This window comes from Rhinoraja longicauda, chromosome 9 (genome assembly GCF_053455715.1).
Source record: "Rhinoraja longicauda isolate Sanriku21f chromosome 9, sRhiLon1.1, whole genome shotgun sequence".
NCBI lineage: Eukaryota > Metazoa > Chordata > Chondrichthyes > Rajiformes > Arhynchobatidae > Rhinoraja > Rhinoraja longicauda.
Window position 1 is genome coordinate 53,206,540 of NC_135961.1, and position 72,089 is coordinate 53,278,628.

General features: G+C 44.8%; 2 protein-coding genes across 2 annotated transcripts; both read right to left on the reverse strand.

Moving 5' to 3' along the window:
• Positions 1-6,883: 6,883 nt before the first annotated feature.
• On the reverse strand, positions 6,884-28,234 carry LOC144596744 (uncharacterized). Its single transcript, XM_078405489.1, has 2 exons — positions 28,095-28,234; positions 6,884-10,145 (listed from the first exon to the last, which is right to left on the reverse strand). The coding sequence occupies exon 2, from the start codon at positions 10,130-10,132 to the stop codon at positions 8,045-8,047; it is 2,088 nt and encodes a 695-aa protein (XP_078261615.1). The 5' UTR covers positions 10,133-10,145; positions 28,095-28,234; the 3' UTR covers positions 6,884-8,044.
• Positions 28,235-33,531: 5,297 nt separating this feature from the next.
• On the reverse strand, positions 33,532-40,225 carry LOC144597004 (uncharacterized). Its single transcript, XM_078405907.1, has 2 exons — positions 40,093-40,225; positions 33,532-35,934 (listed from the first exon to the last, which is right to left on the reverse strand). The coding sequence occupies exon 2, from the start codon at positions 35,914-35,916 to the stop codon at positions 33,880-33,882; it is 2,037 nt and encodes a 678-aa protein (XP_078262033.1). The 5' UTR covers positions 35,917-35,934; positions 40,093-40,225; the 3' UTR covers positions 33,532-33,879.
• Between the last annotated feature and the right edge of the window lie 31,864 nt (positions 40,226-72,089).

Below are 72,089 nucleotides of genomic sequence, written 5' to 3' on the forward strand. Positions count from 1 at the left end.
TCAAACAGAATATTCTGGAAACACCCAGCAGTTCAGGTGTAACTGTGGAAAGAGGGACAGACAGTGTTTCAGGTCATGGACCCTTCATCAGAACATAGCTTGTAATGTTAATGCTTTTTCTCTGTCCACAGATCCTGCCTGACCCACTCAATGTTTCCAGCAGTATTTTTGGAAAGGAAAGAGTCAGTGTTTAACATCTTTTCATTCACTGTCAAGATCCTTTGCAATGTCCGTAGTCTGAGAACAACTGCTGGATGTTCTGAACTTCCCTCTCACTCGGACTTCTGATAAATCAAAACCAGATGCAATCTCGTGGATAAACTAATACATTCAATCTATATTTGGATCTTTACTTGGCAATAACTCACCTGCTATGGTGCCAATAATGGGAATCATCATTAACCACAAGCTTACATTCCGCCCGTTTTCCATAGCCCTCTCATGTTCCCTTTGTCTCTCCAATGCTTTCTCTGCCACTCCCAGTGACTCTCTTAAGCTCCTCATGTACTGTTCTTGTTGGTCCTTCTCCTGTCTAATGGTTGGTAGCTGTACTTGTAACGCGCTCAGTTCCTGTTTCTTCCGTTTCATCTCTTCTTGCATTCTGCCTTTCTCTTCCGTTAACTTCTCACAAACTGACTGAACTTCTCTCAGGTAGCCAAAAGCCACCTCATAAGCATCGTTTGCTTCACGGTGTGCTTTCTGAACCAGCCGCTGGATCACATCAACATCCGCTGCACTCAGGGCTCTGTTCCCAATTCTGGTCAGGTTGCCGGCCAGCAACTCCACAGTTTTCACCTGTCTTGAGAGACGCTCTCCAATCTTGTTGGCAGCTTCTCCCTCCATAAAACACATTGCAACCGCCATGGTCCCTTTAGAAATACAGAGGGGGAATATTAACAACGTTGGGGGCCCCAGGGTCCTAGAATATCCCTATTTTCTCTTTTGAACAAAATATATTAGCTGCTCTCTAATCCTTCAGGACCTGGAATGTTAATATTGAAGATGCAAAGATCTTCACCTGGGCCCCAGCAATCTCTTGTTTTGCCTCTTTTAATAACCTGCAATAGATCCACATGAGGACATGTCCACATGTAATGAGGTCCTTCTGCAGTTATAAAGGGCCCTGCCTGGTGAGACCACATCTGGAGTATTGTCTGCAGTTTTGGTCTCCTAATTTGAAGAAGGTCATCCTTGCTATTGAGGCAGTGCTTCGTAGGTTAACGAGGTTAATCCCCGGGATGGCGGGACTGCCATATGAGGAAAGATTAGAAAGACTGGGCTTGTATTCCCTGGAGTTGAAAAGGATGATGGGATCTTAGAGAGACATATAAAATTATGAAAGGACTGGACAAGCTAAATGCAGGAAAAATGTTCCCAATGTTGGGGAGTCCAGAACCAGGGGCCACAGTCTAAGAATAAAGGAAAGGCCATTTAAAACTGAGGTGTGAAAAAACTTTTTCTCCCAGAGAGTTGTGAATTTGTGGAATTCTCTGCCGCAGAAGGCAGTGGAGGCCAATTCACTGGATAAATTTAAAAGAGAGTTTGATAGTGCTCTAGGGGCTAGTGGAATCAAGGGGTATGGGGAGAAGGCAGGCACAGGTTACTGATTGTGGATGATTATCCATGATCACAATGAATGGCGGTGCTGGCTCAAAGGGCCAAATGACCTCTTCCTGCACCCATTTTCTCTGTTTCTATGTTTCTATGTTTAATGCTCTTCAAAACACCCCAAGCACCATGTCCTGTGTAGATTAACTTAGTTTAGTTTAGTTTAGAGATTTTGGATAGAAACAGGCCCTTCAGCCCCCTGAGTCCATGCTGTCCATCAATCACAGGATCACACTGGTTCTATGTTATCCAACTTTCTCATTCAATCCCTAGATATGAGGGACAATTTACAGGGACCACATCACCTACAAACATACATGCCTTAGGGATGTGGGAGGAAAACGCAGCACCTTTGGGAAGCAACCTGGTCATTAGATCGTGTAAATTTCACACAAACAGCACCCAAGGTCAGGATCGCACAGGGGTCTCTGGCTCTGTGAGGCAGCAGCTCTACAAACTGCACCACAATTCACCACAATTAATTTCCAGTCCTCCTTTACTGAGATTTTACCTGATAGCAAGCAGGAGAGTCTGGATCACCCACACACACTGGCATGGTCTCCCTGCTCCTTCAAGATGAAAGAAATTCCTCGAAAGGTGGCTGAGGAATGGCATCACTAGTGCCATTTATATTGTCTTTCCGCTGACTGGATGGCATACAACAACAGCTTTTCTCTGTACCTTGGTGCACGTGACGATAAACTGAACTAAACAAAAGTCCCACCTGCCCTGGAAATGAGCTCAATGATCCATAAAGACAAAGCCCTCCCTCCTGCACCAGCTCCACTGCACTATCTTCATATTTCTTGCCTGACTAGCATGTGGCATGGACAGTAATCCTGAGATTACATTCCTGAAAGTCCGGCTTTTTAGCATGTGCCTCAAATTCTCTTTGCAGGACTTCATCTCCATACCTACCCGTGTCAATATAGACCCAAACATCTGGCTGCTCATGCTCCCCTGTGAACGTCCTGTGCCATTTACAGATATGGGTGGAGAAACGGCAGATGGAGTTTATTTCAGGCAAGTATGAAGTGTTGGACTTTGGAAGGTTAAATGTTAAGAGGAAACTAAACAGTTAATGGCAAGACCCTTAACACATTTGATGCACAAAGCGATCCCGGGGTGCAAGTCTAAATCGACCTGAAAGTGGCAACTTAAGTAGATATAATGAGAAAGACAAATGCTATGCTTGCCTTCATCAGTCAGGGCATTGACTACAAGAGGCAGGAAGTTGCATTGCAGCTTTATAAAAGGTTCGCTGGCTCGTATTTGGATGTCTCCTTGCACGACACAAACTTCTTTAATATCTTCTGCAGTGGCTGTGGATAGCAAGGTCTTCCTGTCTATTTCTGTCTGCACACATTTTTCATACACCTCCTTGTCCATCTTAACAAGATCCTCTCTGGCTTTTGATGCTTCATCACAGTCTGATCCGAACATCTCATGTTCCCATTCCCATACCCGATAACTTAATTCTGTTCCCAGTTTGGGTCCCCTTCTAATCAACCTCCTCCATTCAGAGAGTGGTGAGTGACAGGAACACATTGCCGGGGGTGATGGTAGAGGCAGATATGATAGTGGCATTTAAGTGACTTTTGGATAGGTCCATCTATATGCAAGGAATGGAGGGATATGGATTATGAACAAACAGATAAGAGTTGGTCTTGGCATCATGTTCAGCACACACATTGTGGACCTAAGGATTTAGTGCTGTGCTGTAATACTCTATGTGCTATGTTCTATGTGGCTGACCTTGGTTTTGAGAGTAGGAGTGCAGGTTGAACAGTTTCCAATTGTCCTGATGAGTGCCTCCTCTTCTGCAGACTTTTGTTTGAGGTGGATTCAATATTTTGGCAAGAAAGACAATTACAATTGATGAAATCTTCCAAGTTTTGCTTCAAATAGATGTCAACTCCATCACTCTCTGCTGAATTCACACCCATTCTGAGCAGTCAGAAAGTTGAGCATTAGGTGTTTGGGCCATGGATGGCTTTTACAGTGCTGAGGAACCAACACCCGTTTAAGTCTGACAACTAGTTGCTGAGTCTCCTATCCTCTGGAAGGGCCATTTCCTGCTGCACTTTGTTAAGAATATAATTTAAACAATTATTCCCTTAAGTAATTGACCTTAAAAGTAAAGTTCATCTGCAGGCTTCAAAATCTTTTGAATGTACATAGTTTTTATTCCCAGTTGTCCTCAGATGAGTATGGGTCAGATACTAGAAAGAACTAGACCAAGTGGGTCCATTGGGCCCAAACATCTACTGCACTGGGCTGGAATGGAACCAATGTCCTTGGGAGAGTGTTTGCTAGTGCTGTCGGGGAGGATTTAAACTAATATGGCAGGGGGATGGGAACAAGAGCAGAGAGACAGAGGGGTATAAAATGAGGGTAGAAACAATAGGTAACAAGGTGAAAAGTAAAAGTGGCAGGCAGACAAATCAAGGGCAAAAATCAAAAAGGACCACTTTGCAACATAATTATATAAGGGGCAAGAGTGTTATAAAAACAAGCCTGAAGGCTTTGTGTCTCAATGCAAGGAGTATTCGTAATAAGGTGGATGAATTAAATGTGGAGATAGTTATTAATGATTATGATATAGTTGGGATTATGGAGACATGGCTCCAGAGTGACCAAGGCTGGGAGCTCAACACCCAGGGATATTCTATATTTCAGGCGGAATAGACAGAAAGGAAAAGGAGGTGGGGTAGCGTTGCTGGTTAGAGAGGAGATTAACGCAATGGAAAGGAAGGACATTAGCTCGGAGGATGTGGAATCGATATGGGTAGAGCTGCGAAACACTAAGGGGCAGAAAACGCTAGTGGGAGCTGTGTACAGGCCACCTAACAGCAGTAGTGAGGTTGGGGATGGCATCAAACAGGAAATTAGAAATGCGTGCACCAAAGGTGCAGCAGTTATAATGGGTGACTTCAATCTACATATAGATTGCGTGACCAAATTGGCAGGGAAGAGGATTTCTTGGAATGTTTGCGAGATGGTTTTCTAAACCAACATGTCGAGGAACCAACGAGAGAGCAGGCCATTCTAGACTGGGTAATGAGGAAGGGTTAGTTAGCAGTCTTGTTGTGCGAGGCCCCTTGGGCAAGTGTGACCATAATATGGTGGAGATCATCATTCGGATGGAGAGTGACAAAGTCAATTCAGAAACAAGTGTTCTGAACTTAAAGAAAGGTAACTTTGAGGGTATGAGACGTGAATTGTCCAAGATAGACTGGCAATTGATACTTAAAGGGTTGACGGTGGACATGCAATGGAAGGCATTTAAAGATCGCATGGATGAACTACAACAATTGTTCATCCCAGTTTGGCAAAAGAACAAACCAGGAAAGGTAGTGCATCCGTGGCTAACAAGGGAAATCAAGGATAGTATTAAAACAAAAGATGAAGCATATAAATTAGCCAGAAAAAGTAGCATACCAGAGGACTGGGAGAAATTCAGAGTCCAGCAGAGGAGGACAAAGGTCTTAATTAGGAAAGGGAAAATAGATTATGCGAGAAAACTGGCAGGGAACATAAAAACTGACTGAAAAAGCTTTTATAGATATGTGAAGAGAAAAAGACTAGTTAAGACAAATGTAGGTCCCTTGCAGTCGGAAACAGGTGAATTGATCATAGGGAACAAGGAGATGGCAGACCAATTGAACAACTACTTTGGTTCTGTCTTCACTAGGGAAGACATAAACAATCTGCCGGAAATAGCAGGGGACCGGGGGTCTAATGAGAAGGAGGAACTGAGGGAAATCCAGGTTAGTCGGGAAGTGGTGTTAGGTAAATTAAATGGATTAAAGGCTGATAATGGCAGGCAGTGACTAGTGGGGTACCGCAAGGCTCAGTGCTGGGACCCCAGTTATTTACAATATATATTAATGATTTGGACGAGGGAATTGAATGCAACATCTCTAAGTTTGCAGATGACACGAAGCTGGGTGGCAGTGTTAGCTGCGAGGAGGATGCTAGGAGGCTGCAGAGTGACTTGGATAGATTAGGCGATTGGGCAAATGCATGGCAGATGCAATATAATGTGGATAAATGTAAGGTTATCCACTTTGGCGGCAAGAACAGGAAAGCAGAGTATGAATGGTGGCCAATTAGGAAAAGGGGAGATGCAACGTGACCTGGGTGTCATGGTGCACCAGTCATTGAAAGCAAGCGTGCAGGTGCAGCAGGCAGTGAAGAAAGCGAATGGTATGTTAGCATTCATAGCAAGAGGATTTGAGTATAGGAGCAGGGAGGTTCTGCTGCAGTTGTACAGGGCCTTGGTGAGACCGCACCTGGAGTATTGTGTGCAGTTTTGGTCTCCTAATCTGAGGAAAGACATTCTAGCCTTAGAGGGAGTACAGAGAAGGTTCACCAGATTGATCCCTGGGATGGCAGGACTTTCATATGAAGAAAGACTGGATAGACTAGGCTTATACTCACTGGAATTTAGAAGACTGAGGGGGGATCTTATAGAAACATATAAAATTCTTAAGGGGTTGGAGAGGCTAGATGCGGGAAGATTGTTCCCGATGTTGGGGAAGTCCAGAACCAGGGGTCACAGCTTAAGGATAAGGGGGAAGTCTTTTAGGACCGAGATGAGAAAACATTTCTTCACACAGAGAGTGGCGAGTCTGTGGAATTCTCTGCCACAGAAGGTAGTTGAGGCCAGTTCATTGGCTATATTTAAGAGGGAGTTAGATGTGGCCCTTGTGGCTAAAGGGATCAGGGGGTATGGAGAGAAGGCAGGTACAGGTTACTGAGCTGGATGATCAGCCATGATCATATTGAATGGCGGTGCAGGCTCGAAGGGCAGAATGGCCTACTCCTGCACCTATTTTCTATGTTTCTATGTTTCTCTGCACCCTATCCTCCCCCCCATCCCCCTCTAACCCCTCCCCTCCCCCCCACCCCCCCTTATCTTCCTTCCTCCCCCTCCCTCCCTCCATCCCCCTCCCCCCACCCTCCCTTGGAGATAGATTTTAACTTTAAAATGTGAATAACTTTAAAAATATAACACCGATTTCAATGAAACTTCTCCCATTATCACCAAAGGGACGACGGTGAGTAAGGTGGGCCTAAAATTGTGTGCCGTTTTGGCTGTAGTTCAGGAACAAACAAACAAGAGTTTTAGTATATAGATGTCATTAAGACACATTGGTGATCTTAAAGGAATTATCAATGAATGTGAGAAAATTCAAGGATTTGGTCAAACACCTCATCAAGCATAAACAGTTTATTGAAAAGTTAATGCGAAAAATTGAACATATTCTGGGATATCTTTAGCAAATTACAAACAGCTTAATCTCAGGCAAATGTGATCCTCGCCATAAGTCTCAATTAAAGCAATTCAAAACAATTCTATTCTAATAAACAAATAATAAATCAGAAATGCAAGATGTTTTACTGAATCACAGAATTAGTAGCACAGGAGGAGGGCAATTGGGTGATTGAGTTAATGTTAGGTGTCTGGCAAGAAATCTATTCAACCTCATCCTTCCACTTTACACAGAGCCCTATAATTTATTTATATGGAGCTTCAATTTATTTAGCTTACATGCCTTCCCAAATCTCCTTGGAAAGCTACAATCAATTATATTTCCATCATCTTTAGAAACAGCAAGTTCCAGATTATAACCACTTTCTGGACGAGTCCTTTCACTCCCAGATCACGTGCCATTTGTCTATTATTTAAAATCAGTGTCTACTGGACTTGCTAATGAGAACAGTTTTATTCTATTTAATTAATCCTGCTGTAACTATTCCTTCACTCTCTCCAGAATCATCAAATCATTCACTACAACACTGGTGAATATTTCAGTTGTGACTTAACCTTAGAAAGGTTCAGACTCAGTGCCTCTGCTTCTGAGGCTCCAGATCCCATTTCGCTCACCACCTTCTTCCACTGTAATAAATTTACGTGAAAATGTTTTGATTCTTTGATGTTTTGATTCAAAGTGTCATACAGCATGGGAGCAAGCCCATCGGCCAAATTCATCCATGTTAACCAAGTTGCCCATCTAAGCTAGTTCCATTGGCCACGTTTGTGGCATAACTGTCTAAACCTTTCCTATCCATGTACCTGTTGAAATATTTTATAAATGTTACTATACCTGCCTCTATGACATCTTTTGACAGCGCATTCCATGTACCCACAAGCCTTTGTGTAAAACATTGCAGCTCGGGCTCCAATTAAATCTTTCCCTTCTTACTTTCAACATATATACTCTCGTTCTTGACTCCCTTGCCCTTGGAAAATGACTACGTGCATTCAATATTTTGTCTATTGTCTAAGATGCTGTTTTTCATGTAACCTGCTGCCCCCTTCACAAAAAAAAGCAACACCCTCTTTATTAAAATATAATGAAGATAGAAATGATAAACTGCATTGATCTTTGGGAAGTGGAAGTGAGGTCTGTGAAGGAGCAGACGATTACTAAAAATCATCAATGACATCCTCTGCTATTTCCACATATCCCTCATGGATGCCTCCTTGCACGGCATTTTGAATTTCTTGAATTTCTTCTGGAGTGGCTGGGGCTAGCAAGGCCTTCATACTGTTATTCATCCTATCTATTCTCGCCTGCACACGTTCTTTATACTGGTCTTTGTTCCTCAGAACAAGATCCTCTATGGCTTTTGATGCTTCATTGCAGTCTGATCCAAACTTCTTATGTTCCCGATCAAACTTAAATCTGTCCCGATTTGGGTCGAGTCCCAGTAATTTCCCCAGGCTGTTGACTCGGTCCATCAGGTGGTGGGTGGAGACTTGCACATAGGTTTCAGCAATCATGTGGACAAGGCTCGCAATGTTAGTGGCCTGAGAGATCTGTGTGTACAGTAGATCCTGTGTCAGCTGGTTCGGTGAATAGCCGGAAATCTTTTCACTGTACTCCGTGAATTTGAGAAGTGATGGGTTCAGAGAGCTTTCGATCAGGTTTGACATCATGGTGAAGAAGAGCACCATCTTCCCCCATTGTTCCTTCACACGGCCTAAAGCATCCAATCCCTTCAAGAGCATCGTCACAGTGTTATCAAAGTCTATTTCCTGAACATTACAATGCTGCAGAGTTTCCAGGATCTTTTGGAGCTCTTGGTTATTCTCCTTTACATTCTCAAAGCTTCTTTCGTACATCTCCTGTGAGGTTCGCAGCTGTGCTGCAGACTGCTCCACTTTGACCCTGGCATTGAGACTGGCCATCTGTACACCGCTGTTTCCCCCTGCTGGCTGAGCTGTTGCAATGTTTGGTGGACTGGCAGTTAACCCCATGGACCCTGTCTTTCCCTTGCTACGAGAGGTGAATGTAATTGAATCCTGCATCACTTGTTTGAACTTCGCAGCTGTATCAGCCATTTCCTTTTTGTCAGCGTGTGTAGATTTTCGCATTGTTTCCAGCTCCTCACATATTCCAATTCCTGCTTCACAGATCTTCAATGCTGCGTGCTTATCTTTGCAGTCCACTCCATCTGTTGCTTTCTGTTGAAAACGATCCAATCCACTTTTGCAAAAGCTTAAAATATCAGCTCCGTCCGCACTTTTCAACTTACCCAAGTTAATATTTTTATCCTTGCTCAGGAAAGAATGAAGGTGTGTTATAACATTTTCTAGAGTCTCCGCTTTATAAATGATATCATTCTCAACTTCTTCAGCAGAATTCAGATTGGAGTTATGATCGCTGGAATTATGACATTTTTTACTGCTTTCATCAGAGGAAATAGCCCTGAACATGCTTCCACTGATGAATTCACTGACACCATTCATAAGTGTTTCTGCTATAGCCATGCGCACAGCATTCCAGCCAACTGGTATATCATTCATGCTGGCTTTGTAATCTTCCTTTGCTTCCTTCATTTGGGTTTCCATTTTTTTATGATTTTCTTCTATCATGGCTTTTCTTTCTTTAGCTGCTTTCTCCTGCATTTTAGCACGTTCCTTTTCAAATTGTATTTTCTGTAATTGTTCCTCATATACTCCTTTGGAGCTTGTGCAGGCCTCCAGTAGTTCATTGATCAGACGGATGAGTGCGTTAAATTTCTCCTCCACAGCCGTGGAAAGCTTCAAGCATTTATCTGCAGAAGATTTGATATTCTTCAGAGGGATCGGGAGGAAGTCTTCAGTGATCTTTGGATTCTTCTGCACGAGGAACTTCACAACTTCCCTCATGTCAGTCGGGACTGTCATGGAGAGAAGCCGGATTTCGTCCATGTTCTTGTGAGCTATCTGAAAAGCCTCCCAGCCCTCATTGCTCACTTGCACTAAAGAGGCACGGAATGATTTGGGATATTTTATGAACTTAAATCCTTCCTTGGGCATACCCTTGTCAATTGCAAAGTCTTCTCTTGCAGAAAGGAATATTATTTCACCTAAAATGGCTACAGAAAGTGGGCCAGGCATCAGGAATTGTTCCCAGTTACTGTATGGCTGCAAGAACAAAGCATTGTCTTCCCTGACATCAGATGCTTTGGTGATGCTCCTCACCGCCGTCTTTATGGAAGCAACAGTTTTACATTCCTCGCTGGCCATGGTGACTCTTCTCCTGCAAGGGAAATAGTTGCAGTAAACACCAAGGATGTTTGAGTACCTAATATTAAAGAGGTAAACCTCTAGGGCAGCACAGTGGCACAGCGGTAGAATTACTGCCTTATTGTGTTTGCAGCGCCAGAGACCCAGGTTCGATTCTGACCATGGGTGTTGTCTGTTGTACGTTCTCCACACTCCAAAGACGTACAGGTTTGTAGGTAAATTGGCTCGGTAAACGTGAAAATTGTCGCTAGCGTGTGCAGGAGAGTGTTATTATGCGGGGATCGCTGGTCGGCGCGGACCCGGTGGGCTGAAGAACCTGTTTTCCCTCTGTATCTCTCAACCATGTGACACTACTCCCCCCAAAATGATAAAGTGATTCGCAGACAGGAGTATCTCACATCATCCCGATATCCTGTGGAAGTGTCTTCTTGGTGACTGGGATCCCAACAGCTCAATCTGGAGGATGGACTGTGTGCAGAGTCAAATGAGAGATGGGAAACAGCTCACTGCCATTTTTGGGCATCTTTTAAATATTAAACTTATTTCCAGCATCTCGCTGCATTATTAAAATGTTGATGATGGTTTTGACATGGAAGCAATATAACTCCTAAAGTCTGTTGGTGCATTAAATGTGAAGGAGGGTTAATTCGCGCCTTTGCTCCATCCACACACCCATGTTATGTACCCCACGAAACCTTAACGTGTGTCTGTAAATTAAGGACCTGACAGTGTCAAGAATGCGAGGTTGACTTCAGGGATTTGTGGCCTCTAGCTAGTGTCACTGGAGGCATTGTGAGGGGGCATCAGAGTTCTGTACTTTGGTAGAAATAGTTCTGTACTTAGAAGGGTGCTGGCAATCGAGGTGTTAATGTGCTGAAGTCTGATGGATACATTGACGGGAGTTGCGGTCAGGTGTTGCCGAAGAGACCTGAAACTTGACGAGTTATGAGAAGTAGTGGGAGAGATGGCGGCAAGAGCAAATTTGGAGATTTATGGAAGTAAGGTGAAGTGACTGGGAATGTGATACACAGAAAGACTTATCAGATTCTAAATTATTTCTAAAATTTAGTTTGGGGTTTTGCAAATCCAATTTTACTTAATTCTGAACTATTAGAATCTGTTACATTGCTTGCTAAATCATTGAATCAAGGAAATTTTAGCCAGAAGTGGTCCTGCTGCTCCTTGTCTCTATCTTGCCCAATAATAGACTTTAGACTTCCCGGCTCAGTGTATAGTCTGGCACATCATGGTTCTTCAAGATGTCATCCGGGTATGTTCTCTCAAGCACCAGCCCACAAGTCAAAGTTCTGAATTGGGGCAAGGCCAGCTTTGATGATATTGGACAGGAACGTGACAAAATTGTTAGAATAGCTTGTCCACCAGCTAGGCCTCAGCTCGTCATTATGTGACTGGATCCTGGACTTCCTGCTGGAACGACCGCAGGCAGTGAGAATGGGCCCGCACCTGTCCTCCACTATCACCCTGAGTACCGGCACACCACAGGGCTGTGTTCTGAGCCCCATGCTCTACTCCCTCTTCACACACGACTGTGTTCCTGCATTCGACACCAACACCATTGTCAAGTTTGCAGACGACACAACGGTGATCGGGCTTATCACCAACGGGGATGAAACAAACTATAGAGCGGAGGTGCAGAACCTGGCGGACTGGTGCTCGGATAACAACCTGTCCCTAAATACCACCAAGGAGCTGATCATCAACTTCCGTAGGTCACATAACGAGGAATATGCCCCGATCTCTATCAACGGGGACAGTGTGGAGAGAGTGTCCAGCTTCATGTTTCTGGGCACTCACATTTCGGAGGACCTAACATGGTCGAATAACACTGCTGCGCTGGTCAAGAAGGCACAACAAAGACTGTTCTACTTAAGAACACTGAAAAAGTCTGGTCTACCCCAACAGCTGCTGACGACCTTCTACCGCTGCACCATAGAGAGCATCCTAACGCATGGCATCCCTGTGTGGTACCTCAGCTGCACGGAGGCAGAAAGGAAAGCTCTACAGCGGATGGTCCATAGAGCTCAGAGGGCCATCGGAACACAGCTACCAGACTTGGAGGGCATCTACAACACACGATGCCTCAGAATAGCTACCAGCATCCACAAAGACTCTTCACACCCCTGCAACAGTCTGTTCGTACTCCTTCCATCGGGCAGATGATACAAGGCCTTCTACGCCCGCACCTCCAGACTCAGGAACAGCTTCATCCCCAGGGCCATAGCTGCTGTGAACCGGTCCTGCTGAGCCGGATGGCCACAACGCATAGATCAACTTGCACTTTACCCTGTCTAAAAACTGTTACAATTGTTTCGTTTCGTTGGGTTGCTGTTAATTACTTAAATTATTGCATCGTATGGGAGGCACATTCCCAATCTCGTTGTACCCCTGGGTACAATGACAATAAAGATATATTGTATTGTATTGTATTGTATTGTATTTGTGGGCAAAGGGACATCTGCAAAATGGGATGCTTTTAATAGTGTGATGGTGAAAGTTCAAGGCACGCATGTTCCTGATTGAGTGAAAGACAAGGCAGGAGTGAGTAGGGAGGCTGGATGTTGAGAAGGATAAAGAAGGTGTCGGTTAGATATAGGCAGCTGAGATCAAGTTTTTGCCTGGTGGCATTTAGGGGACTGAAGAGCATACTTAAGAGAGAAATTAGGAGGATAAAAAGGAGGCAGGAGATAACTCTGGCAGACAAGATTAAGGAGAATTCAAAAAGATTCTACACCCATTAAGGGAAAGAGGGGATAAGCAGAGACAAAATAGGGCCCCTTAAACTTGAAGTGGTCATCTATGTGTGGAGTCACGGGAGAAAGGCAAGATCCTCGGTGAGTGTTTTTTCTCTGCTTTTACCATGGTGATGAGGGAACTTGGGATCGTTCAAAACTCCGCTGCCCGTCTACTCACACACACCTCGATCCGTGACCATATCACCCCCGTCCTTTATAAACTCCACTGGCTCCCCATCCCCCAGAGAATCCAGTACAAAATCCTCCTCATAACCTACAAAGCCCTCCATAACCTGGCCCCATCCTACCTGACCGACCTCCTCCACAGGCACACTCCCACCTGCACCCTCCGCTCTGCAGCTGCCAATCTCCTATCCCCCCACATCCGGACCAAACTCAGATCCTGGGGGGACAGGGCTTTCTCCATCGCTGCTCCCACCCTATGGAACTCACTACCCCAAACCGTTAGAGACTCCTCCACACTCACCACATTCAAAACATCGCTGAAGTCTCACCTGTTCAGTACTGCCTTCAACCACTGAAGGTCACCTCACCTTCTGTCTCCTTTCTCTGTTCATTTATTTATTTACTTATTTATCTATTTATTCATTTCCCTATGTTCTCAAAATCTCTGTAAAGCGTCTTTGAGTATATGAAAAGCGCTATATAAATAAAATGCATTATTATTATTATTATTATTATTATTATTATTATTAGAGATGTTTTGAGGGCAGTCCACATTATGGTTGAGGAGGTGCTGGGTTTCCTAAGGCATATAAAGGTTCCTGGGCCTGATCAGAAATATTCAAGGACACTACAGGAAGCTGAAAAATAAATTGCAGGAGTCCTGTCTGAAATATGTAAATCATCATTACACAAGGGCATAGTGAGGTGACTAGAGGATGACTAATGTTTTCCCTCTGTATGAGAAGGTTTACAAGAAAAAGCCTGGGAACTATAGACCAGTGAGCCTAACATATGTGGTGATAGTTACTTGAGAGGATTCTGAGCAAAAAGATATATTGGCATTTGGGTAGACATGGACTGATTAGGGATAGGCAGCATGGTTTTGAATGTGGAAGAAAGTGCCTTACAAATTTGCTTGAGATTTTTGAAGAAGTAACCAAGAAGGTTGACAAGGCCAAGGCCATCGATGTTGTTTATATGGACTTCAGCTAATCCTTTACCGATGTTCCACAAGTTAAACTGCTCTGGATGGTTAGATTGCATGGGATCCAAAGAGAGCAAGCTCAAGGCATAATTATTAAATATACAGATGACATTAAAGTAGGTGGTATCGTACACAGTGAAGATGTTTATCAAAAATTGCAGGAACTTAATCAGCAGGGCAAGTGGGCTGAGGAATAGCTAATGTAGTTTAATGCAGATAAGTGCGAGGTGTTGCACTTTGGGAAGTCAAACCAGGCCAGGACCTTCAGGGTGAGTGGTAGGTCCCTAGAGAGTATTGTATAGCAGGGGATTCAGGAAGTTCCCTGAAAGTGGCATGACTGGTAGATAGTGTGGGGAAGAAAGCTTGTCTTCATCAGTTAGGGTATAGAGTATAGAGGTTGGGACATTACGTTATAGTTGTTCAAGGCATTGGTAAAGGTTTGGGGGATATGGGCAAATGGATCTAGCTTGCATGGGGCATCTAGGTTACCATGGACAAATGGCTGAAGGGCTTGTTCCCATTCTCTATGACTTTTTATTCCTTTGTCTCGGTCTCCTTTCTTTCAAATAAAATAATCACAGCCTGGATAGTTTCTTTTTATAGCTTTCTCCATCCTGCCAATATCTTTGTAAATCATCTCAGCAACTTACTGGTACTATCACATATGTGGAGTGTGGTGACCAGAATTGTGCACAGTATGTTTCCTGTGACTTAACTAATGTTTTGTACTATCCCAGCATGAGCTCTCTACACTAGCATTCTGTGCCTTGGTCAATAGGACAAGTCTTCCATATACCTTCCCGACCACTTCACCCACATCTCCTGTTACTTTCAGGATAACATGGACCTCTACACATGATATCCTGCCATTTATTACATTCCCTTGCCTTCTTTTCCCTCTGGAATTTGGAAAGAGATACAGTGTGGAAACAGGCCCTTTGGCCCACTCCGAGTCCACTCCAACCACCAATTACCCATACATCAGTATTATGCTATCTCATTTTTGCATGCTACACATTTGGGACAATTTACAGAAGCTAATTAAGCTACAAACCTGCACGACTTTGGAATGTGCGAGGAAACTGGAGCACCCAGATAAAAATCCACGCAGTCACAGGGAGAACATGCACACTCCCCCAGAATCCAACCCGGGTCTCTGGCGTTGTGTGGCATCAGCTCTACCGCTGTGCCACTGTGCTACCCAAGAATGATGATAGGATTGAAGACCATTTATCACCAGATATATGGCATCTTTATGTAGCTTGAATTGTCTTCATAATAGACAATAGACAATAGGTGCAGGAGGAGGCCATTCGAGCCAGCACCGCCAATGTGATCATGGCCGATCATTCTCAATCAGGACCCCGTTCCTACCTTCTCTCCATACCCCATGACTCTGCTATCCTTAAGAGCTCTATCTAGCTCTCTCTTGAATGCATTCAGAGAATTGGCCTCCACTGCCTTCTGAGGCAGAGAATTCCACAGATTCACAACTCTCTGACTGAAAAAGAGAGGGCCCCTTGTTGGGGCCCCTTGTTCTGGACTCCCCCAACATTGGGAACATGTTTCCTGCCTCTAACTTGTCCAACCCCTTAATAATCTTATACGTTTCGATAAGATCTCCTCTCATCCTTCTAAATTCCAGTGTATACAAGCCTAGTCGCTCCAGTCTTTCAACATATGATAGTCCCGCCATTCCTAGTAAACCTACGCTGCACACCCTCAATAGCAAGAATATCCTTCCTCAAATTTAGAGACCAAAACTGCAAAGAGTACTCCAGGTGCGGTCTCACTAGGGCCCTGTGTGAGGACCTCTTTGCAGAAGGACCTCTTTGCTCCTATACTCAACTCCTCTTGTTATGAAGGCCAACATTCCATTGGCTTTCTTCACTGCCTACTGTACCTGCATGCTTCCTTTCAGTGACTGATGCACTAGGACACCCAGATCTCGTTGTACGCCCCCTGTTCCTAACTTGACACCATTCAGATAATCAACCATACTAGCAGTACTTGGGACTAAGTTACTTTTTGTGCTATGAATTAAGCTTTGTAGAGCCCCACTATACATAGTCATCCATTCACTACAATGGACACTATGTCTTCAGGCACATAAAAATGAACTTACCCCCAGGGCCTGACCATGTATACCTTTGGACGTTGTGAGAAGTGAGGGAAGAAACTGCTGGGGTTTCGTTGGAGACTGGTGTATCTTTCTTCACCACAGTTGTGATGCTGGAAAGACTGGAATGTGTAGAATGCTGTGTCATTTTAGAAAGGTTGCAAGGACAAACCCACATCCTGCAAGAAGGGCATACAATTGCCCTAACTGCCATCTCCACAGCATAAAGACCAAGGAAGTGTCACACAAAAAAGAAAAACTGACCATCCTTTCTCCTGCTATCACTCTCTCCTCCGCCTCCTCCGTGAAGCCTCATGAGGCAAAGTTTCATCGCTTGCCCTGAGCACAGCATGTGTACCTTAACACACAGCCTCTCGTAACATGCTACTTTCAAAAGGATGCTCTGCTAGTCAATAGGCTGTTGCACTAATTAATTAGTTGTAGGACCTCACGAGGTGTATTATAGGACATTGTGAGAAGCTAGCGAAGAAATTCCCGGGGTTCTGGCTGTGACTTTTGTATCTTTGTTTGCCACGGTTGTGGTACCGGAAGACTTAAAGGTGCATAATGCTCTGCCTTTATTTTAGAAGATTTGTGAGGACAACTATGGAACGACAAGCCAGTGAACCTGGCATCAGTGAAGGGTAAATTATTCAAGGGAATTGTGAGGGATAGATAAGATCTACAAGCATTTGGATAGAAAATGGCTGATTAGGGATAGTCAACATGGCTTTATGCATGGAAAATTGTGTCGCGCCATTTAAAATTTATATTTAAAGAGGCGACCAAAAGTAATAGACAATAGGTTCAGGAGCAGGCCATTCGGCCCTTCGAGCCAGCACCGCCATTCAATGTGATCATGGCTGATCATTCACAATCAGTACCCCATTCCTGCATTCTCCCCATACCCCCGGACTCCACTATCTATAAGAGCTCTATTTAGCTCTCTCTTCAAAGCATCCAGAGAATTGGCCTCCACTGCCTTCTGAGGCAGAGAGTTCCACAGATTTACAACTCTCTGACTGAATTTTTTTTTCCTCATCTCCGTTCTAAATGGCCTACCCCTTATTCTTAAACTGTGGCCCCTGGTTGTGCACTCCCCTAACATTGGGAACATGTTTCCTACCTCTAATGTGTCCAATCCCTTAATAATCTTTCATGTTTCAATAAGATCCCCTTTCATCCTTCTGAATTCCAGCGTATACAAGCTTAGTCGCTTCAGTCTTTCCACATAACACAGTCCCGCCATTCCGGGAATTAACCTCGTGAACCTACGCTGCACGCCCTCAATAGCAAGAATATCCTTCCTCAAATTTGGAGACCAAACCTGCACACAGTACTCCAGGTGCGGTCTCACTAGGGCACTGTACAACTGCAGAAGGACCTCTTTGCTCCTATACTCAACTCCTCTTGTCAAAAAGGCCAACATGCCATTAGCTTTCTTCAGAGCCTGCTGTACCTGCATGATAACTTTAAGTGACTGATGAACAAGGACACTCAGATCTCTTTGTATTTCCCCATTTCCTAACTTGACACCATTCAGATAATAATCTGCCTTCCTGTTCTTTCCATCAAAGTGGATAACCTCACATTTATCCACATTAAACTGCATCAGCCATGCATCTACCCACTCACACAACCTGTCCAAGTCACCCTGCATCCTCATCACAGTTCACCCTGCATCCTCATCACAGTTCACACTGCCACCCACTTTATGTCATCCGCAAATTTGCTAACGTTACTTTAAATCCCTTCATCTAAGTCATTAATGTATATTGTAAATAGCTGCGGTCCCAGCACCGAGCCTTGTGGGACCCCACTAGTCACTGCCCGCCATTCTGAAAGGGACCCGTTAATCCCTACTCTTTGTTTCCTGTCTGCCAACCAATCAAATAACAAGGGCAAAGTCACAAATGTTTCCTCTATAGACCAATATACTGGTAACCAGTGCCTCAAAGTCACAATGTGTAGGAAGGAACTGCAGATGCTGGTTTAAATCAAAGAAAGACACAACATGCTTGAGTAACTCAGCAGGCCAGGCAGCATATCTGGAGAGGAATGGGTGGCATTTCGGGTCGAGACCCTTCTTCAGACAAAGTCACGGGAAAGACAAACGAGAGATATAGACAATGATGCAGAGAGATATAGAACAAATGAAAGATAGGCAAAAAAAATAATATGATAAAGGAATGTAGAACTCATGGACTTCATTAACCTCACCATCAATTTCCATCAAATTGACTTGGACCATCTCTGACACATCCCTTCCCAATCTGCTTCCTGCAAAGACTCTATCCCCTACTCCCAATTCTTCTGTCTACGCCGCATCTGCGCCCAAGATGAGGTTTTCCATACCAGGACATCCAAGATGTTCTCATTCTTTAGGGAACAGGGGTTCTGCTCTCCCATCATCAATGAGACCCTCACACGTGTCTCCTCGGCACCCCGCAGCTCCGCCCTTGCTCCCCTTACCCCTCATCGCATGTCCTGTATTTACCAAATGCTCTTTGGATACTGTACCAAGAGGATTCCAAGGCAATATACCTTCAGCTAGCCCCACTATTTATTTATCTAGGTGTGACAACCTTTGAGTTACCGTACTTCAATTAATCAGTTGTAGATTTATCATTATCAAGGAGAATATAGTCAACTTGAAACTCACTTTATATCAGCGCAGTTGTAATCTACAAATACAGCAGAGTAAATAGAAACTGGAGTTGCCTTTCCAGGAATCAGGATGTCACATTTAGTTTTACTTACGGGAAAACTGAAGCCTGATTTCCAGGAATTAAAACACACTTTAATTTAGTGAACTTTCACTTATTTTCTGTTTTCATGAAACTTTCTACTTGTACTAAAGATCGACTCAAAGTGCTGGAGTATCTCAACAGATTAGGCTGCAGTTCTTGAGCAAAAGGATAGGTGACGTTTTGGGTTGGGACCCTTCCACAAACTGAAAGTAGCAAGTCGGGTACGGAGAGGGAGAAGAGAAGGCGGGAAATGCCCAGGACAAATCAGGGCTGGCAGCAAATGACCTCAGCAGGGTGCTGCGCGTTTGAGAGCTGGGGAAGGTGTGATTTCAAGAGGGATACATCGTGGCAAACTGTGAACCTGGTTAAATGACCAGGTTGGGGTAGGTGGCACGGGGAGAGGGGAAGGGAGTTTTAGTAGAAGTTACTTAAAATTAGAGAATTCAATGTTCTGCTGGTTTGTAATCTACCCAGGCGAAATATGAGGTCCTGTTCCTCCAATTTGCATGCGGTCTCACTCTGGTAATGGAGTAGGCCCAGGACAGAAAGGTCAGTATGGGAATGGGAAGAGGAGTTAAAATAGTTAGCAACCGGGAGATCCAGTAGGCCTCGGCAGACCAAATGGTTCAGCGAAACAATCGCCGATTCTACGTTTGGTCGCGCCGATGTACAGGAGCCCACATTGGAACACTGAATTCAGTAGGTGAAGTTTGAGGAGGTGCGTGTGAACCTCTGTCCAATCAGAAAGGACTGTCTAGATCCCCGGATGGAGCCGATGGAGGGGGTATAAGGAAAAGTGTTGCATCTTCTGCTGTTGCAGGGCAAAGTACCTGGGGAGGTGGTGGTTTGGGTGGGAATGGATGATTGAACCAAGGAGTTGCAATAGAAGCGATCCCTGCAGAAGGCGGAAAGTGGTGAAGATGGGAAGAAATGATTAATGGGATCACACAGGAGGTGATGAAAATGTCGGAGAATAATGTGTTGGATGAAGTGGTTAGTGTGATGAAAGGTGAAGACCAGGGAAACTGTCCTTGTTGTGACTGGGAGAGGGGGAGGGAGAGCAGAACTATGGGACACAGAGTTTCCCATTCCTCTTCACTTTCTCTTCTCTTTTATTCATATTTTCTGGCCTGCTTAGTTCAATATAATAGACAATAGACAATAGGTGCAGGAGTAGGCCATCTGGCCCTTCGAGCCAGCACCGCCATTCAATGTGATCATAGCTGATCATTCACAATCAGTACCCCGTTCCTGCCTTCTCCCCATACCCCCTGACTCCGCTATCTTTAAGTGTTCTATCAAGCTCTCTCTTGAAAGCATCCAGAGAATTAGCCTCCATTGCCTTCTGAGGCAAATTCCACAGATTTACAACTCTCTGAGTGAAAAGGTTTTTCTTCATCTCCGTTCTAATTCTTAAACTGTGGCCCCTGGTTCTGGACTCCCCCAACATTGGGAACAACAAGTTTCCTGCCTCTAACATGTCCAATCCCTTAATAATCTTATATGTTACAATAAGATCCCCTCTGATCATTCTAAATTCCAGCGCATACTGGCTGGTGGAATCAAGAGAAATCAGCAGTAGCAGCAGCAATCAGTAGTAGTAGCAGCAATCAACAGTAGCAGCAGCAGCAGCAGCAATCTGCAGTAGCAGCAGCAGCAAGCAGCAGCAGTAGCAAGCAGCACCAAGCTGTGTTGCTTGGGAAGTAGTGTGGGGATTGTGTGGGGATTGTGTGGGGATTGTGTGGGGATTGTGTGGGGATAGTGTGGGGATAGTAAGGAGTAAGACCTGTGTGATCTCCCGGACTAGTTTCGATCGCCTAGCTTGGGTTCGGAGAGGAATTTCCCGGATTTTTTCCCAAATTGGCCTGGGTTTTTTATCCGGTTTTTCGCCTCTCCCAGGAGATCACTCAGTTCTTTTGGGTGGGCGGTTGGAGCGGTTGGAGTAGCGGCCGGGCGGTAGGTTTAGTAACCGAGCGCGGGGCTTTGTTTGGAGAGTATGACTGCCAGGGCAGTTTTTTGTTCTGGGTGTCAGATGTGGGGAATCTGGGAGTCTGATAGTCTTCCAGACATCCACATCTGCGCCAGGTGTGACGAGATGGGGCTCCTAAGGGACCGTATTAGGAACCTGGAGCGGCAGATCGTCTGATCAGGGAGAGTGAGGAGGTTATAGATAGGAGTTATAGGGAGGTGGTCACTCCTAGACCACGGGAGGTAGACAAGTGGGTCACTGTTAGGGGGGGCAAGGAACAGAGGCAGGGACTAGGGAGTACCCCGGTGGCTGTACCCCTTGGAAATAAGTACTCCTGTTTAAGTACTGTTGGGGGGGACAGCCTACCTGGGGGCAACGACGGTGCCCGGGCCTCTAGCAAGGAGTCCGGCCCTGTTGCTCAGAAGGGTAGGGAAAGGAATAGGAGAGCAGTAGTAATAGGGGACTCTATAGTGAGGGGGTCAGATAGGCGTTTCTGTGGACGCAGTCGGGAGACCCGGATGGTGGTTTGCCTCCCTGGTGCCGGTGTCCGGGATGTGTCTGAGCGTGTCCAGGATATCCTGAAAGGGGAGGGAGAGGAGCCAGAGGTCGTGGTACATATAGGTACCAACAATATAGGTAGGATAAGGGAAGAGGTCCTGAAAGGAGAATTCAGGGGGCTAGGAAGAGAGTTAAAAAAAAGGACTTCCAAAGTAATAATCTCAGGCTTACTGCCTGTGCCACGCGATAGTGAGAATAGGAATGGAGTGAGGTGGAGGATAAATACGTGGCTGAGGAACTGGTGCAGGGAGCAGGGTTTCAAGTTTCTGGATCATTGGGACCTCTTCTGGGGGAAGTATGACCTGTACAAAAAGGACGGGTTGCATCTGAACCCGAGGGGAACCAATATCCTGGCGGGGAGATTTGCTAAAATAACTGCGGAGACTTTAAACTAGTACGGTTGGGGGGAGGGACTCAAACACAGATAGCTAATAGGCAGTGTGTGAGGCAGGAGGCAGAAAAGGGAAACATTCAGACCCAATATGTAGGGGAGAAAGAAGGGAAAAGAAATAAACTGAGAATAAGAAATGATGGGTCCCTTAAATGTGTATATTTTAATGCTAGGAGCATTGTAAGAAAGGTGGATGAGCTTAGAGCCTGGATTGACATCTGGAAGTATGATGTTGTGGCGATCAGTGAAACATGGTTGCAGGAGGGTTGCGATTGGCAATTAAATATTCCAGGATTTCATTGTTTCAGATGTGATAGAATCGGAGGGGCAAGAGGTGGGGGTGTTGCATTGCTTGTCAGGGAGGATATCACAGCAGTGCTTTGGCAGGACAGACTAGAAGGCTCGATTAAGGAGGCTGTTTGGGTGGAACTCAGAAATGAGAAAGGTTTAGCAACACTTGTAGGGGTGTATTATAGACCGCCAAATAGGGAACGAGAATTGGAAGAGCAAATATGTAAGGAGATAGCAGATATTAGTAGTAAGCACAGAGTGGTGATTGTGGGTGATTTCAATTTTCCGTATATAGACTGGGAATCACATTCTGTTAAAGGGCTGGATGGTTTGGAGTTTGTAAAATGTGTGCAGGATAGTTTTTTGCAGCAATACGTAGAGGTGCCTACCAGAGAAGGGGCAGTGTTGGATCTCCTGTTAGGAAATGAGATGGGTCAGGTGACGGAGGTATGTGTTGAGGAGCACTTTGGGTCTAGTGATCATAATGCCATTAGTTTCAATATCATTATGGAGAAGGTCAAATCTGGACCAAGGGTTGAGATTTTGGATTGGAGAAAGGCTAATTTTGAGGAGATGAGAAAGGATTTAAAAGGAGTGAAATGGAAATTGTTGTTTTATGAAAAGGATATAATAGAGAAATGGAGGATATTTAAAGGTGAAATTTTGAGAGTACAGAGTCTTTAAGTCCCTGTTCGGTGGAAAGGAAAGAATAATAATTTGAAAGAGCCGTGGTTTTCCAGGGAAATTGGACACTTGGTTCGGAAAAAGAGGGAGATATACAATAAATATAAGCGGCAGGGAGTAAATGAGGTTCTTGAGGAATATAAAGAATGTAAAAGGAATCTTAAGAAGGAAATTAGAAAAGCGAAAAAAAGATATGAGGCTGCTTTGGCAAGTAATGTAAAAGTAAACCCCAAGGGGTTCTACAGATATGTCAATAGCAAAAGGATAGTGAGGGATAAAATTGGTCCATTAGAGAGTCAGAGTGGACAGCTATGTGCTGAGCCGGAAGAAATGGGGGAGATATTAAACAATTTCTTTTCTTCGGTATTTACCGAGGAGAAGGATATTGAATTATGTGAGGTAAGCGAAACAAGTAGAGTAGTGATGGAAATTAAGAGGATTAAAGAAGAGGAGGTACGGACACTTTTGAAGAATATAAAAGTGGATAAGTCTCCAGGTCCTGATAGGATATTCCCTAGGACATTGAGGGAAGTTAGTGCAGAAATAGCAGGGGCTATGACGGAAATATTTCAAACGTCATTAGAAACAGGGATGGTGCCGGAAGATTGGCGCATTGCGCATGTTGTGCCGTTGTTTAAAAAAGGTTCTAAAAGTAAACCTAGCAATTATAGACCTATTAGTTTGACGTCTGTGGTGGGAAAATTAATGGAAAAGATACTTAGGGACAATATATATAATTATTTGGATAATCAGGGCCTGATTAGAAACAGTCAACATGGATTTGTGCCTGGAAGGTCATGTTTGACTAATCTTCTTGAATTTTTTGAAGAGGTTACCAGGGAAATTGATAAGGGCAAGGCTGTGGATGTTGTCTATATGGACTTCAGTAAGGCATTTGACAAGGTTCCACATGGAAGGTTGATTAAGAAGGTTAAATCGTTGGGTATTAATAGTGAGGTTGCAAGATGGATTCAACAATGGCTGAATGGGAGATACCAGAGGGTAACGGTTGACAATTGTATGTCAGGTTGGAGGCCAGTGTTTAGTGGAGTGCCCCAAGGATCTGTGTTGGGTCCACTGTTGTTTGTCATTTACATTAATGATCTGGATGATGGTGTGGCAAATTGGATTAGTAAATATGCAGATGATACTAAGATAGGTGGAGTAGTTGATAGTGAGGTAGATTTTCAAAGTCTACAGAGAGACTTGGGCCTTTTGGAAGGGTGGGCTGAAAGATGGCAGATGGAGTTTAATGCTGATAAGTGTGAGGTGCTGCATTTTGGTAGGACAAATCAAAATAGGACGTACAGGGTAAATGGAATGCAGTGGAACAGAGGGATCTGGGAATAACTGTGCATTGTTCCCTGAAGGTGGAATCTCATGTGGATAGGGTGGTGAAGAAGGCGTTTGGTATGCTTGCCTTTATAAATCAGAGCATCGAGTATAGAAGTTGGGATGTAATGTTGAAATTGTACAGGGCATTGGTGAGGCCGAATCTGGAGTATGGTGTGCAGTTCTGGTCGCCAAATTATAGGAAGGATGTCGACAAAATGGAGAGGGTACAGAGGAGATTTACTAGAATGTTGCCTGGGTTTCAGCACTTAGGCTACAGAGAGAGGTTGAACAGGTTGGGTCTTTATTCTTTGGAGCGTAGAAGGTTGAGGGGGGACTTGATAGATGTTTTTAAAATTTTGAGAGGGACGGACAGAGTTGACGTGGGTAGGCTTTTCCCTTTGAGAGTGGGGAAGATTCCAACAAGGGGACATAGCTTCAGAATTGAGGGACAAAGGTTTAGGGGTAACATGAGGGGGAATTTCTTTACTCAGAGGGTTGTGGCTGTATGGAATGGACTTCCGGTGGAAGTGGTGGAGGCTGGCTCGATTTTATTATTTAAGAGTAAATTGGATAGGTATATGGATAGGAGGGGATTGGAGGGTTATGGTCTGAGTGCAGGTAGATGAGACTAGGTCAGGGAGAATGGTCGGTGTGGACTGGTAGGGCCGGACAGGCCTGTTTCCATGCTGTAGTTGTTATATGTTATACAAGCCACAGTCTAAGAATAATGGGTAGGCCATTTAGAATGGAGATGAGGAGACTTCCACATTCACACCTCACCTGCCCAGGCTTCTAATATTTATTTCATGTCATCAAGAGTTAGATATATGATCAACCATACAATATTTTGTACTTACCAAATGCTCATTAGATACTGTACTCAGAGGAGTCCAAGGCAATTCCTTTTGTGCATTCAGTCAGCCCCAATATTTATATAAGAAAATAACTGCAGATGCTGGTACAAATCGAAGGTATTTATTCACAAAATGCTGGAGTAACTCAGCAGGTCAGGCAGCATCTCAGGAGAAAAGGAATGGGTGACGTTTCGGGTCGAGACCCTTCTTCAGACTGATGTCAGGGGGGCGGGACAAAGGAAGGATATAGGTGAAGACAGGAAGATAGAGGGAGATCTGGGAAGGAGGAGGGGAAGGGAGGGACAAGGGAACTATCTAAAGTTGGAGAAGTCGATGTTCATACCACTGGGCTGCAAGCTGCGCAGGCGAAATATGAGGTGCTGTTCCTCCAATTTCCGGTGGGCCTCACTATGGCACTGGAGGAGGCCTATGACAGAAAGGTCAGACTGGGAATGGGAGGGGGAGTTGAAGTGCTCGGCCACCAGGAGAACAGTTTGGCCAACGCGGACCGAGCGCAGGTGTTGAGCGAAGCGATCGCCGAGCCTGCGCTTGGTTTCGCCGATGTAAATAAGTTGACATCTGGAGCAGTGGATGCAATAGATGAGGTTGGAGGATGTGCAGGTGAATCTCTGTCTCACCTGGAAAGACTGGTTGGGTCCTTGGATGGAGTTGAGGGGGGAGGTAAAGGGACAGGTGTTGCATCTCGTGCGGTTGCAGGGGAAAGTGCCCGGGGATGGGGTGGGTTGGGTAGGAAGGGACGAGTGGACCAGGGATTTACATAGGGAACGGTCTCTGTGGAACGCAGAGAGGGGAGGGGATGGGAAGATATGGCCAGTGGTGGGGTCCCGTTGTAGGTGACGGAAATGTTGGCGGATGATTTGTTGGATCCGCTGGCTGGTTGGGTGGAAGGTGAGAACAAGGGGGATTCTGTCCTTGTTGCGAGTGGGGTGAGGGGGAGCAAGAGCGGAGCTGCGGGATGTAGAAGAGACCATAGCGAGAGCCTCATCTATAATGGAGGAGGGGAAGCCCCGTTTCCTGAAGAATGAGGACATCTCTGATGCCCTAGTGTGAAACACCTCATCCCGGGTGCAGATGCGGCGTAGATGGAGGAATTGGTAGTAGGGGATAGACTTTTTGCAGGAGACCGGGTGGGAAGAAGTGTAGTCCAGATAGCTGTGGAAGTCAGTGGGTTTATAGTAGATGTCAGTCACTAGTCTGTCTCCTGTGATGGAGATGGTGAGGTCCAGAAACGGGAGGGAGATGTCGGAGATAGTCCAGGTATATTTAAGGGCAGGATGGAAATTGGAAGTGAAGTGTATGAAGTCAGTGAGTTCTGCATGGGTACAAGAGGTAGCACCAATGCAGTCGTCGATGTAGCGGAGGTAGAGTTCGGGGATGGGGCCGGTGTACGCCGGGAACAGGGATTGTTCAACGTACCCGACAAAGAGGCAGGCGTAGCTACGGCCCATGCGAGTGCCCATAGCTACACCTCTGGTTTGGAGGAAATGGGAGGAGTCAAAGGAGAAGTTGTTAAGGGTAAGAACCAGCTCTGCTTGGCGGAGGAGAGTGTTGGTCGATGGGGATTGGCTGGTTCTACGGTCGAGGAAGAAACGGAGGGCTTCGAGACCAATATTTATATGTTCAGTTGCAGATGGTTACTCATTTATCAAGGAGATTACGGTCAATTTGATCATCACTTTATCTCAGTAACATTGTTATCTACGGATAGGGCCGAATTAGGGAAGATAGATTTGCCTTTTCGGGAATCTGGAGTCAGTTTCACTTTTACTTATGGGAAAAAGAAAGCCTTACCTGGAACCATCACCCATCTGACCACGTAGACAGTTATTTCACAGGCAAAATATGTGCCAACAATGCAGAAACTCACAGCAAAAAAAAAAGCTCAGCGTGGCATCCGTACCAGATATTCCGAAAAGCTGTTCCATTAGTCTCGCTGTCTCTCCGCTCTTTACCTACATTCGTACATTCGTAACCCCCCCCCCTTCCAGTGTGAACCTGGTGTGAATATTCCGACCTAAACGCTGACCTCGATAAGTCAAGATGTAAATTGGAGCAGGAATCGGCCACCCATCAGGGTCTGTGCCATCATTCAATGCGGTCATCGATGACCTGAATGAGTTCTCAACTCCTCCTCTGTGTCAGCTCCCCATTTTGTGTTGGCCCATATTGTGTCATCGTTATTGTGCGGGCATCTGTCGACTGCACAACTCAATGGGCACATCTTTAAATTCAGTGAATTTGCTCTCTCTTTCTGTTGTATCAGATCTTTCTATTTGTGCTTCCCATTCCCATTCCTCTTCCCTTTTTATTTTTATACTTGCACCTCAATATACACTGCCTCTCCCAACATGGTGTTTTCAATTGATGGACACAAAAAGCTGGAGTACCTCAGCATCTCTGGAGAGAAGGAATGGGTGAAGTTTCGGATCGAGACCCTTATCGGCGCTCCACTGGTCAATAAGATGTTGCGCTAATGAACCATTTCCAGATGGTTATTCATTTATCGCAGAGATTACTGGCAACATATTTCATTGCATAACTTTATCTCATTGCTTTATCTAAAGCTCCAGTTCTTCAACGCTGAGTTATATTTTCTCAAGGTGAAATCATTTACTGCAGATGAGGGCGCCATAGATCATACTTGTTATAGTTTAGTTTAGAAATACAGCGCAGCAACAGGTCCAACCGAGTCCGCGCCGACCAGCGATCCCCATACACTGATAACATTCTACACTCACCAATGAAAATTTACAATTTCTACCCCAAAAAAACCCCTACAAACCTGTACGTCTTTGGAGTGTTAGACGAAACTGGAGATCCCGGAGAAATTCCTTGGGGAGAACGGACAAACTCTGGACATACATCACCCATAATCAGGATTGAACCCGGGTCTCTGATGCTGTAAGGCAGCAACTCTGCCGCTGCGCTACTTTGCCGCTCGTTCCCGCTGCGTGTCCTTGACTTCTGCATCCACACCCGACCTGGCCAGTCTTATACTTTTAAGTTCATGTAATCAAAGTTAGATATGATATGATCAATCATACCTCACCAATATTTTGTACTTACCAAATGCTCGTTGAATACTGTACTCCGAAGACTCAAAGGCAACTCCTTTAGTGCATTCGGCCAGACCCACTATTTATATATTCAGTTGCAGATGCTTTTCCCCAAAAAAAGGCAACTTGACACTGCATCTGTGACGTTGTTATCAGTGATAGGGCAGAGCAAATTTAAACTAGAGCTGTCTTTCCGAGAGTTGGTTACCCTTCCGGGAAAACGAAACCCTGTCATGGGACCACCACCCCTCTAATCACGTGCACCTTTACTGCAAAGGCAAAATAATATGTGCCAACAATATTGAAACTCACAGCACAAAGAGGCCACGCAGGGCATTTGTCCCGGATGTTCGGAAAAGCTGTGCCATTAGTCTCGTAGAAACATAGAAAATAGGTGCAGGAGTAGGCAACTTGGCCCTTCGAGCCAGCACCGCCATTCAATATCATGGCTGATCATAAACCAAAATCAGTATCCCGTTCCTGGTTTTTCTCCAAATCCCTTGATTCCGTTAACCCTAAGAGCTCCATCTTAGTCTCACATGGAAAACATCCAGTGAATTGGCCTCCACTGCCTTCTGTGACAGAGAATTCCACAGATTCACAACTGAAAAAGTTTTTTCTCATCTCAGTCCTAAACGGCCGACCCCTTATTCTTAAACTGTGGCCCCTGGTTCTGCACTCCCCCAACATTAGGAATATTTTTCCTGCATCTAGCCTGTCCAATCCCTTAAGAATGTTATATGTTTCTGTAAGATCCCCTCTCATCCTTCTAAGTTCCAGTGAACACAAGCCCAGTCGACCCATTCTTTTATCATATGTCAGGCCCACCATCCCGGGAATTAACCTGGTAACCCTACGCTGCACACCTTGAATAGCAAGAATGCCCTTCCTCAAATTAGGAGACCAGAACTGCACACAATACTCCAGGTGTGGTCTCACCAGGGCCCTATACAACTGTAGACGGACCTCCTTGCTTCTAAACTCAAATCCTCATGCTATGTATCCTCTCACTGTCTCTCTGCTCTTTACCTACTGCCCTGCGCATTCGCTCCCCTTCCAGTGTGAATCTGGTGTGGATATTAGGACCCTAAAGCTAATGTCAATAAGTCAAGAAGTAAATTGGAGCAGGAATGGCCACCCAGTCCCTCAGGTCTGTGCCACCATTCAATGCAATTCATTGATGACCTGAATGAGTTGTCAACTCCTCCTCTGTGCCAGCTCCCCATTTTGTGTGGGCCCATATTATATTGTCATCATTATTGCACAGGCTTTTGTAGACGGCACGACTCAATATGCATATCTTTATGTTCAGTGAATTTGCTCTATCTTTCGGTTGAAGAGAGGAAATTTCTTTGCATATTTTATTTATACCATAAGACATAGGAGTGACATTAGACCATTTGGCCTATCGAGTATGCTCCGCCATTCGATCATGGTTGATCCATCTTTCCCTCCCAACCCTATTCTTCTGCCTCTCCCCATGACTCTTGATGCCCTTACTCATCGTGAATCCACCAATGTCAGCTTTAAAAATACCCAATAATTTGTGGCAATGAACTCCACCGATTCAAACTCTGGCTAAAGAAATTCCATCTCATCTCCACCCTGAGGGTGCGTTCTTTTCTCACAGCGATTTGCTCCTGGCTGACATGTTCAGACCACTGTATCCCAGGACTGTCTTGTCGTGTGTTTTGCTGCCTGATACTTCCGTTCCATGACTGTCTTGACCCACAACAGTCTTGCCCCATAATCTTCGTGCCCCATTTTATCTTTAATTAATCCCCATTATTGCTGAGGATCTCTCCTGGACCACAAACACCATAGCGGCAGTCAAAAAGGCACAGCAGTGGCTCTACTTTCTGAGGATCCTCAGGAAGAACAACCTGCAAGAGCAGCTGCTAGTGACTTTCTACCGTTGCACCATCGAGAGTGTGCTGACGTACTGTATTTCTATGTGGTACACCAGCAGCTCAGAGGCAGACAAGAAAGCCCTTCAGAGGGTCATCAACTCTGCAAAGAAAATCATTGGTTGCCCACTGCGCTCTCTAGAGGAACTTTACTCTGTCCGCTGCCTCAGCAGAGCAGCCAACATCCTGAGGGATCCTTCCCATCCTGGTCATCAGGTGCTCCAACTGCTGCCCTCTGGTGATGCATTTGCAATATGTTAGCTCTGATTGCTGTGCAATAACTTGCTGTCTTGATTGCACTGTACACTGCCTTGACCGTATTTTAATTGTTTTGTTTATATTGTATTCGAGGTCAGTTTGTTTAATTCAGTAGATTAGGTTTAGCTTGTTATGGATAAAGGTTTATCCTTTGTACTGTCTGCTGTGTGTGATTGCATCATCAGGACTGCTTTAATTTCGCTGTACTTTGTGCAGTGACAATAAAGGTTTTTTACATTTTTTACATTTACATCTTGCTCGTGACATTCTTAACCCATGGCAGATTTGCCCTATGATCATCTTATCCCATGCCACTTTTGCCCCAAGCCAGTCATGCCCCATGGGTAAATTGCCCCATGACAGTCTTGCCCCAAAGCCCTCTTATCCTAAGACCTTATACCGTGACCATCTTAGCTCAGTCCACCTTCTTTCGTGACAGGTTTGCCCCACGACCATCTTTCTCCTTGACTGCCTTGTCCAATGGAAATCTTGTCCCACCATCACCTTGCACTCATGGTGGTCTTGTCCCCATAGTGGTTTAGCTGCATGACAGTGTTATCCAACGACTAACTTGCCCAATGACCAACATGTCTCACAACTGTCTTGTATGTCTTGCCCCGTGGTAGTCTTACCCATGATAGTCTTGACCCATAACCGTCTTACCCTGTGGCTGAATTGCACCTTGACAGTCTTGCCCCGTGGCTGACTTACCCAACGATGATTGCACCGCTCATTTGTCTTTCAATACTGTCTTACGTCGTGACTGCATTGCCTGATAACCCTCTCACTCCACAACTGACTTGCCCCAAGACCATCTTATCCCAACTGCTTTCCTCCATGACAGTCTTGCTCCCTGATGGTCTAACCCCATGAACTTTATGCCCCATGACCTCCTTTCCCCATGACCTTCTTACTCAAATTGTAATTATGGCCGTCTTGTTCCATGACTGGCTTGCACCACCACTGCCTTGTCCAACAGCTGTCGTGCCCCACGATGATCTTGCCCACATGGTATCTTGTTCCATCAATGAATTGCCCAACGACTAGCTTGTCCAATGCTCATCTTATTCCATAGCTGTCTCAGCTTACAACTGTCTTGTCAACAATCTTACCCCATGGATGAATTGCTCCACGACACTTACCTCATGAATGACCTGCCCACTGGCCATCTCCCCCCCCCCCCCCCACCACCACCAATGAGTCTTAATCCACATTTGCCTTACCCATTTGGCTTGTTGACCTAATTTACCCGCAACCACTTTGCCCCACCAATGGCTCGCCTCAGGAAAGTCTTGCCTCGGGACACTTGCCTCAGAACAATCTTGCTCTTAGTAGTCTTTCCCACCACTCTTGCCCCATGACCAGCTTATTCCATTTCAGTTTTGACCACCACTGTCCTGCCCCATCACTGCGACACCATGGTTCACTATTCTGTCCCAACCTCTCCCTCCCTTTCTAACCGTCGTTTCACCTCTTCCCTTCAACCATGCAGGACCACAGTCACCTTCCAGATGACGTAGAAATTCACTTATACATTTTCCATTCTACTGCGCTGCATTCATTGTTTGATCTGCTCTGCACTGGGAAAACCAAACACAGATTGGGAGACCTGTGCCGATCACCTGTGTTTGATCTTAGGGCGCTCTGGGCTGGGAATAGTGTAGAACTAGTGTAATTTGGACAGTGCAGACATGGCGGGCCGAAGGGCCTGCAGCTGCACTGAATGCTCTTCTGACTCTAGACGTACAACCCACCCCAATGGCAACTCTGGCTTCACCCTATTGGAAATATTTTTTTTGTTCCACGCATTCCTCGTGATCTCTCACCAACTTGCCGCTAACTTACAATCTCCCTTTCACTGTTCTGAAGGAGATCTTCAATCAGAAACATTAACTGTTATCTCCACAGACGCTATCTGACCTGCTGAGAGTTTCCATCATTTAATCTTAATATCACACGTTATATTTTATTAGCCCTGTAAAACAGGTCATATATTAATAAAATAATCTTTCAGAAACCAGCAGATAAATGGAGAGATAAATAGAGTTGAAGTTTCAAATGGAGAACCACGCAGTGGAATATGATAATGAGAGCTCCAGTTTTCTTCTATATCCCAAAGCAGGGTTGCTTGGTGAATTGGCCACTGGAAATTGTCCCGAATGTGCAAGTGGATAGTGGAATCTGGGAGAGTTGATGAGCGTGTGGGGAGATTAGGTTGTGTTCAGATAGGATAGTGTTACGGTGGGAGGTTGATTGTTAGTGTAGAGTAAGTGGGGAGGTTGATTGTTAGTGTAGAGTAAGTGGGGAGGTTGATTGTTAGTGTAGAGTAAGTGGGCAGACAGGCCTGGTCCGCTGTATCCCAGCATTAGTAGAAAAACACAAAAATAATTTTGGAATTGTTTTCTCTCTGATGCTTTTTGATTATTTATTGAAGCATTCTTTGAAGGCAGAGGGACATGCATTCAGTGGTCCATTTTCAGGTTGGAAGCAAGCATCATTTGCAGAATCTATCCACTTTTATTCACAGCAGTTTGTTCAAACCTGGCTGAAACAAACTCTTGAATTGCCCAGGCTACTAAGTTGCTCGTCGGGTACTCCCCTCACCGGCCCACCCTTGGTATTGCCTTCAACCTTTGAATCTATCCCCAGTGGCAATGACCTTGTTAAGTATTTAAATACATCAGGTGGGCTTCTTTGCGGTGCACAAAATTATCACACCAGTCTAGTGAGGCTCAACAGGACCCAGCCAGCCCATTTCCAATCTCTTTGGTCTGAACTAATAGCAAGGCAGCCCTCTTGAAGATTGTCAAGGGTTTATAAAAGCTCATGGAGGAGGGGTCATCAAAATCACTATCTCTACCTGGCCCCAACCTGCTGGGGGCTTCATCGATAAGTCCACACCAACCCCTCCCCATGCCATCTCCTGATATTCAGTCCTTGGGATTTTAGAGCCAAGGCCTGGTCTGGGACACAAGTACCTCACTGATACAGCAGTGGGCATCAAAGGCAAGCTCATAGGGACCAACAATTATACTGTTCAGAAGATCATTCCCTGAACCACAGATTACCTAGGGATGTGGTTGCATCTTTTGCAGTTTTAGCAAGGATAAAAACTTTTTTTTTAAAGAAGAAAATGTGCATGTTCAATTTAACCCACTCACAATTTCTCTCCTGCCCATACAGACGCAAGACGCCACAGTGCAGCATCAAGGAGTGTACCCACCCCCCCCCCCCCCCCCCCCCCCCCCAGCCCACCCCCCCAGCCTTGGCTGGGATTGCCATCTGATTTCTGAGAACTAACTTTCATTCTCAGGGCATGGAGTCATCTTTGGAGCACGGGGATATCACAAGCTCATGAAAGGCACCATGGAGGCAGGATAGGAGCAGAATTAGGCCATTCGGCCCTTCAAGTCTACTCCGCCATTCAATCGTAGCTGATCTATCTTTCATGAACTTGTGATATCCCTGAGCTCCACTGATGACCCCATAGGGTGGAGGGAACTACTTGGGTCAAGCAAAAGCTAAGTGGTCTTGCAGACGGCAAAGTTCAACATGTGCCTTCCACACCCTGTCTTCAGACTATGTGGAGACTGCTGGACAATTGGCTGGACAACTCTGGACAATCACGATCTATTGTTTCACTGCCAGTGGCACGGCATCTTGTAGAGTTGAGCTAATGTGTTCAATCCTCTGCTGAATTTGTCTCTCAAACTCCTCCTTGTTTTTAAGGACCAGGTCCTTGATGGCCTCCCTAGCGACTGTGTAATCTTCTTGGAGCTTGCTGCGCTTTACATTAAACAGGGGGTCCGAGGGACTCAGGTTGATGTAGGTTTCCAGACTGGTGACTTGGTCCCTCAGGTGCTTCTGGGAAACCTCCACGTAGGTCCTGGAGATCAGGTGGCAGAGGTTTGCAACGCTACACGCCCGAAAAGCCTCAGTGTAGATCATATCCTTGATAAACGAGTCCTGGGAATAGCCAGGGATGAGTTCGCAGCCTTCACTGTCGCTGGTAAACTGGGTGATGGTGTCATTGAGAGAGACTTTAATCAGGTTGGACATCATCTGGAAGAAGTTGCTCATCTTGGCCCACTGCTCCTTGACCTGGCTCAGAGCACCCAGACCTGTCACCAGCAGCTTGAGGGTAGTGTCATAGTCTATCTCCTTCACCTGACATCTCATCATGGTCAGCAAGACCTCTTCGAGGTCCTTGGTCATCTTCTCCTTGGTCTCGGTTATTTTCTGGTAGTTCTCTCGACTTGTGTCCAGTTGGCACTTTGCTTGCTCCACTCTGAAACAAGCTTGATCCAAGACCATTTTTGCCAGCCCTTTCTGCACCTTCTCCTCCTTGGAGACGCTGGTCAGGTTTGGTGGCTGCAGAGCAATGGCTGGGGTGTTGCTGGACTTTCTAATGTCTGACATGTACTCCTGAAACTTGGTGGTCTGCTCATTAATGGCAGAGACAAGGTTTTGCATCTGGGCATTGCTGGGTTTCTCGCCGATCTCCTCCAGCTGCTCACACACGGCAATGCCACTCTGGCACAGCTCCAAGGTGGTACTCTTGGCATCACTATCCTCCTCCTGCTCAACCTGCTTCAGGCTGCTCAGGAACATGGACTTGTAGTTGGATGAGCTGGTGCCCAGCTGGCTGGGGTCGACGGTCCCACTGTCTGACACCAGGTCCTGGAGCAGTGTGCTGGCCACCACCATCTCCAGGGCTTTCACGCAGACATTGGCCGAGCTCACAGGCTTGGCGCTATTGGCCTTTGGGTCCACAGAGCCCGCCGTCTTCTTGTTCTCGATCTTCTTCTTGAAGTGCTGTGTGGCTGCATCGGTGATCTCGAGGGCCAGGCTGATGGGTTCCGTCATGCCCATGGCCACCAACTCAGTGGCCAAGCTGTTGGTGAGGTCCAGCAAAGACTGCGTCACGTAAACTCCCACTAAGTTCTTTCCGCTGGGGATCATCTTAACCGCCTTCTGGTAGGAGACGCGCACCTCCTCCATCCTGGCGTAGGTCTCGGTGACCTGAGCCTCCACCTTCTTCTTCTCCTGCTCCATTGTCGCCTTCTGAAGCTGTGACTCCTTCAGTGTTCGCTTGACGTCTTCCACCTGGTCGCTGTACTCAGTCCGGGAGCTGGCGCACACCTCCAGCAGCTCTTGCACCAAGTCAATGAGCAAGGCAAACTCCCCCTCCACAGACTCGGCCAGTTCTTGGCACTGCTCCGCCACCTTTTTCAGGCTGTTCAGCCGGCTGGGCAGCATGGCTTTGACTACCTTGGGCTCACGGCTCAGAACCTGCACGGCGCTGGCCAGGTGCTTGGGGGCCATCTGGGTATAGAGGCGTATCTGGTCCATGTTCTTGTGGGCCTTGTTGAAGGCCTTCCAGCCCTGGTCGCTCACCTGCATCAGGCAGGCATGGAAAGATCCCGGGTGCCGCAGGAACGTTACGGGGCTCCCTGTCGGATTGAGTTTCACCTGGAAGGCGTCTGCTGCTGATATGAAGAGCAGCTCGCCCAGTATGGCTATGGAGATGGGCCCGGGAGTCAGGAACTCCTCCCAATTGGCGTAGGGCTTCATGATCAACTCCAGGTCCTTCCTGACTTCCTCCGCTTCGCCCAGCATCATCACACTGTTGACTTTCTCCAGGGCCTGAGCCTCTTCAGCTGCCATGGTATCTGACGAATTCACCTGGCAACGGAGACAAGAACACTGGGGTTAGTCAGAGATACGAGTGAGAAATGGTTCAGTCAGTTTCACATTCAGCAGCAGGCTGAAGGTTTATGATTCACGTCAACTTAATCAGGCACTCGGGGTTCTGCTGCTGGAGGGACATCTTTCACAGATGTGTGGGATCTTTAATGGGTGGCTGCCTATTTTGAAACATCGAACAATACAGCAAAGAACAGGCCCTTCGGCCCACGATGCCTGTGCTGTCAAACTCATCTTTTCAGCCTGCACATGCTCCGTAAAACCTCTGTATCCTTAAAATTCACGCGCCCAACTAAAAGCCCTTTAAACACCACTATCGTATCTGCTTCCACTACATGCCTTTGCAGCGCTCCATGCCAAATGTTTGTCCTACACATTTCTTTTCCCCCTCTGTCCTTATAGCTATGCCCTCTAGTATTTGGCATTTCCTCCTTGGGAGAAAATTTCTGACTGTCCAATTTATCCATGCCTCTCAACATTTTATAAACTTCCATCTGATCTCCCCTCAACCTCCGGCTTTCCAGAAAAACGAATCCAAGTTTGTCTAACCTTTTATTATAGCTAATACCCTCTAATCTGGACAGCATCCCAATAAACCTCTGTAGTACTCTATCCAAAGCCTCCACATCCTTCCTGTATAAGTTCAACCGGAACTGCACACAAGACTCAAAATGTGGCCCAACCAATGTTTTATAACACTACCAAACATGACTTCCTGATCGTTATACATAAAAACCCTGACCAATGAAGGCAAGCATGCATGCCATTCACTTCTTTACCATTCTGACTACTTGTGTTGCTACTTTCAAGGAGCTATGGACTTGGACTCCACGATCCTTCTGTACATCAATAAAATCAAATAAATAGCGGGCCCCTAGTCCCATATTGTCCCACAAAAGGAAATGTCCTCTCCACATTCACCTTGCCTACACTCCTGAGCATCTTACAATTTACATCACCACCACACTCTTTTGAACTCCTGTGGATACAAACCCAACTTGTCTAATTTTTCCTCATGAGACAAGGCAGCCCATCTAGGTTTCAGTCGGGTAAATCTTTCCTTGTTGTGGTAATTACTTTAAGCTAATTTATATTCTACCCCATTTTGCAATTTGTAAATTCAAATGATAAAACTTGCCCAAATTCTAAACAATCGAGGCCAGGCGCAAGGCGGGGCGATGCCAGGCGAGCGGTGGGGCGAGGTGAGGGGCAGGGCAAGCAGCAAAGCATGTGTTTTGTGGAAAAATGTGAGGCGAAATCGGAATGGCGGAAATGAGATAAGAAAGTGGAAATTTTACGCCAAATTCGGAAGGGTTGGGAGGTCTGCCAGCCGTTACAAAACACTTAGAACTTAATAGTAAGTTTTGACAGAGCACACCTGGATTTATGAAATGTCAGGTTTGTGACAAGCCAGGTAGTTTGTTGAGTCTATTTCACTAAGCGGAATAGAGAAGGACAAACAGGTCTGAAGAAGGGCCGTGACCCAAAACGTCACCTATTCCTTTTCTCCAGAGATGCTGCCTGACCCACTGAGTTACTCCAGCATTTTGTGTCGATCTTCAAGACAAACAAGTGTATTCAGACTTACAGAAGCCATCAGCAAGGTGCTTCACCATAGATTATTAAGGAACATTTGAGCACATGGTATTGCAAGTAGGTACATGTGGAATGATAATTGATTAACTAATAGTCAACAATGCAGGAATAAAAGGGTTGGGAAGCTGTGACTAGTGGGTGTTGCAAAGATCAGTGCTGGGGCCCCAGGTGTTCACAATCTGCATCAGTGACACGAGAGCATTATGTCATATATCCTGTTTTATTAATGATACAAAGCGGGGCGGCGCTGTGAGCCATGAGGAGGATGCAGAGGGACTTCAGGGAGATGTTTACAGGTTAACTAAACAGGCAAGGATATGGATATAACATCACCCACAGAAAAAAGCATGAGAAAATAGGGGCAAAGTAGGCCATTCAGCCCCTCTAGCCTGTCCTGCCATTCATATGATCATTGCTCCTCTGCATCAGGCCTCAACTCCTCTTCTGTGCAGTTTCTCATTGTGCACTATTCTCTGATCTTTCAGAAATGTATTTGCTTCCTCCTTAATATGTAGCGAAAAAACTAGAAAGCTGGAGCTCGTATGTTATAGGTGCAGAATTAGGCCTTTTGGCCCATCAAGTCTCCTCTGCCATTCAATCATGGCTGATCTATCTTTCCCTCTCAACCCCATTCTCTTGCGTTCTCTCCATTTAAACAGAAAGGTGTCAGTGTTGTGAAGGACTTGGTTTTCTTGGACCCACTTGAACGTTAACATTTATGTACGGCAAAGCATCAGGAAGACCAACAATACGTCAGCTTTTATTGCAACAAGATTTCAGTACAGGAAGCTTGAAGCTTGAGCAAAACACAAAAGCACTGATGCAATAGTGGGTGAGGCAGCATCTGTGATGGGAATGGACAGGCAACCTTTCTGCTCGGGCCCTTCTTCAGAAGAAATAGTGTGTCTAATTACATTGGACCCTGATGGGAGGCCATTGCATTATTGTGCACAGACCCAGTCTCCAACCAAAGGAAGAATGTACTTTTTACAGAGAGGGAACTGTATAGCTTCACCAAATTGTCATACGAAGAGAGATTAAGCAGACTGGTCCTACACTTCCTCTTTATTTTAGAGCCCTCTTCGGATCGTTCACCTTGTTGTGGTGAAGAGGCTTGCGTGCCCCCATGATTCCGAGAGCGATGCCGTCGGAAGCACTAGCGTCTGATAGGGCCACCCATGGCGGTAAGGTCGAGGATGAGGGTCCAGACTAAGAACGATCCAACATACAAGACCTCAACGGCGGACCAGGCAGACAAAGTTATCTTGAACTCAACGGCTGTGAAGGCGGATGAAGGCAGCAACAAATCTACCAGCTCCAATCGTCTTGGTTCCCTTGCCATTGGAATTAGTTGATTAATTTGTGAAGGACCGTGTGCTTCTTGGAGTGCAAGATCAAGTACACGTTAAACAAACACATGCACAGGCGTCTTCATTCCGACAGTGGAACGTAGACCATCATCCTCGACCTCGAGGGATAGCCACCGGGACGACGATTTTAGAGCAATGAGAGGTAATTTTAAAGTTAATGTTTCACCTGACCGAGGTGTCTAGGATTAGTGGGGGTGGGAGGGTCATCCAGAGCAATGGCAAGAATAAGCTTTACCCCCAATAGTTGGCGAGTCTCTGAAATTGTCTGCTTCAGAGGATTCTGTCTCTAAGAGTTGATGAATTTCTAGATATTAAACGATCTGGAGTTAATGCAGGAAAGTGGTACTGATAAATGCTTTCCCACAAATCTCACTGAATGCTGTTGCTGACAAGAGGGGCTGAACGAGCTTCTCTTTGTAATGCTCAATTCACTCCCACTTCCATAGCACCCCAACCTGCTCACAACTGCTCCCATCTCATGAGCCCCACCACTCCTAGTCACAACCTATCCTTCACCCCTTAACTGTCAACACCTGTCCCTCACTTCCTATCCCTCAACTTGCTCACCAGCACTCCTCCATTTCCACACCACCCAACCTTCCACCCCCTCGTCACCAGCCCCACGCTAACCATCACCCAGCAACCTCACCACCCACCTTCATCACCACTGGCTCACCCTTCACTCATCCCTCACTATCACTCCTCTCTCAATCACCCAATCACCTCATTCTTCCCCCACCCTACCCCATCCTCCCCCCCCCCCCCCCCCCGAGCCTCTCTCCCCCATCTGCTAGGAAATGTGAAGACATTAAACCTCATGTCTGGCTCCCCCAGACAGAGCCTACCCTCTGAAAGCCTCCAGCTGTTACTGGTGTCAACCCCACTACCCGGCTCTGTTCATTCCCCGTATCGTCCTCGAGAGACGAGACAAAGGGAGAGCACACACTGCGTGTCCTTTGAAAGGATGAAGATTGTCTGAGCTGATTTTACAAGGCAACATCCATCCCTCAATAAAATGAACCGAGGCCCCGAGTAAGCGCCGCACAGCCTCTCCCACTGACAGTGTGAGACATTGCCTTTACATCCTGGGGTGTGCTCACTGTAACCGGGACAGGAAGGCTGGAAATGAGAATCGGAGGAGCAGGAACACTATGTTTCAGTAATAATGTACCTCGGGCGCTGCGAGTGGTTTGATGTTGCAGTTCAGATCCGACAGGCTTGGAGAGGAAGGGACTCACAGACCCCACAGTCGGCCGTGTGAATGAATGCGTGCCTTTCCACAAAGCTCCTTGCTATGTGCCTCGCCCACTGCTGCTGCTGCTGCTGCTATCGGGGTTGGATTGGCTCTTCCTGTCATGTGTTCAGATCTGCCCAGCTGCCCAGATGCCTTTCCAGCAAAACAAGAACTTGCTCGACAGCTTTCGAGTTTCTCCCTTATCTGTCTTCCCACAGCAACCTCTCGAAACCGTAAAAACAGGAAACGCTACAACCGGATTACCAGGGTGGGGAATGTGTGCATTTAAACCTCCGGGCCGATTATTTATAGATCTGATTTATATTAATCAAATACATTTAGCAGCTTCTCACGAAGAATAAAATGTTTGTTATATATAAACAGGTATTGTTAAAGACTCGGTCTCTGGAACATTAGTCATTAGACAGTAAATGGTGTTAGGTAAACTGTTGGGACTGAAGGCAGATAAACCCCCAGGGTCTGATGGTCTGCATCCCAGAGTACTCAAGGAGGTAGCCCTAGCAATCTTGGATGCATTGGTCACCCATTCCTTCTCTCCTGAGATGCTGCCTGACCTGCTGAGTTACTCCAGCATTTTGTGAATAAATACCGTGGATGCATTGGTGATCATTTTCCAATGTTCTCTCGACTCTGGGTCGGTTCCCGTGGACTGGAGGGTAGCCAATGTAACCCCACTTTTTAAGAAAGGAGGGAGAGAGAAAACGGGGAATAAGCGAGTCCGGTATCATGACTGTGCTTGTCCAGGTCATAGGTCACTTGTGCTAATAAAAACATTATTGTTTTTTATTTTGGAGTTGGGGGGGGGGGGGGGTGGAGAATGAAATGAAATGTGTGATTTCTATAACTATCAATAGACTTTTGAATGAGTTGTGCATGTACATGTGTAAGTAAAGTTGTGTAGTACAAAACGTAGTCACAAGTCTCCTGACTAATCATGTCTCTTCTGATTCCCATAACATTGGATAATTTTAATCAGTATTTGACATTCTAATTTTCTGGTATAATCTTGTGATTGTATAAAGTTGGTTCGACATAAACCTTTTCCTGTTGCAAATTGACAGTCGTGGCTGTCATACACATTCTGCATCCACTTATTCAGGTGATACGTGCTACTCCAACAGCCCAAAATTGCATAAATTCACATGGTTTTGACCAGTAAAATATAAAACAAAATAAATAACAATGTCAATCATATGTTAATTCATATAGGGTCCTGTAAGCATGTCCATTACATGCTGGTACAAGTTACAATGAAAAAGAAAATGGTGCAAGTAGATTGAACTAATCTAAGCAGACCCTTCGGCCCACCATGTCCGTGCCAACCATTGCGAGTTAAGGGTTTCTGCTGGACTGGGGGGGTTAAAGGTTACAGACCGAGATCAGCGGCGAAATGATGGAGGGAGTGGGGGGGAGATGGGTGGCCATGATTCAGTTGTGGCTCGGGCAATGTGTAGAGATGATCTGACTTGGTGCTTGGTCAATGGAGCCCCCAGTGTCTGCAGGGACAGCACAAGGGTGAGGGCCCCTTGAGCACATTTTTGAAAAGTGCCGCCTTTTCAACAATTTTTTGACTCTTTAGTTCACTTGTGCGATAAAAGTCGAATCTCATTATTTTTTATTGTTTTTTTATCGCATGGCCTTGGAAGAACTTTCTGGAGTCATTACTTTATTTGACCAACCTCCCGGTGTTTTGAACTGTTTACTCAATCTCCTGTGATGTGTTGGTGGCCGCTGGCATCTGGCGAACCAAAACAAACCGTGACATCATAACCTCCTCTCTGACGCTGGACGATCCCATGGAGTTTCATCTTTCTCACGTCACAAGTCACAACTACACCAGTAATTGTAAGTTTCATACATAATGACACTATTACTGAAACATGAAATTAATGAATGTAGAATACAATTACGTATATTATAGCTAATGAAATATTTTGCCTAATGTAAGAGAAATGAGCATGCATTTACGCAACTCATTTGTTGATAACTGAAAGTCAAGGTTGAACCAAGGATCATTGCCCCAAATCTAATTACTATAATATATTCTAGTCACACGCTGTTATTGTCTGTGGTGGCATAGACAAACATATAATTGCTTCATGAACTTCTGGTACAACACAGCCACCTCATAAAACACCTGCATAGAAATTACGATCGTCTAGTAGTAGGCTACTGTCAATTATATATTGCAAAGGCAAGTTTAAGTTGCTAAAAGAAGAACAACGCAGTCAGATCAAATCTTTCGCACTGACTCTAAAGAAACTTTGTGATACCAGATGGGCGTCCAGAAAGTCAGCAGTAGAGGCAGTCTTGCAGAATTTATCAGCACTAGTAGTTGCTCTACAAAGAATTCTGGATGGTGAGATAGAAAACTGTACTCCTAAGCAGCTCACTGGGGCAAAGGGTATACTGGAAACATTCAGTACTTATGAATTCTTAGTTGTTTTTATATTCTGGAGTAAAGTGCTACACAAGGCTTTCAATTTATCCACATATTTACAGAAAAGTAGTCTAGATCTGGTAACAGCTTCTCATTTGATTCAGCTTTTTGAAAAAGACATGAAAAATATGCGAAATGAATATGAATCTCAATTCAAACAGATTGAAAATGAAGCAACTGAATTGGCTCTAAAATGTGATATTAATACGGAATACAAGCAGCACAGGGAACGTAAAAGAAAAAGATTCCATGATGAAATTGCAGAGGATGAAGGAATACTTGATGCTCGAAAGAAATTCATGGTTGAATCCTACTTAATGTCCTTAGATTCTATTATAAACTAGACCAAGTGGACCCGTTGGGCCCATTCCTCGTAGAGGGAGAGCAGGGAAGGGGTGAGGGTGTCGTCACTGAGTGAGCCCTGGACTCAAAGCCTCTCCTGTAATGGTGTAGCACCCTCAACCCCCCCACTCAATCCCCCTTATCCCCCCTCCTCCCCCTCTGACCCACTCCATCCCCCCTACCCCACATCCCTCCCCTGCTCCTACCCACACTCGCCCAGCCCTGCCTCCACCCCCATTCCCCCCTCCCCACCTCATTCCCCCCCTCCCCACACCATTCCCTCCCTCCCCCTCTCCTGACCCCCACCTCCCTCCCCTCCCCCATCCCCCCTCCACCCCACCCCCACTCTCTCCTGCCCCCCACTGTCCCCGTTCCCCCCACTGTTCAACCCACTGCTCCCTTCCCCCACCCCCTCTTCCCCCACCCCCTCCCCCACCCCCACCCCCTCCCCCACTCTCCCCAACCCCCTACCCCACCTCCACTCTCCCCGACCCCCTCCTCCGCCTCCCCCATCCCCACTCTCCCCTTCCTCCCCCCACCCCCACTCTCCCCTTTCTCCCCCCACCCCCACTCTCCCCCTCCTCCCACCACTCCCACTCTCGCCCTCCTCCCACCACTCCCACTCTCCCCCTCCTCCCCCCACCCCCACTGTGGGATGAATAAAGTACTTATTATTGTTATTATTAAAACAAGTCCTAGTGATGCATGTTCTGTCAAAGAAAGCTTTTCTCAACCCATGTTCTGGTGAGTTGTTATTTAAACAGGTTGCAAAGAACAAGCCAACCCAAATATGGCTTAGAACATTAAAACAAAATATTCTGCATATCATCTCTAAATATTTAGGATAAGCTCACTTTAACAGTTTATAACGAAGATCTTGAGATCCATGTTTCCAGATGAATCCATTCATTTCCAGATTCACTGAAACCATGGTGGTCTCCAAGGCAGATTTCAAAATATCTATGACAGCAATTAATTTTAAAGTACGGTACATTACGGTACAACAAAATGGCGGCACAATGTGTATTAAACAAGCTCAGCATAGCAACTAAATGGTAGTCATCACAATATCTGGCGTGTTTGTATCAAGCAAGTTTGCTAAGGTATACATGGACGAGGGGAAGTAAAAAGTAAACAATCCAAAAGTATTTTATGACATTTTAGGCGACAGAGTTATAAATTAGTATAAACAGAACAAGGATTCTTACTGCATGACATTTTGGCACAAACAATCGTTTGGCAATTCTGTTATGTTACGTACAAATATTGACCTCCCCAAAGCCTTCTCATAAATCTCTTATTTTGGACTAAACTTTCATGATTATATCATAGTTTATAGACTGGCATTGTAAAACAAATCACAGAACAAAACCAGCTTTAAAGTCAGGAAAGAATTCAAACAGTAGGGAAAAAAGTTATGAAATTAAAAAACACATCTGACCAAATGAGGGCCCATACTGAGGGAGCACTACACTGTGCCTGGGGCAGTACTGGAGAAATGCCATGCTGTGAGAAGGGCAGTTCTGAAGGAGCGATGCTCTGTAAGTGTGACACTACCGAGGGAATGCCGAGCTATGCGTGGAGCAGTTATGAGAAAGGGCTGATTCTTCAGATGACACATTAAGCTGAACAACTTCTTATTTACCTTTTATTAACCTTAATATCACACGTAATTTTGCACTGCTGTGCAATCTACAGACCAGTCAAGCAGAAACCAAAGCGGCCTTTCTGGGAATCAGTTTTAGTTTTATTTATAGGAAATGAAAAGCTGCTTTCGAATGATCACTCGTCTCAATTCCATGGACAGTTTCATTGAAAGCAGACAATGTGCCATTCATACAGAAGCTCACAGCACAGAGGCTACGGCTGAGAACTTCTTTTATTCACGGATGTTCGGAGTTTAATGGTCGGTGTCAAGGTTTCTTTATTCACAGCTTACAGTTGTCACATCTTCACACAAGAGTTGAATGCACTAAGACAAGAAGTGATGAGATCAGAAGTAGCCTGGGAGATGATGGCCTGCTGTTCGTCTGTGTAGTCATGGTCAAGGCATAGGCATGAGGAGATATCCGAGTACTAGCACCTGGTCTCGGCATGGTAGGTGTCAGCCTGCCAGACGACAATGGCAACACCTTTGTCGGCGAGTTTAATAAAAATGTTGCTGAGTGCAGGGCAAACAGCACCAATCCTTCGCTGGAGGACTACACTTCCTCCTACCCTGCCACTTGCAAAGGTGCTGTCTCCTACTCATCACCTCCGTCTCTGCCACGTCTGCTCCCAAGATGGCAATTTCCATTCATTGGACACACAAGATGTACTCTTTCTTGGTAAACATGGTTTCACCTTGCTATCATCGATGGATCCCTTACCCATGTCCCCTCTGTGACCCGTCATTCTATTCTCACTCTCCTTCCCCCAAGACAGAATATGGATAGAGTTCCCCTGGTCTTTGCCTTTCACCCCGTTAGCCTCCTCATCCAACACATCATTCTCCAACAGTTCTGTCACCTCCAATGTAATCCCGTCATTGGTCACTTCTTCCCATCTCCACCCCTTTCCACCTTCTGCACAGACCATTCCACCCGCAACTCCTTGATTCACTCATCCTTACCCACACAAACTACTCCCACCTAAAGTACTTTCCCCTCCACAGCAGGACATGTATGACCTGTCTCTCTACCACCTCCCTGGCCATCCAGGGACCCCAGCAGTCTGAGGCAGAGGTGAGGCAGAAGTGAGACAGAGTTCACATGCACCTTCTCGAACCTCATCTACTGCATCATGTGTAGACTATGTCTCTCAGCTGTATAAGAGGATACATTGGGAACAACAGCAGCCGTTTCGCTGAACAATTGTGCCACAGTGGGGACACCAGATGCAGTAGGTTAGAGGAGGTGCATGTGAACCCCTGTCCTTTAAATACTGCTGGGAGCCATGGATGGAGTCAAGGGAAGATGTATAGGGATAGGTGTTACATCTCCTGCGGTTGCAAAGGAAAGTATTTGCAAAGGGGTGGTTTGGATGGGAAAGGATGAGTGAACGAAGAAGTAGCAGTGGGCGTGGTCAGTGTAGAAGGTGGAAAAGTCAGAGGGTGGTAAATTTGTGGAATTCTTTGCCACAGAAGCCGTCGAGGCCAAGTCAGTGGATATATTTAAGGCAGGGATAGATAGATTTTTGATTGGTATGGGTGTCAGAGGTTATGGAGAGAAGGCAGGAAAATGGGGTTAGGAGGGAGAGATAGATCAGCCTTGATTGAATGGCGGCGTGGACTTGATGGGCCGAATGGCAGGGGGAATCCTTGTTTACTAAAGAAAGACCTCTCATGTGTCGTAAGAATGGAAATCGTCATCTTGGGAGCAGATGGGGTGCTGACGGAGTTGTTGAGAGTAGGTGACAGAAATGCAACAGTTGCAAGAGACAGGGTGGGGGAAAGAATAGTCCTCCAGTGAAGGATTGTTGCTGATTGCTCTCCGCAACATTTTTATTAAACTCACCGACGAGAGAGGGCGTTGTCATCGGACAAGCTGAGCTCTATTCTGCAGAGGAAAGGCACCAGTTCTCAGACACCTCCTCATGCCTACACCTTGCCCATGACCCCACAGATGAACACCAGGCCATCATCTCCCAGAGCATTTCTAATCTGTTCACCTCTTAGTGCATTCATCTCTTCCTGTTTGAAGATGTGACAACTGTAAGCTGTGAATAAACAAGCCTTGAAACCGACCACCGAACTCTGAACATCCGTGAAAAGAAGTTCTCGTCGATAGCCGATAGCCTCTGTGCTGGGAGTTTCTGTGTAAATGGCACATTTTCTGCTTTCAATGCAACTGTTCGTGTGATTGAGATGTGTGTAAGTTGCGAATCATGATGCCTGGAAAGCTACCACCGAACTCTGAACATCTTTGAAAACGAAGATGGATGTATTCAAACACATGGCCTCTGTGTTGTGACCTTCTGCACTATTGGCATTTGTGCTGCTTTTGATAAAACTTTTCATGTGATTGAGACCTGTGGTCGTTCAAAGGCAGGTGTTCATTTCCTATAAATAAAAATCAAACCGTGGTGTTGCGGCGACCATAGAGAGTGGTCCTAGGTGTCGAACCCTCAGATTGGCCAGCAAGGTCACGTGTGGGTGCGACCGTAAGGATTGGTCGAGGGAGTGAGACCGCTGATTGGACAGCGTCGTCACGTGCGGTTTTGGGGCCCAAAAGAGACAGTTGAGAGACGTCTTCGAAGAGAACAGTTAGTTTTAATGGTTGTCTGTAATCTCGTTAAGTAAACTTTGTGATCGAATATTGCTGTCGCAATAAACTTCTTCAACAAAGAACGAGCCTCCAGACTCGCCATAGTGTTATTGATTCCCAGAAAGGCTGCTTTAGTTTCTGTTTGACTCGTCTGTAGATTACAGAGGTGGTTTAAGGTCAGAGATGGAAAAAAACAGGTGGCGTTGAGAGAAAAGGTTGCCAATTGTGACACCAGAGGACTGGAGGAGGAGGGGGAGGGGAGGAGAGAAATAGGTGCGAGTCCAGTTGTGGAAGGATGTTATGAAACGTGGCCTCTGTGCTGTGAGTTTTTGCCTGAATGTCACATTTTCTGCTTTCAATAAAACTGTTCATGTGATTGTTAAGTTTTTTTGTTTCCTGTAAATTAAACTAAAACTGTATGTTACTGATTCCCAGAAAGGTCGCTTTGGTTTCTGTTTGACTCATCAGTAGATTACAACAGCAGTGTCCTAAGGCCAGAGATGAAAAAACAGGCGTGAGAGACAAGGTTGTGAATTGTGAAGCTAGAGGGAAAATGGAAGAGGGGGGGAGGGGAGAAATAAGGGCAAGTCCAGGTGGGGCATAGAGGAAGGGCTGGGGAGAAAAAGGGGCGATGGTGATGAAGGAAAGGGAGAGAGTGATGGGTTGTTAGAGATGATCAAAAAATGGATACATTCAATGTTCATACCATTGAGTTGTAGGATACACAAGTGGAATATGAGGTACTATTCCTCGAGTTTGTATGTGGCCTCTGGCACAGAGTCGTCTGTGCAGAAGGCGAAAAGGAGTGGAAATGAGAAGAAGTGACCAATGGTGGGATCACATTGGGGGTGACAGAAATGTTTTAGAATGATGTGTTCGATGCGGAGGCTGGTGGGCTGAAAGGAAAGGACCAGGAGAACTCTACCCATATTCTGTCTTGGGAGAAGGTGAGTGAGAGTAGAATTATGGGACACTGATGAAAGACTGTGAGGGATGCATCCACAACAGCAAGGGGGAAACCATGTTTTCTAAAGAAAGCAGGTATCGCTTATGTCCTAAGAATGGAAAGCCTCATCTTGGTAGAAGATGCGGTGGAGCTGGAAGTATTGAGAAAAGGAGTTTGCATCTTTGCAAGAGTCGGGGTGTTAGGAAGTGTTGTGCTCCAGTAGAGGATTGTTGTTGATAGATCTCGTCTAGATCTAACCACCTGTAGAACCTGCACCTTCTTTTTCTCAATAACTCCAAACCTGTCCGCACCATATCGATGAATACTCTCTCCCATCTTATCTAACTTCTTTTCCACTGCCCCTTTCAGACTCACTAACATCTTTAATCTATATTAACTGTTTCCCATTCCTTCCTTTCACTTGCCCTAGGCCTTTTAACTCTAGGTTTCAGCCTACCTTTCTTCTCCTTGGCTGGCAGAATAACCTTACCACCACCTACATCCCCCTCCAGTGCTTGTCCCCTCTTCATCAGTGACAGGGGTGACGATATCCTGCGAACTGTGGTTTTCTACCCGTCGCTGGACTTCACTCGACTGACTTCTCAAGAAGTACTGGTCAATGCGATTTCCCTGCACTCCCTCTAACAAGCACCTCTTCCTTCCCTTTACGGCCTGACGCAAACTCTGTCCGCAAATTCCTAGCTCTCCTAATAGCGATGTGGCCGATCGCACTATGAAACCTCTACAACCCACTTCTGCCAGATGTACTCTTTCTCTCCACCCTCGCTGCTCAACTTCTGTTGCCAAATCTACATATCTAAGCTTTTTCCTTTCGTAAGCCTCATCCACTAAGTTCTCCCAAGGCACCGTCAGTTCTATAAAATGCACTATCCGCTGACTAACTGACCATGACACTATATCAGGCCTCAAACTAGTAGTAATTATTTCCTGCAGAACGACAAGCTTTCCTCCCAAATCTACCCACATCTCCCAATCATTGGTTCCCTTGAACTGGCCTAACTCTTATCTGTCTGAAAACCTTCCTCCACCACCTTTCCACCCCCCACGGACAAAATGAAGAGCTACATTCCCAGTTCCGATGCCTACTGAATTCACTTGTGCTCTCCTCCTCTCAATTGCTGCAGCTGTGCACTTCAAGACCTGGTTATGCCACCAAGTGTCCCGACCATGAGCAAGACTAGTCTTCCATCCTGACAAAATATGCCTCATCGTTGCCACCTCTGAACACAGGGAACACGCCGGGTCCCCACCTACCCATTGGTTGAGGTTCTGCGGTGATGGCAGAACATCATAAATTGCCCTTATAAGGAAACTTCCATGACCCGCCGCTATGCACCACAGGTCCCTCCAGCTAAACCTCCTCTTTTCTACACTTTCCCTATACATCCATTGTCCCTGCTTAACCTGAGCTTCTGCCCAATACATCTCATTGCCTCCTCCTGATGAGTACCTTCTCCACAACCAATTTCCTCCTCCCTGTTGGACCTGCCTTACTCCACACTAGTTTCCCTGTACTGTCTTAAGCCTCCTTTCCTGTGCTGCACCCGACCAACAATGTCTGCATGCTTCAGAGCTGCTTGTGTTTTGTATACTACCCGCTTTAAGTTCCACTTCCTCCCCCTCGTTACACTTGGCACGAGATTACTAACCACGGTATCCTTGCTCCCTGATAATTGCAACTCTAACCTCACCTTAGCACACTGCTGTTAGACTAGGCAATGGTAAATGGAGAATACCTTTCCGTATAAACCCACATTACTAAGAGACCATGGAACTCCTAACCATTTTCTAATATATATCTCTAAACCCTTTCCACTTCAGCAATTGGCACCTCATATACTGTTAATGGCCATGTCAACCTAGGAAATAACCCAAACTGCAAACACCACAACTTCAACTTGCCGACTACCTTCCTCTAGCCACAAAAATACTCCGTGACTTAGTAAGTTCCACTTGTCTGAAGATGTGACAAATGTAAGTTAGTCAATATCATACTTTATTAGCCACGTATGTTTTGCATCATACGAGGAATTTGATTCGCCATACAGTCATACCAATAAAAAGCAACAAAACACACAAAATACATTTTAACATAAACATCCACCTCAGCGACTCCTCCACATTCCTCACTGTGATGGAAGGCGAAAAAAAGTTCTTCTTCCCAGCTTTGTTCTCCTGCGGTCGGGGGCCTCGAGCTTTCCGTTGACAGGACGATCTTGGCTCCTGTAGCCGGCGTTGTTTGGGCCCTCCGCGTCGGGGCGATCAAGCTCCCACGCACCGGGCGCTCAGACCCGGGTCGGGGCTGGTCGAACCTTCTGCATTCTGCGACTAGTCCTTACACGGAACTCGGAGAAGCTGTAAGCAGAAGCGGAGAGAAGAGACCATTGGCTTGAAAGTCTGTGACAAAGAAGGTGAATCACAGGGAAAGACAGTTTAAAAAGTGAGCCAAGTCCCTGGTTCAGGTAATTTACTAATCAATTTACTAATCAGCCCTAAAGTAGTTGATTAGATAACAGATAAAGAAGTGCAGCTGTAGCAGAGCGACCTTTCTGGGAGCGGCATTGTTGAGGTGAAGTGCCTTGGAAGGTAAAGTGTGAGTCTTTGGCTCAAGAGTCTTCAGCGAGGAGGCTGAGGCGAGGAGGCTACGCTTGGTTGAAATTTGATTTTGTCACTGAAGAAATGGCAGGCAAGTTGGTACAGTGTGTTTCCTGCAGGATGTGGGAAGTCAGGGACACCGATGGAGCTTCTGGAAACTACACCTGCAGGAATTGTATCCAGGTGCAGCTCCTGAATGAACGTGTTGGGGAACTGGATAAGCAGCTGGATAATCTCCAGATAATCCGGGAAAACGAGATTTTCCTGGACAGGACCTACAGTGAGGTTGTCACACCAAGGATACAGGAAGAGCGAAGGAGGGTGACTGTGAGAAAGGGGAGTAAATGTGAAGTGCAGGAGACCCCGGTGGCTGTGCCTAATGAAAACAGGTACACCCTCTTGGGAGCTGTCGGGGCAGAAGACGCTTCCAGTCCAAGCGGCGGACAGATCGGTGGCTCCAATGCCAGCGATGAGACTCGATCAGCGTGAGCGACGTCGGGCAGAGCCATAGTGGTGGGTGACTCCATTGTCCGAGGTGCGGACAGGAGATTCTGTGGCGGCAGGTGAGACTTGAGGATGGTCTGTTGCCTCCCTGGTGCCAGGGTTCAAGATTCCACGGACCGACTTCAGAACATCCTGGAGAGGGAAGGTGAACAGCCGTAGAAGTTGTGCATGTGGGCACAAACGACGTCGGGCAGAAGAGGAAGGAGGTTCTGCAATGTGAGTTTAGAGAGTTAGGAAGAAGACTGAGAAGCAGGACTTCCAGGGTGATTATCTCTGGATTGCTTCCTGTACCTCGTGTTGGTGAGTGCAGGAACGGAGATAGGGGATATGAATGTATGGCTGGGGGGCTGGTGCAGGGAGCAGGGATTTAGATTTATAGACCACTGTGATCGCTTCTGGGGTAGGGGTGACCTGTACAAAAGGGACGGGTTTCACCTTAACTGGAGGGGGACCAATGTTCTGCCAGGCAGGTTTGCTCGTGTTACACGTGAGGGTTTAAACTAAATAGAGGGGAGGAAGGGTTGACAAATTGGGAGTATAAAGATGGAGTTAATGGGGAAGACAATACAGGAAAAGTTGCAAAAGACATCTGAATTAATGGGAAGGAAAGTTCGAGAAGGGATAAGAGAGTAAGGTCAGGGCCAATAGTGACCGGTGAGAGAGGGGAGGTGAATACCGATGTTAAAGTGTTGTATTTGAATGTGCGAAGTATAAAAAATAAAGTGGATGAGCTTGAGGTTCAATTAGATATTGACAAGTATGATGTTGTGGGAATTACAGAGACATGGCTGCAAGAGGATCAGGGCTGGGAGCTGAATCTCAGGGGTATACATCCTATTAAAAAGACAGACAGGTGGGCAGAGGGGGTGGGGTCACTCTGTTGGCAAGGAATGATATTCAGTCCCTTGCAAGGGTGACATAGAATCAGGAGATGTAGAATCGGTGTGGACAGAACTGAGGAATTGTAAGGGTAAAAAGACCCTAATGGAAGTTATCTACAGTAGCCTGGATATCGGGTGCAAGTTGAATCATGAGTTAAAATCGGCATGTCGCATAGGTAATGCTACGGTGGTTATGGGAGATTTCAACATGCAGGTAGACTGGGAAAATCAACCTTTTCACTCAGAGAGTTGTGAATCTGTGGAATTCTCTGCCTCAGAATGCAGTGGAGGCCAATTCTCTGGATGCTTTCAAGAGAGAGTTAGATAGAGCTCTTAAAGATAGCAGAGTCAAAAGATATGGGGAGAAGGCAGGAACAGGGTACTGATTATGGATGATCAGCCATAATCACAGTGAATGGTGGTGCTGGCTCGAAGGGCTGAATGGCCTGCTCCTGCACCTATTGTCTATTGTCTATTGACTTGGGAATCAAGAAGCCTTGAAACCTACCACCGAACTCTGAACATCCTTGAAAAAGAAGACATGTTCTAACACAAGGCCTCTGTGTGTGGCCTTCTGCAATATTGGCACATGTTCTGCTTTAGATAAAACTTTTCATGCGATTGAGACCTGTGGTTGTTCAAAGGCAGGTTTTCATTTCCTATAAATAAAAATAAAACTGTATGTTACTGATTCCCAGAAAGGCTGCTTTGGTTTCTGTTTGACTCGTCTGTAGATTACACCAGCAGTGTTGTTCGGCCAGAGATGAAAAACAAGAAGATGTGACAGAAAAGGTTGTGAAATGTGAAGCCAGAGGAAAAATAGAAGGGGGAGAGGGAGAAATAGGGGAGAGTCCAGGTGAAGCACAGAGGATGTGGGTGTATGTGAGAAAGGTGTGGCTTTGTTAGACGTTACCAAAAATGGGAAAATTCAATGTTTATACCATTGAGTTGTAAGCTGCACTAGCGGAACATGAGGTACTGTTCCTTGAGGTTGCATGTGACCTCACTCTGGCAATGGAGGAGGCCCAGGGCAGAAAGGTCAGCATGGAATTGGGTGGGGGATTTTAAATAGTTAGCAACATGGTGATCTAGTAGGCCTTGGCGGACCGAGCGCATGTGTTCGGCGAAACGGTGGCCGAGTCTATGTCTGGTCTCCCCGCTATACTGGAGGCTACATTGGGAATACTGGATGCAGTAATAAGGTTGGAGTAGGTGCACATGGACTTCTGTTGCATCTGCAAAGACTGATGGGGCCCCTGGATGGAGGCCAGGGAGGATGTACAAGGTCAGGTTTACATCTGCTGTGGTTGCAGAGGAAAGTACTTTTGGAGGGGGTGGTTTGGATGCGTGTCAATGAGGGAACCAAGGAGTTGTGGAGGGAGTGCTCTGTTCAGAAGGGGTAGAGACGAGAAGAAGCGACTGATGGTGGGATCACAGTGGAGATGCAGAAGTGCTGGAGAATGATGTGTTGGATGCCGAGGCTGGTGGGGTGGAAGGCAAAGACCAGGGGAATTCTATCCATATATAGGCACAAAATGCTGGAGTAACTCAACAGGACAAGCAGCATCTCTGGAGAGAAGGTATTGGTGACGTTTCGGGTCAAGACCTTTCATCAGACTGAGAGTCAGGGGTCTCAGTAACTTTAGCATTTTGTGTCTATCTTCGGTATCCGCATCCGCAGTTCCTTCCAACACACAAATTCTATCCATATTCTGTCTCGGGGGAAGGAGGGTGAGAGTAGAATTATGGGACCCAGAGAAGACACGGGTGAGGGATCCATGACAGCAGGACGTTGTCGATCGCTTGGTGAAGAAGTGCGGAGAGGAGAGGAGGAAGTTTCAAAATGTTCATCGAATGTGCAATCCTGTATCTGTGCAGCCTTTTAAAGTTTCTAGCTGACCATGACTAAATCATATCAACCAATTTCCTGTATTCATTACACTGAAATGTACGCACGGTGACTTAAATGATCAATGTATCGCTATGCTTGTTATTAAATGTGAATAATTACACGATTTGCTGTTGGACTTCATTACTGATTTAGAGAGTAAGATCCCATTCATTCATTCATTCAGCGTGTAACTGTGCAGTGGAGGCCATTCGGATGATATAAGATGGTCGTGAGGCAGATTCAATCACCAACAACACTTGAGACAGCGCTTCTAATGCAGTAAAATATTGATAGATTTCACTTAAGCAATCATGCTAAAATTGAGACTGAGCCCCAAAGGAGTATTGCAGGGGATGCCCGTGTGCTGTGTCAAAGCAGCAGGTTCTAGGGAGCATCTTAACGGAGGAAGGTGGTTCGACGGAGTTCCTGAGCTTGGGGACTTGGCATCTACCCATGGTTGTGAGAATCAAAAAAAGGTCATGTACAGGCTGCCAGAACTGGAGGAGAGCAGTAATCTTGCAAGATTCCAGAATGGAAGCAGATTCCAGAGACATGGATTACAGAGGTGCAAGAGCAAGGAAGAGGACAAAACCTCATGATTAAATGTCTGTGCTTGCTGACCTACATAATTCTCCAGTTAGTTTAGCTTATTGTCATGTGTACCAAGGTACACTGAAAAGCTTTTGTGTACTAACCAGTCAATGGAAATACTGTACATGATTACAACCTTGCATCCACAGTATACTGATACGTGATAAAGGGAATAACAGTGGTGAGACAGTGGTTAAACAGTGGTGAGAGTTAGAGCATAGCAGCAGGGTGTGGATCAATATCCTGTTACACAGAACTAAACAAGAAAGGCAATTCGTCGGTGTGGTGGAGCAAACAAGTCTAGAGATCAGCCATGTTTACAGCGACAGACAAACTCAGAATTGGGGAAGTAACAGGTAGAGAGGTTAGAATCAACGGTTGATCGCAAAGCTTGTAGCAGGGACCAAAAACACTGGATTCAATCCTCCAATGTTGAGTTGGAGAAAATTCCCACTTACCCCGTACTTTACATGAGACATGCAATCTGATGATTCAGGGAGCAGAGGGTTGAGAGACCTGGGTGTTGACACAAAACTGAAGGAAAGTGATTTGGGTGAAATTGCCAGGGGTCATAAGCGAAGGTCAATGCCAGTTACTGAAAGGTAAAATGATGTGCGGCATGGAAACCATTGCTGCACCATTCCTTCTCTCCAGAGATGCTGCCAGCCCCTCTGAGTTACTCCAGCTTTTTGTGTCTATCTTCGGTTTAAACCAGCATCTGCAGTTCCTTCCTACACAAGTTAAAAATGGATTTCTCTCCCCAAGAGTTACAGACCTACTGCAGAACCAAGGTGGGTCGATGAAATTAATATAGAGGTATGATGTAATCGTGCAACAGATCACATCCAAGCATTTGAATGGCCCTCAGTCCTCCTCAAAGTTCTCAAACCCAGCCTCTGTTCCCCAGAACCTTGTTATGGCTGCAATACCCCCAGCCCCACTACCAATCCATACCCAGAATTCATCTGCCTTACCCATCAGGCTTCTGGCATTAAATTAAATAGAGTTTAATCTATTAGACCTTCCTCACTCCCTGAATTGCCCCTGCCCATCCTCTACTGATATACATCTATATCAGGCTCCATTTTCCCATCTCCCACATAAATGCTCTGGGCCAGACCCCTCTGCCAGATTAGTTTAAACCCTCCCACAGCAAATCTCCACTCCAGGACATGTGCTCTTCCTGTTCATGCGCAAATCTGTCCCTTTTGTACATTGGCTTGTCATTTTCTGCTTAGGCATGCATTTATGTGTTCCACCTTCCTGTTCTCTGTCTCGCCAGCTGGTGTCTTCATTGATAGATTCTAACATCTCCTCTGTCACAGAAGTTGAGCTAATTGGCTTGATATTTTCTGCTTTTTGTCTGCCTTTTTAGAATAAAGGGATTACATTTGCTATTTTCTATTCTAATGAAAAGTTGTCGGAATCGTGGGGGAAACTGTTGGTGTCAGATCACAAATGTTCTGTACCTCTAGTGATTGTAATTTTCCCAAGTTCCCTTACATCCAATTTTGAATAACCACTTTTTCGGGGATTTTGTAACATTTCTTTCCTCTAACGTTTGGACTGGTGCAAAATATTCACATAATTCATTTGTTTTCCATTATCAATTCCCCAGATTCACTTTTTATATAATTACTTCCAATGTTCACTTTGTTGGATCCATGGAACCTTTTACTCTGAGGTTTTACGTTTCCGGGGAGCCATGTCTGGCACTCCAGTCAGTAGGATGTTAGTCATTCTTTGTTCTTTGTTCTCTTTGTTCTAAAGAAAGAGGACATCCCGTATGTCCTAAAAATGGAAAGTCTCATCTTCAGAGAAGTTGCGGTGAAGTCGGAGGTATTGAGAGAAGGGGATAGCGTCTTTGCAAGAGACAAGGTGGGAGGAAGTGTAGTCTTCCACCAGAGGTTTGTGGGTGAGTGCGCCAACATTTTTATTAAACTCATCAACGTGAGGTTCTCGTGTGGAAGGCTGACCTCTAGCATGCTGAGGCCACGCACCAGATCTGGGCCACCTCCTCATACCCACCCCTTGATCATGACCCAACAGACGAACACCAGGCCTTCATCGCCCAGACTGTTGCAAATTCTGAAGTCAGAAGGACAGCATGGTGGTGCAGCGATAGAGTTACTGCTTTGCAGCTCTTGCAAATACTGTGCAAAGTTTTGTCCTCTTGATGCCAAAAGCATTTAGTAACATCGGAGGGTGTCCAAAATGAGATTCAGCATGCCTATTCTGGTGATTGCTGAGTTTGGCTTGTAAGAAAATAACTGCAGATGCTGGTACAAATCGAAGGTGTTTATTCACAAAATGCTGGAGTAAATCAGCAGGTCAGGCAGCATCACAGGAGAGAAGGAATGGGTGACGTTTCGGGTCGAGACCCTTCTTCAGACCGATCAGGGGGGCGGGACAAAGGAAGGATATAGGTGGAGACAGGAAGATAGAGGGAGAACTGGGGAGGGGAAGAGAGGGACAGAGAAACTATCTAAAGTTGGAGAAGTCAATGTAGAGGAACTATCTAAAATTGGAGAAGTCAATGCAGAGGAACTATCTACAGTTGGAGGTCAATGACAGAGGAACTAGCATTCAGCTCCTCCTGTCTGAAGATGTGACAACTGTAAGCTGTAAATAAAGAAGAAATGAAACTTGCCACCAGACCCTGAACATCCACGAGATGAAAATATTTTTTTTACACGAGTTTCTGCATAATGCAAATGTTCTGCTTGTGATAAAGCTGTCTATTCAAAGGCATAGTCATTCAAGTGTGTACTTTTATTTCCTATAAATGAAATGGGAATGGCATGTTGTTGATTCTCAGAAAAGCAGCTTTGATTTTGTTTGATATGGATGGGTTACATCAGTAATATATAAAGTGGTGTTGCCTATAATCTCCAGTGGAGCAGCCTATTGACTAACACAGTGGCCTATTGGAACCTTTGGGTTGGTTGAGGCTGTGTGTTGAGGTGCAAGTGCTGTTCTGAAGGCAACTGCTGAGGCTTTGGCTCGTGGGGCTTTGGCTCGTGGGGCTTTGGCTCGTGGGGCTTTGGCTCGTGGGGCTTTGGCTCGTGGGGCTTTGGCTCGTGGGGCTTTGGCTCGTGGGGCTTTGGCTCGTGGGGCTTTGGCTCGTGAGGCTTTGGCTCGTGAGGCTTTGGCTCGTGAGGCTTCGGCTTTGGAGAGCAGGCTGAACAGAAGTCACCTCTGGCTTTCCGCTCATCTTTGTTATGTTATACTTCTCTTTTATTTTTATGCTGTCCTTGACTTCCCTTGTCAGCCATGATCGCCTCTTTTATTATCTGAATGGTGTCAAGTTAGGAAAAGGGGAAGTACAACGAGATCTGGGTGTCCTTGTTCATTAGTCACTGAAAGTAAGCATGCATGTACAGCAGGCAGTGAAGAAAGCTAATGGCATGTTGGCCTTCATAACAAGAGGAGTTGAGTATAGGAGCAAAGAGGTCCTTCTGCAGTTGTGCAGGGCCCTGGTGAGACCATACCTGGAGTATTGTGTGCAATTTTGGTCTCCAAATTTGAGAAAGGATTGAGGAAGTGCAGCGTAGGTTCACGAGGTTAATTCACGGGATGGCGAGACTGTCATACTGTATGTTGAAAGAATGGTGCGACTGGGCTTGTATACACTGGAATTTAGAAGGATGAGAGGGGATCTTATTGAAACATATAAAATTATTAAGGGATTGGACACGCTAGAGGCAGGAAACGTGTTCCCGATGTTGGGGGAGTGCAGACCCAGGGGCCACAGTTTAAGAATAAGGGGTAGGCCATTTAGAACGGAGATGAGGAAAAAAGTTTTCACCCAGAGAGTTGTGAATCTGTGGAATTCTCTGCCTCAGAAGGCAGTGGAGGCCAATCCTCCGGATGCTTTCAAGAGAGTTAGATAGAGCTCTTAAGGATAGCAGAGTCAAGGGATATGGGGAGAAGGCAGGAATGGGGTACTGATTGTGGATGATCAGCCATGATCACAGTAAATGGCGGTGCTGGCTCAAAGGGCCGAATGGCCTACTCCTGCATCTATTGTCTATTGTCCATTAGGGCCTACTACACCGTGAAGTCCAGCTCTGGTTTGACTTTCCAAAATGCAACACTTCACACTTATCTGCATGAAGCTCCATTAACCATTCCTCAGCTCACTTTCTCTGCTGACCAAGATCCTGTAGTCATTTTTGATAACCATTTTCACCGTCTATGATACCACCTACTTTAATATCATCCACAAAGTTACTAATCATGCCTTGTACATTCTCACCCACATTGATGATATAAACTACAAACAGCAATGGGCCCTGCACCAATCCTTGAGGCACGGCGCTAGTTACAGGCTTCCAGTGTGAAAATAAACCTTCCACCACCATCTTCTACTCCCTTCCACGTAGCCAATTCTGTATCCAGTTAGCAAGCTCTCCCTGAATCCCATGCGTTCTAATCTTCCACATTAGCTTACCATGTGGAACGTTATCAAAGGACTTGCTGAAGCTCATATTGATGATGTGCGTGGCCTTGTCTTTGTCATTCTTCTTGGCTACTTCTTCAAAAGCATCAAACATTTGTAAGATGTTCTTCCCCCCGTGTAAAATCATGATGACTATGCTGAAAACGCCCATCTATATCCAAGTGCATATATACTGTATCTAATCCCTTAGAATGTTCTCCGATAACTTCACGTTCACAAGTTATAGGAGTACAATTAGGCCATTCGGCCCATCGAGTCTACTCCACCATTCAATCGTGGCTGATTTCTGCCTCCTTATCCCATTTTCCTGCCTTCTCCCCGTAACCCTTAGCTGTTCTAATCAAGAATTTATCTATCTCTACCACTATGTTTCAGTAAGGTCTCCCCCTCATTCTTCTAAACTCCAGCGAGTACAGGCCCAGTGGTGTCATATAATCATATGTTAACCTACTCATTCCTGGGATCATTCTTGAAAACCTTCTCTGGACCCTCTCCAGAGCCAGCACATTATTCCTCAGATATGATGCACAAAATCGCTCACAATATTCCAAATGCTGCCTGACCCAGCGCTTTATAGAGCCTCAGCATTACATCCCTGATTTTGTATATAAGGCCTCTTGAAATAAATGCTAGCATTGCATTTGCTTTCTTTACTACCGATTCGACTTGCAGATTAATTTTTTGGGAATACTGCACAAGCACTCCCAAGTCCCTTTGCACCTCTGATCTCTGGATTCTCTTCCCATTTTAAAAATAGTCTACGCCTTTATTCCAACTACCAAAATGCATAACTCCACAATTTGCTACATTATATTCCATCTGCCACTTCTCTGCCCACTCTCCCTACCTGTCCAAGTCCTTCTTCAGTCCCTGCATTCTCAACACTACCTGCCTTGGGCCATGGGGTCTTATCTTCCTTAGGAGCCTCCCGTGTGGCACCTTATCAAAGGCCATCTGAAAATCGTTCTAAACAACATCTACACCACTTGCTGGCACCAACTCCTCAGGGAATACCTTTCAGATTGCAATCAGTTATAGGTGCAAAAATTCCTCGTGACCTGTGTGGGTTTTCTGACAGTGTGATTCTGTAAGCCTCAACATTGTTAATGAATAATATCTGTCCTCTGTATTTCTAAAGGTATCATGGCAGTTGCAAAGTGTCTTATGATGAGAGAAGCTGCCAACGAGATCGGAGAGCATCTCTCAAGACAGGTCAAAGCTGTGGAGTTGCTGGCCAGCAACATGACCAGAATTGGAAATAGAGCCCTGAATGAAGCGGATGTTAATGTGATCCAGCGGCTGGTTCAGAAGGCGCACTGTGCAGCAAAGGAGGCTTATGATGTGGCTTCTGGCTACCTGAGAGAAGTTCAGTCAGTCTGTGAGAAGTTAACGGAAGAGAAAGGCAGATTGCAAGAAGAGATGAAAAGGAAGAAACAGGAATTGAGTGCTTTACAAGGAGAGCTACCAACCATTAGACAGGAGAAGGACAAGCAAGAACAGTACATGTGTAGTTTAAAAGAGTCACTGATTGTGGCAAAGAACGCATTGGAGGGACAAAAGGAACCCCAGAGAACTATGGAAATAGGGCGGAATGTGGGCATTGGGCTTTTATTCATTCCATTTCTTGGAACCATAATAGGTCAGCTATTGAAAATTGAAGCTCCAAATAAAGATTGAACATATTAGTTCATGCAAGAAATATCATCTGGTTCTGATTGATCAGAAGTCCCAGTGAGAAGGAAGTTCAGTACACCGAGCAGTTGTTCTCAGACTACGGACATTGCAAAGGAATTTGACAGTGAATGAAAAGATGTTAAACATTGACTCTTTCCATTGCAATAACACTGCTGGAAACATTTAGTGGGCCAGGCAGGATCTGTGGACGGAGAAGAAGTGTTAATGTTACAGGCTATGTGTTCTGATTGAGGGTCTATGACCTGAAACACTGTCTGTCTCTTTCTCCACAGTTACGTCTGAACTGCCGGGTGTTTCCAGAATATTCTGCTTGCACAACATTTCAAGCAAAGATCTTTAATTAGAACTGTGTAAAAAAAGGAAATAAATCAGTTTCAAGATGCAGTGTACCACAGAAGTTGAGAGACCAGCGAGATCTGCGATCAGGTGGAGGTCAGAGGATTTTAAATGACAAAAGGTGTTCAGTGAAAGTGGGTGGTAAAGGGAATAGAGAATAACAACAGGTGACTGGGATGGTTGATTATCTCAATGCCCTGAGCTCAGTGTTGATTTCCAAAGGCTGTATTGTGTCCCATTGGGAGATGAGGTGTAGTCCCTGAGCTTAAATGGGCTTCATTAGAGCAGTGGTGGTGAATGGAGCCTCGGTTAAGTGGGAATGGGGAAGAAAATGTCTTTCACATTTCCAGCAATTGCCTCAATTTGCTATTGAGTTCCTACTGCTGTTGAAGCATGATTTTTTTTTAAAGATCTCAAGAAGCTTTTGAAGAGAATATCACAGGATATGAAAACAGCAATCACGACTCCATTGTTCAAAGATGGAATTGTAGTCCAGTTAATCTAACGTCTTTTGTTGGCAGGATGTTAATCAGTAATCAAAAGATGAAATAGCTAATTATGTAGGAAAGCTGAATATAATCAAACCACTTCAGTTTTATGAAAGGTAAAGCCTGTTTGACCAATTCGCTGATGTTATATAAGGATTTGACAGGGAAGGTTCATAAATACCCCAGATCTTCAAGTTTTCTTTGGAGAGGGTGCAGAATACTACTTGGATTAGAGGGTATTAGCTATAAGGAGAGTTTGAACAGACTTGGATTGTTTTCTCTGGAATGCCAGAGGTTAAGGGGAGACCTGATAGAAGGCATATAGGAATAGATAGCAGAGACAGACAGAATCGTTTTCCCAAAGTGGAAATGTCAGATTAGAAGTCATAGCTTTAAGTGAAAGGAGCAATGTTTAAAAAAGATGTGGAGGACAATTTTTGTTTCACACAGAAGGCGGCGGTGCCTGGAACACGCTTCTGGGGTAGTGGTGGAGACAGATACACTTGTGACGTGTAGGATGCATTAGATATGCTGGGAATGGAGACGTAAGGATTACATGCAGGGACACAAGATTAGTTTAATTTGGTATCATGTTTGGCACAGACATTTTGGGCCAAAGGGCCTGTTCTTGTGCTGTACTTTTCTATGTTCTATGTGGCCCTCTAGAGTTCCAAAACACAGTTGACAAGATGCCACATAAAAGTCTGGTGCATAAGTTAAGAGCTCATGGTATTGGAGGAAGTGTGCCTAAAGTTGAGGCGAAAGTTGATTGGCCACAATTACATTGAATGAGGGGACAGACCTGAGGGATTGTGGACTGCTGTAAGAGAGAACATCTGCTTACTTCAAACAGCACAAACAGGATTCTGCCCTCCTACCATTTGCATATGACATTACCCGTGAGAGATAGATCTAATCAGCTCTGTATTATGATTAGGCCACACTGAGGAAAGTGATGCACAATTCTGATCATTACTTTGAATGAAGGGTATTTTGGCAGAAGAGGCAAAATGTGTCTACAAGGAAGATTCACAAAGATACTTCAAGAAGTTGCATTTTCCATGAAACTGTGATGGGGCTCCAACCCTTTTGTACTGTTGGAACAGTTTGGGTGACGGGTCAATTTCTATGCTGCAAAAAACACATAATTTGATGAACCATAATCTGCAAGTTCTCATGAATGGTCTTGTTTACTGGCTAGATATATCAGTATTAAAATTCAAAGCACAGCAAGGTCGTCACTGAGTGTTCAAAAACAGATAAAAGATGAAAAATAAGTATTTAATTCAGTAAAATAATTTCTGCCCACAGGAGGTATAACTGCCATTGCCTGTGAAGTCAGCAGAGCTGAGGCAGGGAAACGTTGTCGATCGCTTGGTGAAGAAGTGCAGAGAGGAGAGGAGGAAGTTTCAAAATGTTCATCGAATGTGCAATCCTGTATATCACGCATAGAGAAGATGAAAAACGAGATCCACCAGACTGAAAAAAGAATACAAGCTGTGGAGGATCAGCTGAACAGGCAGCAACAGCAACTGGAACGTTTCTTCACAATAAACTGCCAGCTGAAACATGGAACACTCAGTGTGAGTGAACTGCTCGGGAAAGTGGAAGTGCTGATGTTGCGCAGTGAGAAATTCCTGAATTTGGATGGTCTGATCATTGTTGTACAGGACATAATTGCCCACATATTAAAGCTGCCTAACCTGCTAGAGGGGAAGATTCTGCATTTGGAGCCAAACACTGTTAAAATGCTGACAACTTTCAGTGATCAGCTGCGAGCGATTGAGTGGTCATAGAAACATAGAAAATAGGTGCAGGAGTAGGCCATTCGGCCCTTCGAGCCTGCACCGCCATTCAATATGATCATGGCTGATCATCCAACTCATGTACCTGCCTTCTCTCCATACCCGCTGATCCCTTTAGCCACAAGGGCCACATCTAACTCCCTCTTAAATATAGCCAATGAACTGGCCTCAACTACCTTCTGTGGCAGAGAATACCACAGATTCACCACTCTCTGTGTGAAAAAAAGACTCTCATCTCAGTCCTAAAAGACTTCCCCCTTATCCTTAAACTGTGACCCCTTGTTCTGGACTTCCCCAACATCGGGAACAATCTTCCTGCATCTAGCCTGTCCAATCCTTTAAGAATTTTGTAAGTTTCTATAAGATCCCCCCTCAATCTTCTAAATTCTAGCGAGTACAAGCCGAGTCTATCCAGTCTTTCTTAATATGAAAGTCCTGCCATCCCAGGAATCAATCTGGTGAACCTTCTCTGTACTCCCTCTGTGGCAAGAATGTCTTTCCACAGATTAGGAGACCAAAACTGTACGCAATACTCCAGGTGTGGACTCACCAATGCATTGTACAACTGCAACAGAACCTCCCTGCTCCTATACTCAAATCCCCTCGTTATGAATGCCAACATACCATTCGCTTTCTTCACTGCCTGCTGCACCTGCATGCCTACTTTCAATGACTGGTATACCAAGACACCCAGGTCTCATTGCATCTCCCCTTCTCCCAATCGGCCACCATTCAGATAATAGTCTGCTTTCTTGTTCTTGCCACCAAAGTGGATAACCTCACATTTATCCACATTATACTGCATCTGCCATGCATTTGCCCACTCACCTAACATCCAAGTCACCTTGCAGCCTCCTAGCATCCTCCTCACAGCTAACACTGCCCCCCAGCTTCGTGTCATCCGCAAACTTGGAGATGTTGCATTCAATTCCCTCGTCCAAATCATTAATATATATTGTAAATAGCTGGGGTCCCAGCACTGAGCCTTGCGGTACCCCCACTAGTCACTGCCTGCCATTCTGAAAAGGACCCGTTTATTCCTACTCTTTGCTTCCTGTCTGCCAGCCAGTTCTCCATCTACATCAATACTGAACCCACAATACCGTGTGCTTTAAGTTTGCATACTAATCTCTTATGTGGGACCTTGTCGAAAGCCTTCTGGAAGTCCAGATATAACACATCCACTGGTTCTCCCTTATCCACCCTACTAGTTACATCCTTGAAAAATTCTATAAGATTCGTCAGACATGATTTACCTTTCATAAATCCATGCTGACTTTCTCCAATGATTTCACCACTTTCCAAATGTGCTGCTATCCCATCTTTAATAACTGACTCTAGCATTTTCCCCACTACCGATGTTAGACTAACTAGTCTGTAATTCCCCGTTTTCTCTCTCCCTCCCTTTTTGAAAAGTGGAGTTACATTAGCTACCCTCCAATCCTCAGGAACTACTCCAGAATCTAAAGAGTTTTGAAAAATTATCACTAATGCATCCACTATTTCTGGGGCTACCTCCTTAAGCACTCTTGGATGCGGCCTATCTGGCCCTGGGGATTTATCGGCCTTGAATCCATTCAATTTACCTAACACCACTTCCCAACTAACCTGAATTTCACTCAGTTCCTCCATCTCATTTGACCCCCGGTCCCTTGCTATTTCCGGCAGATTATTTATGTCTTCCTTAGTGAAGACAGAACCAAAGTAGTTATTCAATTGGTCTGCCATGTCCTTGTTCCCCATGATCATAGTTGAAATGGATACATGGATAGGACAGGTTTGGAGGGATATGGACAAAATGCTGGCAGGTGGGACAAGTGTAGCTGGGACATGTTGGCCGATGTGGGCAAGTTGGTCCAAAGGGCCTGTTTCCACATTGTATTATTATGACTCTCTATGACTCTGCTGTTATGTAGTGTTCAAGAGCCTGATGATTGTTGAGAGAAAGCTATTCTTGAACCTGGCTGTCACGGTTTTCTGACTATACAGACAGTTGCAGACAGAGCACAGATGCTCTGCAAAATGGTTGCTTAGCTTGGACCTACCTATGTAGAGGAAGCCACATTGTGAAACTGAGTACAGTAGATGATGATGAAAGAGGTGCAGGTGAACCTCTGCCTTGCCTGGAAGGACTGTCTAGGTCCCTGGAGAGTGCTGAGGAGGAAGGTGAAAAACCATGTGAGAAACTTAGGGATGATGCTAGGTAGTGCAATGATCAGACCAACACACCGACACTCACAGTAGTGTACATCGATTAGTGTAGAGCCGGGGAGAAATAATCAGCTATGTGGACATAATATGGTGGTTGGCGAACTGCAGTGAATTAAGGCTGTTTGGCAGGCATCACCACTATTAGCAGTTATAGCTCTTGTTTTTAGAAATTTAATTAATTGAATTAAATACTTTGTTTTCAAAATTAACAGTTATATTGCACAGTAAAGATCTTGTTGTGCTTTGGATTGTAATTTTGATATCTGGCCAATATACATGACCGTTGATAAGATTGGATTGGTATTGTTATTGATCGTCATGTGTACTGATATACAATTTAAAAAACTGTTTTATGTGCAATCTGGGCAAATCACTCCACGCATGAGTACATCAGGTAGTGCGAAAAGAGAAAAAATACAGAGTGCGGAATATTGTGTTACAACTACTGAGAAAGTGCAAGTGCTGAAAGAGCATGGGCCATAACACAGTAGGTTGGAAGATAGGGAATACATCCTAACTCCTTTCACAAACGTAAACTCCTTTCAAGAGCCGGATAATAGCAGGGAAGTAGTTGTTTCTGAATCTGGAGGTATATGCTCTCAAGCTTTTGTATCTTCTGGCCATCGGGATTTGGGAGGAGAGAGAATGATTGGGATGTGGAAAAGTCCGGGAGCAGAGCAAGGACGCCCGTTGGCTGAGAACAAAAGTAAGTGTTAATTGAAGTGGAAAAGGCAGTTTAAAAAGAGCGCCAAGAGGACGCTAGTAGTCAGTTTGAAAAGTCCGGGAGTCTTTGGCTGCGAGTCTTCGGCAAGGAGGCTGAGGTGAGGAGGTTATGCTAGTTTTTTGAGCCGGAACTGTTTTTGACACCCAAGTGATGGCGCACAAGTTGGTGCAGTGTGTTTCTTGCAGGATGTGGGAAGGTAGAGACACTGCTGGAGCTTCTGGGAGCTACACCTGCAAGAACTGTGTCCAGGTGCAACTCTTGACTGGACGTGTGGCAGAGTTGGAAAAGCAGCTGGTTGACCTCAGGGCCTTCGGGGAAGGCGAGAGTTTCCTGGACTGGACCAACTGTGATGCTGTCACGCCAAGGGTTCAGGTCGAGCGAAGGTGGGAGACCGTTTAAGGGGGGAGCGAACGTGGACTACAGGAGACCCCAGTGGCTGTGCCTATTGCAAACAGGTACACCCTATTGGGAACTGTTGGGGCAGAAGACGCTTCCAGTCCGAGCGCCAGTCGCGTTGGCGGTTCTATCCCAGGCAAGGAAACTCGACCGGGGAGACCGAAGTCAGGAAGAGCCATAGTAGTCGGTGACTCCATTGTCCGAGGTACGGACAGTAGATTCTGTGGTGACAGGCGGGAGTCGAGGATGGTTTGTTGCCTCCCTGGTGCCAGTGTTCAAGACATCACGGAGCGGCTTCAGAACATCCTAGCGAGGGAAGGCGATCAACCGGAAGTAGTTGTGCATGTGGGCACGACCGACGTTGGGAAGAAGAGGAAGGAGATACTGCAGCGTGAGTTTAGGGAGTCAGGGAGCCGATTGAGAAGTAGGACGTCGAGGGTGGTTATCTCTGGACTGCTGCCTGTACCTCGTGCTGGTGAGGGCAGGAACAGAGAGATCGGGGATATGAATGTATGGCTGAGGGGCTGGTGCAGGGAGCAGGGATTTAGATTTCTGGACCACTGGGATCTCTTCTGGGGTAGGGGTGACCTGTACAAAAGGGACGGGTTACACCTTAACAGCAGGGGGACCAACATTCTGGCAGGCAGGTTTGCTAGTGCTACAAGCGTGGCTTTAAACTAAGTAGTGGGGGGGAAGGGTTGACAAATTGGGAATATGGAGATGGAGTTAAAGGGGAAGCGAATACAGGAGAAACTGTAAAGGACTCTCGTATGAATGGGAAGGGAAGTTCTAGAAGGGATATGAGAGTAAGGTCAGGGCCAATTGTGACCGGTGTGAGAGGGGAGGTAAATACCGAAGTTAAAGTGTTGCTGGATCGAGCCCACAGAGCACTGAGAGCACGGCCAGGTGCTGATGCCCCTCCAAGGCATTTGATTCTGAGGGTGCATAATGCTCACGTTTTAGAAGATATGCTGTCGAGAATTGCTAGTAACAGAGCTTTATCATTTCAAGGCGATGAGATTCGCATCTTCAGAGATTACCCTGCTGAGGTGGTCAAGATAAGAGCACTGTTTAATGAGTCAAGATCTATTCTTAGGAAGATCCCAGCGCTCAGATTTGGTATGTTGTATCCAGCAAAACTCCGAGTTACCTACAATCAAACCGAATCCTTTTTTACTGACCACAATAAAGCACTGGAATTTGCTCGGGAGATCGAAAGGTCGCTGAAGGGTTGAATATGACTTCACGGCTGTATTAATTGGCAGACATCTGATTGGACTTTAAAATATTAAAACCTAAAGATTTAAGTTTAGTGTATATACTATACGAATATTAACCGTAACTAATTACTATTAATCAAAAAACATATATATTTTTATTAATCATTACTAATAAGAAGTATAAGTAATATTTGATTTATGTAAACTTTACTTTGAATACTTAATTAATACACCTTAGACAGAAAAATCGATTTATTATAGACTAATTAGTTTCGGGCCTGCCCCGTTTATCTCTCTTTTATAAAAAAAAATTAAAAAACAACAACTTCGTTAAAAAACGGAGCTAGTATTATTTTTTTTTTACATCCCACGGAAGTCCTTAGATTTTTTGCCACCTTAGGGTTTCCCTTTAAATCAAGAGGTGTTACCATTTTAATTCGTAAGGGTATACCATTTATACATACTTCCTCTATAGTCGACACTGAAGGTAGATATGTTATATTAGTGGGAGAACTATATTCTACAAAATTGATATTGGTGAATGTCTATGCACCAAATTTTGATAATCCGTTATTTAAAAAAAAAATTTTTAATACCATTCCAGAATTTGGACAATATAACTTGATAATTGGAGGAGATTTAAATTGTACATTAGATCCTTATTTGGATAGATCGTCAACTCAAAGGAAAACAAAATCCAAGTCGTGTGAATTATTAAACTCTTATATAAATAGTGCAAATATAAAAGATGTTTGGAGGATTGAAAATCCTTCAGGCCGAGAGTATTCATTTTATTCACCAGCGCATAAAACTTACTCAAGAATTGACTATTTCTTGGTGGACTCCAAACTTATTCCTTATACGTATAATTCAAAATATCATAATATTATTATATCCGATCATGCCCCTTTAACATTTAGGGTAAAACTCCAAGGAGTAACGGGGAAACAGACTAATTGGAGATTTAATCCGCAAATCTTAAATGAAAAAGCATGTTATGACTATCTTAAATCGCAATTTGAAACTTTTTTTACGCAAATGACCTCCCTGAAACACCTGCGTCCCTGCTTTGGGAAACATTTAAAGCGTTTGTGAGAGGATGTATTATTGCCTTTCAAGCGTCTCAAAACAAGAAGAAGCGGGCTGAACAACATGACCTAGAATGTCAGATAAAACAGTTAGACATAACAAATGCCATCGCTCCCTCTATTGAAATACATAATAAAATTGCAGCCATCAAATATAATTTAAATTATATTCTCTCAGCTCATATTTTAAGGCTTTTTCAATATACTAAACAAAAACATTTTGAATTTGGAGATAAACCACAGAAATTGCTAGCACGTCAACTTCGCAAATTAGAAGATGATTCTACAATTCATAAAATTAGATCAGAAAACGGAGATTTGCTTAAATTACCTAAGGATATTAATCAGAGATTTTTGCAATTTTATCAGTCATTATATTCATCAAAAATAACAGATAGCTCTGCGCAGATGCAAAACTTTTTGCAGGAATGTAACCTTCCTGGTTTGAATGTGAGTGATAGAAATTCACTGGGCGCAGAAATAACTATGAAAGACGTTGAAGAGACCATTAAATCCATGAAAAATGGGAAGACTCCTGGCCCTGATGGCTTAAATAATGAATTTTATAAAAAATTTAGTGATTTGATCTCTCCACGTTTGCAAACTGTATATAGTCACGCCTTTAAACAACAGAGATTACCGCAAACTCTGACTGAATCAACAATAATCCTCATTCCTAAAAAAGATAAGGATTCTGAAGACCCTGGTTCGTATAGGGCGATAGCTCTTTTAAATACTGATCAGAAGATATTAGTGAAAATCTTAGCTCATAGATTAAGTCTAGTTATAGATAAATTGATACACCCCGATCAATCAGGCTTTATAGCTAAACGATATTCATTTTTCAATTTGAGACGCTTGTTCAATATAATATATTCAAATAGACTATTAAACGAAGATTTAGCAATCATCTCGCTAGATGCTGAAAAAGCATTTGATCAAGTAGAATGGCCCTATCTTTTCTCAGTGATGGAAATTTTTTAAATTAGGTGAAAATTTTTGTTCATGGGTAAAACTTTTATATACATCCCCAACAGCTAGAATATTAACTAATCAAATGCTGTCATCCAAATTTCATTTATCTAGGGGTTGTAGACAAGGATGTCCACTATCACCGCTTCTATTTGCCCTTATTATAGAACCACTTGCTGAGAGTATTAGATCAAATTCAGATATTCATGGCTATAATACTAAACATACAACCAATAAAATTTCTTTATATGCGAATGATGTATTAATATATATTACAAAGCCAGAAATTAGCATTCCGAATTTATTAAATCTCATAACTCAATTTGGTTCATTTTCAGGTTATAGAATTAACTGGTACAAAAGTGAAATTATGCCAATAATGGAGCATAATCCGGCCATACTTCAACAATTTCCTTTTAAAATTGCCTATGAAAAGTTTAAATATCTTGGAATCTACGTGACTAGGAAATATACTTCTTTATTTAAATTAAATTTTCCTCCTTTACTCACTAAATTACATAGAAATATCCAATTTTGGAAAACACTTCCTATATCATTAGTTGAGCGTAGTAATGCTATAAAGATGATCTTTCTCCCACAGCTACTATACTTATTTCAAGCAATTCCGATCCATCTTCCAAAAAAGTTTTTTTTTTTAATTGATACTAATTTTATTTGGGACTACAAGACTCATAGAATAAATAAAAGACATCTATGTAAGTCTAAAACTAATGGAGGAATTGCCTTACCTAACTTCTTATTTTATTATTGGGCGGTTAATATTAAAAATATAACCTGCTGGTTGGATGATTCTGATCAACAACCGGATTGGTTAAAGATGGAGAAAGAGGATTGTTTACCATTTGATATTGGTGCGATCCTCTTAGCTCCAATAAATTTAAATAAAAAAACATATGGAGGTAATCCCATTATACACAGTGTTATCCGTACCTGGAAACAATTAAATCTTACGTTAAAATTGAGTAAATTATCTGTTTTCCTTCCTATTGCGAATAACCCTTCTTTTAAACCGTCTGTCTTAGATAGAGGATTTGCTCAATGGAAAAGTTATGGAATTAAAAGGGTGGGAGACCTTTATCATAAGGGAACTTTTCTTTCTTTTCAGGATTTAAAGCAGAAGTACGGATTACATGTTAATAATTATTTTAGATATTTACAACTTAGAGATTATGTAAAATTACACACATTTATTTATTCACAAAATGCTGGAGTAACTCAGCAGGTCAGGCAGCATCTCGGGAGAGAAGGAATGGGTGACGTTTCGGGTCGAGACCCTTCTTCAGACTGATGTCGGGGGTGGGACAAAGGAAGGATATAGGTGGAGACAGGAAGATAGAGGGAGATCTGGGAAGGAGGAGGGGAAGGGAGGGACAGAGGAGCTATCTGAAGTTGGAGAAGTCGACGTTCATACCACCGGGCCGCAAACTGCCCAGGCGAAATATGAGGTGCTGCTCCTCCAATTTCCGGCGGGCCTCACATGCAGGAATATAAGTTTAGAGGTTCAGAAACACTTGATGTATGCCTGAATCGACATTATAATTCAAATAAATTAATATCCTTTATTTATAATACTCTCCTAGACACTGACATTCCGTCATCAGAATCTTATAGACGAGCATGGGAGGACGAATTGAATCAACTCATAATGCAAGATATATGGGATGAAAGTTTACAACATATACACCAATGTTCATTAAATACTAGACATTCCTTAATACAATTTAAAATAATACATAGGTTACATTATTCGAAGACGAAATTAAATAGGATTTTTCCTAGTATCTCTCCTATTTGTGATAAATGTCAATTTCAAGAAGCTAATTTAACTCATATTTTCGTAACTTGTATAAAAATGCAAAACTTCTGGTTGGAGATTTTTAAAATAGTTTCTAAAGTTATTGACCAGCAATTGGATATGGATCCAAAATTAATTATATTAGGATTATCAGAACATACTACAAACTTTACAACAAGTCAGGTACATTTTCTTGATTACAGTCTAATAACTGCAAAAAAATTAATACTTAAATTTTGGAAAAA

Bases quoted from the DNA above. Each gene is read 5' to 3' on its own strand.
- LOC144596744 (XM_078405489.1), bottom strand. From the start codon at position 10,132: ATGGCCAGCGAGGAATGTAAAACTGTTGCTTCCATAAAGACGGCGGTG.
- LOC144597004 (XM_078405907.1), bottom strand. From the start codon at position 35,916: ATGGCAGCTGAAGAGGCTCAGGCCCTGGAGAAAGTCAACAGTGTGATG.